At 45.4% G+C, this 60,948-nt stretch overlaps 1 protein-coding gene and 2 long non-coding RNA genes across 3 annotated transcripts; 2 read left to right on the top strand and 1 right to left on the bottom strand.

The window, feature by feature from the left end:
• Nucleotides 1–1,227: 1,227 nt before the first annotated feature.
• tet3 (tet methylcytosine dioxygenase 3) lies at nucleotides 1,228–32,927 on the bottom strand. Its single transcript, XM_068760696.1, has 11 exons — nucleotides 32,553–32,927; nucleotides 26,731–26,790; nucleotides 12,890–15,749; nucleotides 11,247–11,337; nucleotides 8,382–8,475; nucleotides 6,811–7,019; nucleotides 4,703–4,853; nucleotides 4,504–4,593; nucleotides 4,190–4,327; nucleotides 3,665–4,023; nucleotides 1,228–3,394 (listed from the first exon to the last, which is right to left on the bottom strand). The coding sequence occupies exons 1-11, from the start codon at nucleotides 32,925–32,927 to the stop codon at nucleotides 1,600–1,602; spliced, it is 6,222 nt and encodes a 2,073-aa protein (XP_068616797.1). The 3' UTR covers nucleotides 1,228–1,599.
• Nucleotides 32,928–44,225: 11,298 nt separating this feature from the next.
• LOC137893386 (uncharacterized) lies at nucleotides 44,226–45,089 on the top strand. The gene is made up of 3 exons (XR_011105447.1): nucleotides 44,226–44,496; nucleotides 44,557–44,634; nucleotides 44,720–45,089. It is a non-coding gene; the product is annotated as an uncharacterized lncRNA (long non-coding RNA).
• Nucleotides 45,090–50,366: 5,277 nt separating this feature from the next.
• On the top strand, nucleotides 50,367–51,409 carry LOC137893384 (uncharacterized). Its single transcript, XR_011105446.1, has 3 exons — nucleotides 50,367–50,823; nucleotides 50,884–50,961; nucleotides 51,047–51,409. It is a non-coding gene; the product is annotated as an uncharacterized lncRNA (long non-coding RNA).
• The last annotated feature ends 9,539 nt before the right edge of the window (nucleotides 51,410–60,948 follow it).

Below are 60,948 nucleotides of genomic sequence, written 5' to 3'. Positions count from 1 at the left end.
GTTGAGCACCAATTGAAAACTAGAGGGGTGCAAAAGAAGAGGAGGAGCACATCATTCTACAAGCCCAGCAGTGTCCAATGTGATTTAAAGTACAATAATTGTTTTTTTTTAATCATTTTCATCATTCTTCTTCCTGTTAATTGGTTTTCTTAATAGAGACAATTATAGTTTTTGAGAGTTCCTGCTGTGCCACACACTTTAACAGCAAGAACAACAATATGAAACCAAGCACTGTTAATCCCTCATATTGTTAAACAACCTTAATCCTAATATAGTAATATTGGGATGCCATGTTGCACATAAATACAAACTGAATATTCATCTATCCTTATGAATGACTGAGCCCCTTCCGTACCTAAGCTCCTTTTGTAAGAAGGGTTATGTTTGAAGGAGTCTGTGTCACATTAAAATGGATACAGTTTAATTGAATCAGTGCAAATACAACTGCTAATTCTAACACGCACTATACTGATCTCTCAACCAACTGTTCTCCATTCTTCTGTTCGTCTGTTTAGAAAATAAAATAAGTATGTTTTTTGTTCTTTGTGCTGGGGAGTCCAGATGCATATTTTACCATCTAAAGCAGGGGTCCCCAAACTACGGCCCGCCTCCACATCTGACCCGGCCCCCTGAACAATACCAGAAACCAAAAATTATATTTCCTTTCCATACAACACGAGTAGCCGGTGGGGGATCAATAATGGTATTCGGTGCATTTAAGAGGGGTCATTAATTTGATCTTTAGTTTCCTAAAATTAATATTGATAGTGGATAATATAATTATTATAATATAATATTATGAGGAATAGCATTCTTCCTTTCGTTATGATGAAAGTTGAGACCCAGATTGATAATTGTAATTATCCGTTATGTCTAAAATAACTGAACAAAAATGTAATCTAATAATATGCACAACTGCATATTGTCAATAAGGAACTAGGTCTGGGTAAGCATACTGGAAATGCTAATGCATCCATATGATGACTAATTAGTAATATTGATTTGCTGTCTTGCAAGGTTGAGAATGGCTCCTCCTCTAAGTGCAGGTTGAAGATTGAAAAGAAAGATGAAACAGAAAATAGGGTACACATTTCCCAAACATGAAAAAAAAAAGTTTTTGTCTGAGTCTGATTGATTCAGACTGATTGATTAAACAAATATATAACCAAAAGCAATCACGTCATTAATAACATTAATGAAAACAGCAATCATAAAAAATAAACACGTCTTCATTATAATAATACCTGTAATAACAACATTGACAGTAACAATAGCAATCATAATAATATCAATAATTAGCAATAATTAGCAATAATTAAAATTCTATAAACAAGAAGAAGCAATGGAGTTCCTCTCTGGGGTAGAGAGAGGAAGAGCACCACAGGTAGTGTGTCTGAAGATCAAACCACTGCCTGACATGAGGTAAAAAAACAATTAAAAACAATAAACACGTCCCCCTCCTTCCAGATGGACAGCAGAGGGTGCAAGATGGAGAGCTGCCAGGCTGCAGGATGGCCCAGAGACAGTCTCCTGCACACTCCTCTCAAGTCCTCCAATGCACCACTCTGTAGCTAACAATCTGTTTATGTCTGTCTGACCTCAAACAAAGTGGCTGTAGGGCCCGGTGAGGCGGGTGAAGGCATAGGGAGACACAGTAACCACAGAGGTGGTGTGGAACGTGGTGGACAACCGCGTCACTGGCCCCTCCCTCTTGTCTTTAGATTGTCCAGGTCCCGGACTGGCACCAGCCGCTGCCGCTCCCCACTTGCGTTTCTTTCCAAGGGCCTTGATTTCGTCTTGGGAGAGGCCCAGAAGAGCTGCTTCCTGTTGCCTCTGCAGTGATCGCTCTGCCAGCAGCTTCATTTTAGCCTCCCACAGAGCCAGGCCATGCATGGGCTGGTTGAGGTTCTTGTGCTGGTAGAAGACCAGAGAGATACGGGTGGGGTGGGTGCGATCAGGCTTTTTGATTGGAGTGGTAGCATGTAGTTCCCGACGAGCACATTCAATCAGGATGGAGCCATGGGTTGGTGCTACTGCTACACCACCAATGTTGTGGTCGAGGAAGTTGTGCTCACTGTCAGACCACACCTCATCCTCCTCCCAGTCCTTAGTGCTCTCAACATCACTTTCAGCTTGGCTGTGATTCCAAAAGGTCTGATCTGACTGCTGCAGGGAATCAGGGAAGAGACGGCCCTCAGGGGCAGGAGATGGGGTTCTGCCTGCCATTGAACCTCCACAAGACTTCCAGGCCTTCTCTTGGAGCCCAAGGGGAGTGGAACACCGACTTTCCCCAGTCTTGATCCAGATCTTGTCAGGATAGGCTCCTGCAGGATTGCTGTGCTTCAAACCCGGGCTATATGTGGCCCAAGCATTTGGCTGAGGACTAGGAGCAGGGCTGGCCCATTGTCTGGGGGTGCCTGGGCCTGGAGTGCCTGGCTGTGGAGTAACTGAGCCTGAGTGAGAGTTACCAGGTTGCGGGGTACCTGAAAGAGGGGTGTTTGGACGCGGGGTGCCAGGGCAAGTAGAGCCTTGATGCATGTTAGCTATAAGTGCTGTGCCTAGCTGAGGGGATGGAGATGGAGAGAGAGGTACCCGGGGAGATGGCGATTGGGCGGGGGAAGTCATTAGGGCATTTGAGTTAGGGTAGGGTGTCCACCGTTGGTGGTATGGAGTGGGCTGCTGCTGCTGCTGCTGGGGAAGAGAATTAAACAGCTGCTTGTCCGTGTTCAACAATGAGGCGTCAAGATTTTGTTTCGTGGTCAGGTTGTTGTCCCAGTTAGTGGGAACTATACCTCCGTTTTGTTGGTGCCCTTGCCATCCAGCAGGCTGCGGTGTCGTGCTAGGTGTGATGGCACCAGCCTGGCTTGGCATTGTGCCTTCATATACTGGTACATCCATGGGCTCCTGTTTTATGACTGGAGTGCCTCTGCTGGAGTGCTCCGAAGAGTGAGAAGAAGGACGGAATTGGTTGTGGTCTGCAGGCTGGCTATAACCGCTGTGGTTCGGCTGGTTGGATTGCTCTGTAGAGTTGGGGTAGAATGTGGCCAGTCTGGCCTGAAGGCTTTGAATGTCAGGTTTCTTGTCTCCCTGGTCAACCTTGTTGCCTGCTTTGGTCAAAGAACTATTTCGACCCTCGTAGGTCCTCAGTTTACGGGGGAAAAGTGCACTGGGGGGGAAGTTGTAGAAGCCATTGTGCATTGTGGATAGATTTTGGTGGTAACCATTCACTGGGTCTGGTGCAGAGGTTTGGCCAGTTGGGGGGAGGCCACGCTTTGCATAGTAGGCAGGGTGTGGACATAGGTTTTCAAACGTGTCTGCTGCCTGTACAGGGTATTCATCAATTAATCCGTTGAAGTGCTCCTTCTTGATGTTGGGCTTCACTTCTTGTTTTATACTTGCTGAAGATTCAAAAGCAAAGAAAAGATTAATCAAACACTAAACCCGAAAGGTGTTTAATTATAAATGTAATGTTTAATGTAGGGATTAATTGGGGTCCTCGTACTGACGTTCCGTTACACTCTGGTTACAGGTTAGGGTGAATTCCACAGATAAGAATCCATCCAAGTTAAGAAATTTAAAGTTACATACATTGTCTAGACATTTTGTTAGGCACAACGAAATCAGAAAATGGGCAACAGTATGAAAATTAACACTGGACAGTAACTTGCCTTTATTGCCTTGGGATTGAGGGGAACCTGTGATGCAGAGCTCAGCCTGAACCAATGTTTTCTCTGGAATCTCCCCTGCCTGCTGCATGAGTTTATTTTTCTTCTTCTCTGATGAGGCTTTCTTAGATTCCAGTCTACGTTGTCGACATGATTTTGCAGGCTCAGGCAACGTGCGCACCTCACGGCGGAAAGCCTGAAGCACCTGGATGGCACCTGTCTTCATCTTCAGGCGCTGGCCCTCCTCGCTACCAAACTCATCAGTCAGGGACATCTTGTAAAGAGGCAGAACATGGAGCTGCTCGTCCTCCGGGATCTTCTTTACCTCACGGTTGTCCTCCTTAGTTAAAGTACACACCTGACATTGAGAGAGAAAGACAAAAAGTAAGAGGATGTTTTGGGCTACAAAACAGGAAAACAAATTTAGATAAAAATAGTATATTAAAATGTATCAAATGTAGATTGTTTGTTCACCCTAAAACAGACACGAAACACAAATTAAGTAGTATAGTAAATGATCTTACCACTGTGCAACCATTGTAGAGGTTGTGCTGGTCTTTATGTGCATGGGCACAGAAGTCCATGCAAGCAGTGACTCCTGAGAAAGGCCGGCCTTCTTTCAAGCCCAGCCTGCATTCTGGTGCTTTTGACTCTGTCTGACACTGAGGAACAGAGATGATGCATGATGTATGTTTCCAGAATGTAGATCTATTCTGTTTCTCAATCTTCTTGCTAAGAATTTATAGACAAATCAAGTTTTTGTCTGTACGCTGAATGTAACACTCGCATGAAGTTGTTGGTGCATTTACACTGATGGCTATTTATCTGAAGAACAAACCTGGTTACTATAGGCCTGTGGAGCTAACGTCTTGTACAGAGGAGCCACTTCAGTTGCCAGATCCTGGAGTCTATCCCCGATTTTTCCCTCCTGACAAATAAAAAAAACATAAATCAGTACACTAGAAACTTAAATCGTTTGTCATTATATTTGATATATGCCTGTATAATTCTTTTAAAATAGTGACTTTTATGAGTACCTCTTCAGGGTGATCTCCTTGCAGCCTGAACTTGCGTGGTACTTTGCTCCGGGCGTACTTACAGCCATTAAAGTACATACTCCAGGAGCACCCAAAGGAGAAGGAAGCGCCACACGTTTCGAGGTCCTTGCCTTGACATGCACATGTACGACTGCAGGGAGAGACAGTAGACGCTTTGGCACTAATGCATGTGTAACTGATGCACGCTTTACATTATAAGTACTAGGATATAATGATTTCATGCATTGATTCATTCATTAAAACAAAACTTTCTATATGCACAAAACCAAGTATTGGAGATGTCTTTTGGAACATTTGCTTCTTTTGTAGGGCAACACGGTGGTGTAGTATTTAGCGATAGCGCCTCACAACAAGAAGATACCAGGTTCGAGTTTGTATGATCTCCCCATGTCTGCATGGGTTTTCTTCGTGTTCTTCGGTTTCCTCTCGCCTCAAAAAACATGTAATTTAGGCGTAGACCTTTCCCATATTCTGTAGAGATCCCTTTGGGAATTTTAAGTATTTTATCTTTTGACTTGTTTTTTGTTTTCTAATTGACTGATATTCTCAAATCTGCAATGAACTACAGTACTACTACTACTGTACTTCTGGCTTTTCCCATGAGGGGTTGCCACAGCAAATCAACATTCTCCACTTCACTCGCAAGGAGAACCTCAGCATCTTCATCTCTGCCACTTCTAGCTCTGCCTCCTGTCTTTTCCTGAGATCCACTGTCTGTAAGCCGTCCATCGTGGCTGTCCTCAACACTGTCTTGTAGACATTTCCCTTCATCCTCGCTGACACTCTCCTATCACAGAGCACACCTGATACTTTCCTCCACCCGTTCCAGCCTGCCTGCACACGATTCTTCACCTCCTTTCCACATTCTCTCCATCACTGCACTGTTGACCCGAGGTACCTGAAGTCCTCCACCTTCTTTACGTCTATTCCTTGTAACCTCACTGTTCCCCCTGTGATCTTCTCATCCACACATACTCTGTTTTACTCCTGCTCACCTTCATTCCTCTCGGTTCTAGAGCAGACCTCCACTTCTCTAAATTCTCCTACCTGCTACCTGCTCTCAATGCAGATCACAATGTCATCTGCAAACATCATATTCCAAGGAGCTTCTTGTCTCACCTCATCTGTTAGTCTATCCATCACCATGGAAAACAAAAAGGGGCTCAGAGCTGATCCCTGGTGCACTCCCACCTCTATACTAAACTCCATTCTTACTCCTACTGCACACGTCACTGCTGTCGTGCGACTGTCATACATGTCATGAACTACTCTGACATACTTCTCTGCCATTCCAGACTTCCTCATGCAGTACCACAGTTCCCAGTTCCTCTCTAGGCACCCTGTCGTAGGCTTTCTCTAGATCTACAAAGACACAATGCAGCTCCTGCTGACCTTCCCTGTACTTCTCCATTGCCAGCCTCAATGCAAACATTGCATCTGTGGTACTCTTCTTTGGTATAAAGCCATACTGCTGCTCACAAATACTTACTTCTGTCCTTAGTCTAGCCCCAACTACTTTTTCGCATAACTTCATCGTATGACTCAATAGCGTTATCCCCCTAAAGTTTCCACAACTCATATGTCTGCCTTCTTCTCGAAAATAAGCACCAACACACTTCTTCTCCATTCTTCTGGCTTCTTCTTTCACTCTAGATGCTGAGTTTCTCCTTGGGAGTGAACAGGCTGGATATGATTATAAATTAGACAATAAGAGGGACAGTGAAGGTTAGACGTTTCGGAGATAAAGCCAGAGAAATCAGACTTCAATGGTTTGGACATGTGCAGAGGAGATATAGGGACTATATCGTTAGAAGGATTCTGAGGATGGAACTTCCAGGGCCCAGGAGGGGTAGGAGGTAAAGGTAGGCTTATTGGAACATCCAGTGGCTTGATCCCCAACCCTTGTGGACTATGTGTCCTAAAGATCTAACCCAAATGTCTGTGTCTAAATGGTTATCACTCCTGAGGAATGATAACATGCATGGTAGACCTTCAATGCAAAGTAATTCAAACTACTCAAAAGCTTTGTCACAAACATATGAACATATGAAACATTTAGCATAAAATTGTGCCCAACAGCTACTCACTCATCATTGAGGCCACAGCGTCGGCTGGTGGGGTTGCCATTTTTGGTGAGGCTGTCAGAGAGTTCACTGTACAGCACATCAGCCATGGCCCTTGGGACTCCTTCCCAGGCCAAAATGAGGATGATGATGACAGCATTGGCACAGTGGTGTCCAGCTCGGTGACGAACCAGACACAGCAGCTTCTCTGTCTCGCTGCCACGACGGATCACCTGACAGGAAACAGAGCTTATCATTATTTTAGTTTTAACTTATCCAGAGCTTAGGTGAATATTGACCCTCTTTACCAGCCACAACTTACTTTATGCTCAATAAGTTCAACTACTCTCATGTGACTACCGATTAATATGTAGTACAGGTGGTCCTCACTTTACCACAGAGTTACGTTTCAAAGACCCGTCGCTGATTTCGTCGTTAAACGAAACCCCTGTTGACAAAAACTTGGCCAACATTTTGTGTGGTCAAAACATTTTTAGCCCGCGATGCGCTGGCGACGCCTCTCCCACCTCTCAGCCATAGAAAAGCTGCGATAGGCTCAAACAACACCCGTGACCCGGAAGGCAGATCAAGCAGACATGGAAATTAATCAATGAATTAATCCTTTTTATATTTGCATTCGTATAGTCCAGGGGTCGGAAAGCTTTTTCATGGTGCGTGCTACTTGGCCCCAAGTGCCAGTGGCAATACACTCACACCTTATGCATTAAGGTGTGAACCCCAAAATGCAGCGAGGGTTCATAAAGGTACAAATACATGTAAAAATAACACAATTAATATGGGGTCTCTTCTTTGCAGGGGGGGGCTGGAACATAACACCTGCAATAAACGAGGGACGACTGTAGTTGAAACCATTTTATCTGTACGATCAATTCACAATCCAAATGACGTTGTGTGTCTTTTCTAGCAACATTTTGACCACTCACACTACAAACAGAAACTAGTGCAACAAAGTGTTAAATATCAACCGTTTCACTTCTCACGGCTTTAACATCTGATCCTTCACGCTGCTTTCATCGACCAGAAAAGACAGATCTCTTTTATTTAAAGTGCAAGCTTTCTCTCTTTTGCTTCCATTATTCAGTACTACCCCCCCCCCCCCCACCTCCCTCTACCTGCGTCCACCCACACCTTCACAGTATGTTGGCTGTTTTGTGGCCATTAGCAGGACGTGTGAGGATCGACACTTTGGAAAGGCTGGTCAGGTGTCATAGAGAGAAACCTCACACTGATTTGCTGACTGTGGTGACAAACCTGGCACCCTGGACTCCTCATTACACACACACACACACACACACAGCATAAATCTGCTGTAGATTGGCTGCTATTGTTATCAAGTGCAGGAAAAGTGCACAAACACCTGTACCACCTTTCTCTCATTTGTTGAGAGATAATTATTTATGATTTTGTTTCTTTTTGTTTGAAAGTTGTGGATCATTCTATTAAAACAGGAGGAGAGCGACCTTGATAATACAAATCGGCCGAGGCTTGTTATGCTACTGCAGCCCCCTTTGTTCAAAGCCATGCATTGAGCTCTATCCCCACATGGCTGATGTAAATGATGGATTGCTACTTACCCACTTAGCAATGGGACATCCTCGTGAGCTCTTGCCCTCTCTGCCTGTGTATACCACCTTTTCAATCCGTACGGCATTGCCTTTCTCTCCGTACCTACACAGGATGGAGTTAAATCGTTTAGTTGTTTCACGGTTCACCCACTTCAACAGACCAGATGGCCCTGACACTTTGGGCTGAGACACACCAAGCTGACTTCTTGCATGTCAGTGAGACCTGCAGCTGATTCCAGCAAAGGAGCACCAGAAAAAGATTTGACCGCTTTGCATACTTTGTTATGACCTTAAATGTGCTGTTAAAATTTGAACATAAAACAATTTTTAGAGTGGCCACTTGACATGTCAATGGATACATTCATAATCCAAATAAGGGTAAAGGGGAGCCAAACCTTAGCTTTGTTTCAGTGCAGTGAATTTGTTTCTATTATTGATCTGAACCATTCGGACAGCTCAGATTACACATTCTAAAGGTCAACTCCTGCTCTTTCTGCTGCCTTGCAAAAGCTTTTAACTACACATGGCCAATAACAGCCCAACACGCCTCGGTAGCTGCAAGTTTGGTGTGTTAGAACCTTGACAGGAGACACAATCGTATTTATGGTTCCTTTTTGTCATGGTGACCTGATTAGGAGTGGTTTTTCTCTCTCTCTTTCTCTGAATCTGTTATTTTCTCTGTGGAGTCTGTCAGAGTAGCAGCATATACTTGCCCACATATATGCACCCCCCCACCCCACCCCAATGGAACATTATCTGTACGTGAGGATACAAATCAGATGAACAGCACATTAACACCACTTTTGTCTGGCAGTTCCAGAGCGTACAATCGTTGTAATGTCCGAATGCACCATGTGTGAGTCATTGAATGCACCGTGAGTGAGTGCTGACGCAGTACTTATACTAGTACTCATACATATCCATTGCTTTTCACTCTTCTATAGATATTGCAGATTCATCCAAACGCAGTGCGTGTTAGTACTGTCTTATCCCAAGCTTCTTTTGCAGTATTACCAGAACTGTTTCTTATGTGGTTGCAAATTAACTCCATAATTCAAAATCAGCAAATATGAGATGTTATAAAGCGATTGATTGCTATAAGAAATGTATTAATACTTTTTTTAAATCCCAGAAGTACGAGTAAATGTTAGTATTTTCAACTTGCCATTGATTATGATTAATCATCACAATATACTGAATGTAATTGTGATATAATTTTCTAATTGATCCTCCTCCTTCTCTCCACCAAACCACAAGTCTTTTCATTGGTTGAGAATGTGAACCAAATGCACAATGTCCTGTTGTGTATTTCACATACGTGAAAGGCAAATCATGGAAAATATTTGGATCCCTAGACACTGACCTCATGGAGAAACTGAACTGCCCCGGCCGAGGCGTGTGCTCTCTGACTGATGTCTTTGTGTTCTGTGTGTTATACAATGAAAATAATGGAAACTGGTGCAATAGTCCTCCTGATGTTTGTATTTCTACTGGGGAGGTGCATAAAAGGAGGAAGGGGTCAGAGGTTGCTTTGGGGTGGATATAGGTCAGCAGAAGCTGTCAGATGTCTGCTCGCGGCTCGCATCAAGCCTCCAGCCTGTGTGACGTCAGGCTATTGTGAAAACATCAGGCCTGCACAGAATTGGATTGACAGTGAACACAGGGGCTTCTGCTGAAAGGGAATCACTCTGGGGTGGCTGAAAGAGTGGGAGGGATGTAGGCTGTGTCGCCATAGGAGTGGCCTACTGGGGTAAAGAATGGGTCAAAGGTCAGCCAATGGCTGTTGGCTATTAAGTCCCATGTCATCTCTCAAACAACAAAAGGTGATCTCTGGATTAATATCCCCTCTCATTCAACCTGAGCACTCCAGGGACTAATGACTCACTGGTCCAATTGAAATCCAGCCAACAGCAGCCAGTATAAAGTCCAGTTGCTAACATGAGGCACAACAGATGAGTTTTATTCCATAAGAGCTCATAAAATATTGACGCAGATTTGAGTGCAGATGTCAATACTGCATGGCTTCATACTTCTGTTCAACATTTTCGAGATACAAGCATTGTCTTAAAATATAGGAATAATTTGGAGTAAACATGCTTTCATTATGGACGAGCGGTTCGTGCAGTCTGATCCCACTGTATTTGAGAAAAGATATATTGAGAGCCAATCTCCCCAATGCTTGATTTCTAAAATCAAAACAATCTAATTTAAATTAGGTTGAACAAGACTTACAGGTAAGATAAAAATATGTTTCAGCTTTAGGAGTGAACTGTCCCTTTAAAAGCAGTTGCTCACCTTTCACCTGGAAGCAGGGCAGACAAAGTAGTAGCTCATTGTTGAGACTGTTATATTTTGCTGTGTTTGTGACATGGATTGGGTTAAAGTCATGATGGCTAATGTCCAGTGTAATCTAATTAAAGTATTTACCTTCGGATGGGATTGTGATAGAATGTTAATTTTATTGAATTCAGTCTTGATGAATTCTACATAAATGTTCAGTTATATAATAACAAATGTGACAAGGTAGTGTTATATCATTCTTTCAACTGAAGCTTTACATTCCTCTTTTCTTTCCCCCAGTCCATCTGTCTTTATCTCTCTCTCTCTCTCTTTATAGTTTGATTCATAACCATCCTTGCTCATTCCTCTCATTCTTGTCTATCATCTGCTGCTACTCCCGTGCTTCTTGCTTTTCCCTCTGATATGCTGACATGGTAATTCCTGTACCTCCTACTGGATTCTGGGTCACAAATTCCCTGAGGGCAAAAATGTGAAGACAAGGAGCGGTGTAGAGAGTGGAGGAGGAGGGAGAGGCAGAGAAAACACAACCATGTAGGAGTACGAGAAACTGAGAGAGAAGTTGGATTGGCTCACCTCGTCTCCATCAGGTCTCGTATGGAATCTACAGTAGGTCCGGATCCCAGGTGATTGTAATAGGGCCCTTCATCCTTTTCCACAATGTGTTCTATACACAGAGACAGCAGAGGTGAGGAAACGACAAACGAGTGCACCGTGAAAAACACAATGGCAATTTCCAACTCAATTATTGACAAAACATTTGCACCACAGATCACATTAGTAACTAGAAAACACTCAGAGAGCGCAGACCTCTGCCGAGCAGCTGATAACGTTTTTCATGGGAAGCATTAGTATGTCTTTGAGCACGACGTCTCAATCCTCTCTCGCTAGATTCACGTGTTGCATACACTACACGCATGTTACAGAGTGCCACAGGCAGCTGAGGAGGAATGGGGAGTTTCTCGCTTCATTTGTTTTCTAAAAAAAAACAGTGATGAACAAATATATGTGGTTTGATGGCCATCATTTGATGGTACAATTGGATGCATTGCAACTTGATTCTTCATTAAATATTTAATTCAACATACTTTATATTGTTGTGCCGGTATTATCATAATGTGCCTGCATGATGTTGACATTAAATGTTAGACCCAAATGTGGACATATACTCAGTGCCGTGTGTCCATCTGGTTAGAGTAATACAAGTTCACATTCCCTATTGGTGCAGGGAGGCACCAGTGTGTGATTCAGTACAGGAAGTGGAGGAGTAATACTATATTCTTGTGTGTAAATTGTTTGTGTGTGTAGGTGTGTGTGGGTGTGTTATTGTAACAGTACACATCAAGAAAGAAAGTGTTTCCCTGCAGCTGCTTGTTCCCCTGCTGTGCACTCCTCGAGAAGGTACAGCTGTGTAAAATTTTGATTTAGTGATTCAATAATTTTACAGACAGACAGGCTGAGTCTTCATTTCCAAAAGCCTTTTAAAAGATTTTTATTATGCTGGTACATCAAGAAGAATAAAAATCCAAGTAGACTAACTGTTATCTACCTGCTAACTGATACAATACAATAAGATAAAATACCATACACTGCAGACCGCCTACTCTGTTATAAACAAGCAAACAACCGAAGCAGGGCAGTAGCCAAACGATGGGACTGAATCCCTCTATGCATGACAGACTGTTCTGCTCGCCTGCGTGACCTAAACACTCACAAAGGGCTCCTTCTGCCACCACTGTTATTGTTCCTGCCTGCTGCATTCACATTGTCGCAGTCTGGAGGGTTAGACACACACGTCTTGGCAACACTAACACTGTCTTCACACACCCCCAAACATGAAGACAGAAAAGCAAGAGGCAACGCAGGAATGTAAACCACAATAGTGTACCTGTGTGGAGAAGTAATGATTAACAGTGACAATAATATGGGGCCATTAACATTTTTCTCAGTAGCCAGGGCAACACATGAACATCCATATATTAACACAACTGCTCCCTTGTTGCTTTGAGGCAAACAAGCTCAAATATCATCACTGTCCAGATTTTGCTCCTGTAGACTGACTCAATGTACAATCATGTAACATTCGGAATTGTGGATCGATAGAATATTATTGTTTACGGTACTTGTTTAAAGTGTATTCATGTTTTGTATGTTTGTGCCGCACTCTCATCTCCTGCATATATACATATACACAAACACACACTGACACACTAACTTACCCACGCAGTTGCAAGTGGGGAACTCTGCCTGCAGGTCCTTGGAAGGAGTATCCAACAAGGACTTGGTGGGGCTGTCAAGATAGCGCATAGGAGACTCTAGGAAGCCTTTGAGCGATGGAGAGAACGGCAGACTGTCTTTAGTGGGTGTGTCCTCCTCGGAATAGCAAGTGGTGGAAAGTACCGCTATATCACCAGAAGCTTCGATCTTCATGCGTTTGGGTAAGGGAGAACCCGGCTTGCTGAATGGATTATATAGCATGCTGGGCTGTTCCTGCTTGTCAACATTGGACTCTTGAAGTGGAGCGACATGGAGGGGTCCCTCATGTTGCCCATCCACTGGCCTTTCTGTGGATGCCTGGTTCAGGGTTTGCCTTCCCATCTCTGGCTTATCTTTGTTGACGTCCATTTCTTGATTGTTTGGATGAGGTTTGGCGTTGGCTTGAGTAGCAAGAATTAAGGGAGTTGACAGAGATTTCAATAAAGATGTTGTCTCAGACAAAGTCCCTGGCCGAGGGGATTTTTCAGTTTCCTCCATAGGCTGACTAGCGAGTGTGTTTGAGTCTCCAAATTCAGCCTCAAACTGGCGAATCAGTTCTTCATATTTTGGGTCAATGTTGATGAGGCCCGGTAACTGAGATGTACTCAATGAAGACGTAGAAGTCAGAGTTGTGGGGATGCTGGTGTTACTGGTGGTCATGCTGCCCATTGTGTCTGACTTGGTATGCTCTACAGTGCACACAGGTGAAGACAGAGGACCAATCAGGGGAGGACAGTTTTCTGACAAAGCAGAAACAATGGGAATGGGAGTCACTGGGGAGTTGGGAATGGATACCTGAGATTGGGCTGGAGCAGTGAGGCCTGCAGCACTAGTCTGAATGGAGTCACTGACCACTGGCAGGGAGGGGAGAGTACCTGGTTGCAGGTTGGTCAGGGCTGGGGCTCTGTCCATCATGAGGACTGATGATTTTTGTACTGTGATCTGAGTCTGAGGCAGGAAGGTCGGCATGGAGGCTTTCGGCTTTGTCTTTTTGATGATTATCTGTTTGGGTTTGGGAGGAACTGTTAGCATCCCACTCACAGCTTTTATAACAGGAGATGTTTGGCTGTTTCTTTTTTTCTTGGGCTCCTTGGGTTCCTGTTTAATGGACAGATGTGGAAAACTCTCTGTATCCATCTGTGGCCACCATTTTTTCAAACTTTGGCAAGCCAGAGGTGTTCGAGGGCCTGGTTCGCCAAAGCCAGTGGAGTGGCTAGAGAAGAGATTCCTCTTGTGGTGAAGGTGATGTTGCAGAGCTGCCTGAGTTGAATGACTGATAGCTGCTTGGCCAGGAGACAAGGGAGCACCAGAATAGTGCTGACCCTGCTGCTGACGATTAGCGATGCCATAATGCCGCACAGAGGCTGTGCAATGGTAGTGCTCACCAGAGTCTTGCTCTTGCTTTATTCTGACAAATTCTGTGTTCTCCTGACCCTGGATACTTCCATTCTGGCTTGATCTGAGCTGCTGTGTGACTGGAAGCTTGAAAGCAGCATTGCTGAACTTGCCACTGGTGTCACCAAGAAGCTGTTTGAGCTCTGACATGGGGTTTGAGCTACTGTGAGGTGCAGTGGCATAGTGAGGCTGAGGCTCAGATTTCATACACATCCATGGGTTTTTCTGTTCAGAGCTTTTGCCTGAGCACAGCTGCCACTGCTTAGGATTAGGACCAAAGACTTGGTGTTTTCCCTGACCTGGGAAGGGAGAGCTGGAGGTAGAGGATAGAAGAGGGGTAGCATTGGCCGGTTGGCCCTGGGACTCGGGTCTGTGGTGCTCACAGGCTACTGGGGCCTGTTGACTGGTGTGCAGTCCTGGAGGGATGGATTGAGATAGTGAGGTTGATGAGTGGGTTCTAGCAGAGGGCTGAGATGGGATGTTCTGGGTATGTTGATGGTGATGGAGGTCACTGTTGTAGAGGGCTTGACTTGGAGAGCCGGTGCCTTGGGGACCAGTGCCGGATAACTGGGTTAGGGCTTCTATGGCAATGGCTGTCTGAAGACTGACGTTCTTTTCCTTGGCAATGGACAGCACCTGGGGAGAGCAGGGAATTGGGGGTTTGGAGCAGGGCAGTTGTTCTGTGGGAGTTCCATGTTGCTGCTGGGGGTATGAAGTAGACAAACAGTGGCCATTGACCTGTGGGTAGGGTTGTGAGTGTTGCCGCAGTTGAGGCTGTACGCGTTGGGGAGAATCAGTGCTCTTGAAAGCACCTTTATCCTTACTTGTTGCCAACTTTATCTTCTTTTCCAGCCACTCCAGATAGTCTGGACAGTCAAGACCATCACAATTGCAGTTAGGGGGCTTATGTCCATGCTTAGCTTGGCTCAGTGCTGTCTGTAGGGTGTTCAGGTCTTCTGGAAGTTGGCAGCTACCCACAGGAGCCCCTGCAGAGAGTTTGACCTGAGCTTCCTCAGAGCTCATCTCCTGGGTAAATTTTTCATATAGCTGGGTTGTGTTAGCCTGCACAACACAGGAAGGGGAGGAAGAAGAGGGCAAGGAGCCAGCTATATTAGAAAAAGCTACCAGATTGTGGGCATCCTCCATGTTTGTGTGGTGGACAGGTTTTGTACCACACATGCTTTTCCAACATGGTTGTTGCTGTTGGGTGTCACTGGCCTTGCAATGTTCTGACAGCCACTGCCTAGCAGGCATGGCCCCTGCCCTCTGTTGCTCTGTTTCCATAGATGTCTCATCATCATTAAGGTAGGGATTCACCCCATTGGCCAGTTCCAGGCTCAAAGCGCCTTCCTGGAGGCGGTCGTGTGACCCAATTTCCATCTGACCTCCACTTTTGGGGCCATCCACCGAAGTGACTTTGCAAACAGTCTGAAAAAGAGAAATGAAAATGATAAGAATCCAGAAATAATGACCAAAACTACTGTATATTAGGCACAATTCAAATAACCACCCTGTGTTGCCAATAGGTGATTTATAATCAGTAGTACTGAATAAAAAAAAACATTTCTTTGATTAATATTCCAAAAATAACTTGACAAAATGATAAGTAACAGCCACCAATATAATATCCAGTCCATTCCCTTCTGCCACATTCTTAACCAGGGTTTGTCTTCCACATTTCACACATACACATTACACAGAGTTGCAGGTTATAGACAGCAAGGCTAAGGAAAACTCATTTGAATATTGCTCCAGTGGAGCAATTTTACAACAGGTGAAATGTAATGCTTGGCAAATCGTAAGTCAACATAGACCAAATTTAATTTAATAATGGAAAATCTGCTCAAAATCTGTCACCCGTGTTGATGGGATACCGTGTGGGACAATGTGAAGTGGGTACACTACAGGTTGCTGTAATATGTAATGTAATATCACTGTAAAATGAGTTCTTTCTTATAGTTGCTTATTTTCATACATTCAATAAACTTACAACACTTGATCTTAAATAGAACAGATACATCAAAATATTAAAACTATATACTTTACTCAGTTGAAATAATGCTTCAAGAATAAAACGGACTAATGAAATATATACTACAAGATATTTTAGATACGTTGCAGAGAAATAGATTATAGTGCATCAGATTACAACATAGTGAACTGGTTTCATCAGCATAACCAGATAGCGATGAAGTTATTATGGTCTTTGACTGGACATTTTGGCCATTGCTTCTGACTTAACTGTGAAAACGTCCATTGAAATGCTTTGGCTTAATCGTGATCGAAGCCTGTCTCTTAAGTGTCTTGTGAGTGCAGAAAAGGAGGGTTTTAATTGTAGCTAAAGCATTTATTCTCTATGGACTATTACAAACCCAAGGGATCTTCATCCAAACTGAGAACTGAAGTGATAGTAGTGAAAGTAACAAAAACTGCCTCAGCATTCAGCATGAACAGTAACATGCTATTTTTTTTTTTACGGTAGTAATATTTGTAATGATTGCGTGTAATTATAAAACTCAGTGCAAAAGCTGTCCAGTAGTTTTATAATAATAATAAAAGACAACTGGTAACAATAATAAGGGGCTGATCTCTGAAGCAGCATATCTCACTTCCTCTCTAAGCAGAAATTGGGACAGTTACCACATTAGGGGTTGCACTGAAAACAAAACAAAAAAAAATCTCCTAGGCTTCCTGTTCATTTTAATCATCTTGAAGCACCGCGGGAGTGAGTTTGACCACAATACTGCCAAATTGAAGTGTGAATAAATAAGTCACTGGGCTAACATTTGACAGAATGGCTAACAAACATATCCCTTAAATTACAATCAAATGAATGTAGAGGTGTTCCAAAGACAGACTCGCAAATAACTTACAGCATTCATGTGGTTGAGCAGTGCAACATCTCGAAACAAAGGCAATACTGTATACAATGCACGTGCATTTTGACTTTTGCAACACAATGTATAGATCACTTTCTTTGTGTCTTATTCTTCAGAGTTCAATGCACCTACTTGACCACAACTCTTGTCAAAAGTGCAACCCTTCCCTTGCAGAAGACTTAGAGTAAGACGCAAACAAACTATCCCTCAAGATGACTGATGGCCTCACATCCCCAACGCAAATGTGAGCTACTCCAATGGTGGTAAGAAGGAGAGGAACTGACTCGTGCACGTAGATCCTTCAGTGTTTGGCCGTAGGAGTGAGCCTGATGCCCAGCTTCCCCATCATTTGAATATTATTGAAATGAGTCTTTGAAGTAGGCTAATTACAGGACAGGCAGTATGCTCGGGTATTGTGAATTCCACCTTCTGCACGGGGTGTCTGTTGGAGGTCCCGGGGGTTTGGCAGGGCTATTGGGGAAAGGTGGTGTGAAGCTTGAGTCGGGGGGTTGGTCTGGGGGTCGCAGTGAACAGCCGGCATGCAATACGTGAGAGGCCCCATGTCTGCACTATCAGTAGCATCAGACGCAAAAGAGGAAGGGGGGGGGGGTTAGCGGTGCGCAACTGTTATGAGAACTGCAGTATGTTGAAACACAGTGACTGCAACGGTACACAATATCTCGCAATCGGGAACGACACTCTCTTTTCTGCTTCTTCCTCACAGTTGCATGTACATAACGCAAATGGGTTAACGCTCCTTGTGCTGGACACAATCAGCTCTGGTGGTGCAGATGGCAAACCCTGCACTGCGTGCTATTATAAACTGCAGCCCTGAGAAAGGTGAACTGACTTTTTACGAGTCTAAATTGAAGATGACCTCACACCCACAGAACTTTGCACATATTCAGACCACATGGTTTGACAAGAATTTATGCCCTGACTGAGCCTCCTCTTCGGTCTGGAATCTGCGTGTGTCCCGTAGGTGACGGTTTCAAGCTATTTGACACATAGCTGCACAAGCATGACTCACAAAATCAGTCAACACACCTAACCGGATCGGATGTTGCAGAACCAGGTGGACTAGTCACTTGAGTCTTGAAGCCATTTACCAAAAGAGCGAGGGAGATGACGACTCAGCCATGACATAGGTAAAAACCAGACGGAGGATGTAGAGCATGTAACAGCACTAGTGGTGATGAATGGCGAATGGTTTAAATTCAGCTCGACCTAAATCCCAAATACACGACACCCTCCTCATCCTCTCTCTCTTGTCCTACTCCTTCTCCCACCCCTTCCTTCGCTGCCATGCAGAGCAGGAACATGAACCAGAGACCCTGACAGCGGGACGCCGGCTGAGCGCCCGAGGACCAGCCACACTTACTTACATGGTCCTAGACGTCCAGATGGAGCTGCCGGTCAGAGAACAGAAAGCAGGAGACCAGACAGAGAGGAGCATAAGACTCGCCTGCCGTTACAGCAACCCAACAGCAACCCGGCCTCCTTGGACTGGACTCCTTTTTCCTACTCCTTCCAGTCCGTGCTGCGCACAGACACAGCCAACGCCGAAATACAGATGCATGTGTTCACTCACGTACATACAACCAGCGACACACACACACACGACACACCTCCCCCCCCAGCACACACGCTTTTCATTCTCTTGGCTCTTCTTATGGCTGACGCTGTCTGTTCTCTCCTTTTTCCTTTCTCATTATCTCTGTCTGCTCCTCCCTTCCCTTTTTCAATATCCTCTTTCTTTCTCTTGGCTACACATGCAGTCGGCTTCTCCTTGCAGCCCCCACCTTCTCCCTCCTCTCTCTCGCTCTCTCTCTACCTCCCTCCCTCTCGCACAGGCTCTCCCTCCATCTCCTCTCGGCTCTCTCGTCAGTGTGTGCAGAACGAGAGGCCATTATCTGAGCCACAGTGTGCACGTACGATGGAGGAGTGAGCAGAAGCAGAGCAGTGTGGGTGGGGGGGGGGGGGGGGCAGTCTCTAGCAGCGGCAGCCTAGGAAACAGCACAGTGCATTCAAGCTCCCACCAATGGAAAAGCCTCCCCTTGCCACCGTCTACTCCCGTCAGCAGTGCTTATTCTACTGTGTTAGACGAGGTTATATATAAGACTATGTTGTGAGCTTTGTTCATCCACAGAGCCTCAGAGCAGTGACGAACCAGCGGCTGACAGGCGAATACACAATTTGAACCTACAACGGCATCGCGGTCGAAAGAACAAGGAGCAGGGAAAAGCAACGTTGCGTCGCTCGATCGACTCTTCGGCAAATGGCATAGCATTTTCCTTGCACGGATTATGTTCCATATTTGAGCGTCTAAATTTCAGCCGAGTCAAAGGGGTAGTCGCTGGTAATGACTCTGCGATTTCCATTTTCTTCCTGACCGACAGTCGCATCGGTGGCCCTCTCTCAAAAAGCGTCGATCCCGTAGCCGATCGTCGAGCAGAGCCGCGTGCCAAAGAAAGAGAATCGTAAGTTGGCTTGCTTAGTGGCCCTTCCTCCAAGACTCAAAGCACACAGAACAAGGGTGAACGGTGTCTCAGTCACTATCAGAAACCGTAGGTCGCTCGGTGCGTAATCATTACGGCAACTCACAAGTGGGTAGAAAAAGAAGGAACAGAGGCAATGCCATTTCAGCCGATGTCCGACGGCGAGATAACTATGCTGGACAGAGGACAGGGACCAGCGGAATAGAAACGGGACGAAGACATAGAGAGAAGAGCGCGGAAGAAAAACACGGAAAGTTATTCAGGTGATTGGTTCTGCATCGGAAGGGAAGATGAGGCGTAAGAGAACACAAACAGAAAGAAGGCGGCAGGCTATCAGATGAAGACGGCGACTTTAATGAATCAAGCCCTTTGCTGGGGACTCTTGATGCCTGTCCTCTCCAGTCCAACAAACGATAATGGCCGCTTATTATCCTCTCCTCACCATTGCTCTGCCTTGGTGTTATTGCCATTATCATCATCATCATCATCATCAACATCTTCCTGATCGCCGGGAGTTTCCTCTTGCCCACTTGCTTGTTGGCTGGCCTTGTGGTCTCTCCTCTTTTTCCCCCCACCAATGATGGAGTGTTGGAGCAGATTGAACCAGGAGGACGAGGAGGAAACATGGCCGTCTCGCCGCTGCAGCTCCTGCGCAGTATTTTTCTCGTATAATACTGAGTATATGCTGGCTACCCTGCGCTATGGGTGGATCAACTTCAATAGGCTTTCCCTGCTACTCTTGATCGCTCTTTTTCTCGGGGTTCCTCAAGCCGCCTCTACCTCCCGCTCCCGATCTCTCTCTGTTTTGTTTCCCAAGCATTTTCTCCGTCTAGCGTATATAGCTTATTGCCCTACCGTTCCAGCACTTTCTGTCACACCCGCTCTCTGGCCCTGCAAATTGTACACTGTCTGTCTCTCGGTTACCACACACACACACAAACACACACACGCAGATAAGCTTCCATCCCAAAGAAAAAAAAACAGCGCAGCCTACGCTGTCTCGGAATGAGAGGAAAAGTAGAGCATCGGGTCACATGACTAGGAGGTGCCAATGAGCGAGAGGGAGCGCAGTGAGTAAGAGAAGCAGCTACGATGAGGTAGCTGCTTCGTCATCACCGTCATCGATGTCGCCCACCAGGGTGCTTGCCGATGACAAATGTGCCAACCCCGACACACACTTATAAATATGCCCCCCCCCCCCCCCCCCGGGTGCTATGACACAGCAAATCCAGCTCATGACTGGCTTCAACACCACGCTCCACGTTCCACGCTCTACGTTCCACGCTCTACGTTCCACGCTCTACGTTCCACGCTCTACGCTCTACGCTCTGCTCCTCGTTTAAAGTCAAACAGAGACAAGGAATGCTTTTTCTTGTAACTCTTGAAGTAAAACCAGCCGTGAAACACAAATAGCACGTGGCGACACCTCATCATTTCTATTTTTTTTGTAAACATACATCGAGAAACACACACTGGTCACGTTACGTAAAGGACTACGATACTTTAACACAATCACTCACTGGAAAGAGATGAGATAAAGCTCGGTGAATGAGAAGCATTGTTCACATACAGCTGACTGAAACACACAAGATCAGCATTTGATTAAAAGAATCAACAGAAGCAACTTTCATGAACATTCAGCCTTTTCAGATTCAGACGTTCATAAACAACAGCACAACTGTGGTGTTTTTGAAAAGTCCTGTACATAAAAAATACACTACTGTCACTTCTGATCTCATTGGTGACTCAGAAACCAGCAAGCACGATGCAAGAGTAACATTTAAATCAGTCTATTTCTGCTATCTTTAAAGAAAAGATGAAATGTTCTCTGTTTCTAAAATGATTCTGAGTGATTAAAGTCACGGAAAGAAACAAACCCACAACGCTGCCGTTCAGGTCCGCCTGGTAGTCGTGTCCTAAAATCACTTCCTCGACGCAATGAGCTGCATTTCAACACAACGTGACAACGCTTCCATTACAACAAGAACAGTCTGGCTGGGTTCCATCCAGGTAACCTCTAATCCAACCACGCTCACTTCTCCAGTGAAGCAAAGAAACATGAAAGCATGCAAAGTTTACAGTGGAAATCAAATATAGCAAGAACGGTGTCCACTCACGGTAAACAGGCTGTAACCCGGCATGGAGAAAATGAGAGGCGCGCTCAACCAAGACTCTAATTTATCACTTTGTGTCACAATGTAGTCAAAGTACAGTTTGAATGAGCTACTTCCTTCCCTCGCCCTGCTCTCTCTCTCTCTCTCTCTCTCTCTATCTCCCACTCTCTCTCCGCTTCTCGGCAGTGCGAAGGAAAGGTTGTAGGAGGGATGACTGACAACAACAGTGCATCACCAGCAGCGAATACGTGTCGGGTTGACTCGCATGACCAAGTCTGAGTCATTTGTCTTGTATTGTCAAAAAAGTTGTGACATAAACCCCCCCCCCCCCAAACAGCTTTTTGTCAATATATATGACCTGCCTCCACGGTGGGAGGTGTGAGCGCATGAAACGCACCGGCAATGATAAAGGGCGACTTGTGTCAGCGGTGAAATGCTTTCGTGCCTTCATTACTTTCCCGTCATTTGTAACGTGGAGGTTAGAGAACACACGAAATGCCTGACGTCAGCATCATAGCTATGACATCTTACCCTCCCCTGTCTGTTCCTGTCAGCTGATTGAACCTCCCTCTACTGCCAACCGCTCCCCCCCCCCCCCCCCCCCCCCCAATTTATATTGCCCTGAAGACTAATGGCATCAAGGTCATCGGATCCGACGCACTGTGTGGCTTCTTTCTCTTTCTCTTTCCCCTCTCCCTCTCTTTCTGCTCTTTGTATTCTTTATCTTTGGCTTTCCTTTTCTCTCTCCCCCCCCCCCTCCCAAATACATGGCTGTTTCAAATCAACATCAAGGCGACCATTAAAGGCCCACTGGAAACAAATGCAGAGGCAAGAAATGATTTTCCCCTGCACACATACAGGGGAAAGTATGATAACAGTATTGGATTGTTCTTTGAGGGTTACTGGGTTTACTGGGAGGCGGGACAGCAGGCTGCACAGCTCATATTCAACGCAAGTGCTCCAGTGTTTGAGGCTAATATCTTACTGGGAACTCTCATTAACATGATTGATGATGTGTATCCTTTATTATGCATGTATACGTTAGTGTGTGTCAGCCTAAGAGTGTGTCAGGCAGTGAGCAGCATATTGTTCATATTTAAAGAATGACCTTGTCATTTAATCCTTTATCCTTTGGCTGGTTTATTCCCTTTGTCTTTGCTTTCAATGCTATCTGCCCCCCACCTTTGACAAGCTCCCGGGCAGTGTGGGTTTGGGTGTAGATCATAATACTGAGTGTAGAGTATCCAGGATTGAGTCATACCTCGTGACTTTTGGCACGTGCAAGTCAGCACGAATAGACCAGCTGGGGAAGGGCTACCCCCCCCCCCCCCACCACCACCACCGCTACCATCCCTCACAAAGAGAAGGGAGAAGGGAAGTTGTTCGGGAGGGTGGGGGTGGAGGGCTTTTGGGCAGGGTGGAGCTGCTAAACAATAATGAGGAGGAGGAGGAGGACGAGTGTGTTGCTGTTTAAAGAGGCAGCTCTTTGTGCTTTGGGTTTGGGACATGAAAAGGAGAGGATGGAGGGAATATGTTTGAAAAATGTCGATCTTAGGAAAAGGTGAACGGAAGAAGGAAAATTAATGATTAAACATGTGAGTTTAAATGTTTTAAAAAATAATAAAATGACCTTATATGCTACCGCCTGCTAGCTCAGTGCCTGCTAAGACGCAACAGAGAGCTGAGCAGTCAGAAGTCACTTTGTTGTCATCGTTAACAAACGCCAGAGCGTTCCAGGTGATCAGCCTGATACCTGATGAGTATTTGGAGGCAATATTTTGAGGTAATCACAAACTGCTCAGGCTTGAGCGAGAACGCCAATGGAAGCTCCTGAGCTCTGCTCAGTGGCCGAGTGCCAGACGTGTCTCTCTCAGGACTTAGGCTAAGATTAGCTTCCCATATGTTCAAGTCAGGCGTAGCTGAGCTTAAAGGGCCAGTACTCCAATATCTGCTACAAAACCATGCAGCCACTACGGCATTACCTCCGTCGATGAGGTTGTGTTTTAGCCGGCGTTGTTTGGTTTGCTTCTAATATTCTAATTTTAACATTGGAAAACTCCATTTACAGATTCAATAATCAGTAAAAAAAAAAAAAGAAAATACACATAAACTCTGATTCACTTTTACTTTTCATGGTTGGTGTATAAAGATACCAGGAACAGTTTATAACCTTTTGATGATGATCCAGATCACCATGTGGACAGTGTGAATCCAATCACGAAGTGAATGAGCTACTTGGCGGAGGTCTGCGCTCTCTGAGTGCTTTCCTAGTTCACATATATAATCAAGGCCAGGGTGCCATTTGTAAGACTTCAAATTAAAGGAAGGTTTCCTTAAAGACGATAGCTCGAAGTTTTTGATTGTGACATTTCAAAGATATTTCTGCGCTACAGCCAGTATTGTGCGTTCGCTCATCGCTGCAGTTCTTCATCTTTTATGGAGAGATCAGCCTCCGCAGAATTCAAACGAATATACTGGCACTTCAAAAATCAATGTTTCAAAAGAGTGAGATGAAAACTTCAGCAGCTGCAGCACCGTGTTTCATAAAACCTGGCATAATCGGGCAGCAGGGGGATTCAGGGTGTGCAAAGTGCAAAGATAACCCAGTGGGAGCAGAAGAGCAGCCGCCAGAGAGGTGAGAGTTAAAGAGCTAGAGCAACAGCTGATGGCTCCTCCTCCTCCTCCTCCTCCTCCTCCTCCCTCTATTCATTTTTTATTAGCTGCGGCACCAGGAGGATGAAAACCTCCTTCCAACACAGATATGACAGGCAACAATGCCAATGAAGCCACTCCTCACGCTATGCAGGGTATCGATCAAACACGGGACCAAGTCCATCCATTTACTGGAGCATGCAGGACTAAACGCTTGATCGTCATCAATTACTGATAAAAGTAGAGCTCGTATGTTAACGGCCGCATGCACGTAAGGGAATTGTTTGCATTTCACATCTGTCATATTGGATTTTACGTTTTCAGCTTCGAGAGAACTCGCGGATACAAATGGAACTTGTGTGCATGACGGGTCTCGGTTGAGGTTGAATGGTTGAATGTAGTCAGTTGCTATTTAAATATTTGATCAGTTCATGCAAACCTATCAGAGCGAAAGAAAATTGAGTAAGGACACGGAACAAAAGGAGGCTTTTGGACAGAAACAAACAAACACAGAAACCATCCAAGAAGACTTAAAGAGCAAATAAAGACACTCAAGCACATTCACCGTGTTATCGTGTGGATTTCATGTGTTGTATCGTCCATAGATCTAAAATAAGATGGAGGCAGCATAACATGTTTTAAATCAACCCTTGGTTACCAGTTGAGCTTCATGGAACAGGGGTAACAGGAAGTGATGTCACACCCTCTGCTTCCTGAGCCTCTACTACACACCGAATGACTTGTTCCACAAATACACAGACGTGTGGCGCCGGCTAGTTGTACTTGAGCTAAAATTAAAAACAATGATGTCATTAGACATTCAGTGTTGCCACGGAAACTAGGTCAGTGTTAACCCTTTGTGGACGAGGCTGGCTATTCCATGCAAGGCTGAACATGTGGATTGTCGGGCACATGTCGCCCGCAGCCAGTTGCGTGTTTCTGTTCCCAGCATCGCATTGTGTGATATATATCTCATATTTAAGAGGAAATCCTGCGTATGGGGCGTGGAAATAAAATCACACGAGCGGAGTCAGTCTATCTTGTGGCCTATTGTGTTTTAGTTCTGCTTCCTGATCTGCAAATAAAATACCAAACAGCCACCCAGCTGTAAAACAGAAATAAACACCTAAAGTGTTCTCAACCACATCGACCGTAATGTGAAAATATTATGTTCAGCTCTAAGGGAAGCTGTGTGGGTCCTGAAAATACTTAAAGATCATCTCCTACTTATTATTGCTGAGAAACTGTGCTGTCAGCATGTTGGGTGTGGACCATGCTTGTCTTTGTTTAACCAAGGAGACTTCTGGCCAATCAGCAGATCGTCACAAGATAAACAGGCCACCAGCGACCATGACATTCTGGTCATGCTGCTTCTCGCGAGCAGACAGTTCAACTCGTTTCCCCAGTAATCCATACGGTTATAGATAACGTCATGGATTAGAGCAGGATGAGAAATAAGCTTGAGCATTGAGTTAAAGCCATTCGAGACACTAACCTACATTTCACACGGCTGCAGCGACGCTGCTCTGCTAACAGACGTTCCCTGGAGTCACGTCCAGGTTCACAACACAAGACGTGCCCGGCTGCACGTGAAAGCGAGTCAAAGCAACACTTTCCGGAGAGACGGCACAATCGGCTTGTTATCGAGACAATCCAACATGGACGCACGCGAGCTTTTTACTCCCTTCACCTCATTTTACTCCAGAACCAAGGGACGACTATCTTGGCTCCTGCGCCAGCGCGTTGGGTTCCTCCTTTTCCCTCCTCCTCTTCTGGCCTCTTGTATCTACACATGCCTCGCTCTAGCCACCAATCAGCGGGCAGCGTGGGACGCTTTAAACGGAGAACGGTGGCGCTTCCTCGCTGAGGCGCTGAGTTTCGCCGCTGCTTCAAGTTAAAGTATCTTGTTTAATATTGTCTCTTTGCAGCGCAAACCTGATGGTGTCTAATACATCTTTATTTCACCCTGTAATCATATCAGGGCTGGCATGGCGAGCGCAGTACAGAGCACGTCAAATATTATCCCGGCGGCACGGCGGGGACAGTCACAGCCTTTTCAGCATCACCGCGTCCACATTTAAACGATTCACACAAAACATCCACGTATCTTCCGATCGGTCTAATAAGGCAGAAACACAGAAAATCGTAGAAAGTGTTCGCACGCTTGACTAACCACGCGTTCACACCTCACGGCACCGAAGAGCCAATCGCTGAGGATCAAGCATGAGAGGCGATCGGCGCAGAACCACCCACAGCGCTCCCTTACCTTAGCTGCCAGTTCAGGGTCTGCCCTGCAGCCTCGTCCGTCGTCTTCGAAATATTCCCCCTTTACAGCCATTCAAAACAACAAGAGTGGTGGTGGGGTGGGGGGGGGGGGAATGAGAGGGAGACAGAGAGGTGGTGGCGGAGGGGGGGGAGAGAGAATAACAATCAATAGAGTAATGCGACAAAGGGCCTGCTCAGAAAGACATGTCATTAAACGCACACGGCTGCTAACACACAATCTCCTTATCGTTCCAGCCATCCTCATCCATCAACAACAACAACAACAACAAAACAAGCAGTCGGATTCGTCCTCAAATAATGAGCCGGCACTTCCCTCTGCTGCTGGGACAGCAAAGCCAGACTCAGTTTCAGTTACAGAATGATGTAGCGCCTGCATCCCGGCCGGCTGCAGCGGCTCCGGTGGGTGAATCAGGAACTCTTGTAAGAGTCAGGCAGGTGAGCTCCGAGTGAGGCGGAGCAGGTGGAGACGTTTCAGCCAACCAGGGCTGACCGTTCCACACAATGACCGGGTCTTATTTATATCACATCTATACAATCCTGGCCGGCTCAAAATGTTATGTTTTGTCTCTGTTCTCCAGTCTAGCCAACCCCCCCCCCCCCAACCCTAAGCCCCCCGACTCTACCCCCCCCTGCCCATCAATCCTAAAAAGGTCTGGCGAATATTTACCCTCCAAGCCTCTGAGCCGCCTCGGTTTGTATTCCTCAGTCCGCTGGCCAAATCCCCATCAGAAGGATCAGTCTCCCTCTCGCCTTCACCTCTATCCCTCTATCCCTTTCTTCACTCTTCTCGCTTGCTCTCGTTGTCTTTCTCTCTCTCTCTCTCTCTCTCTCTCTGCCTCTCCACTATTCTTTCTTTCTCTCTCTCGTCTGTACAGCCCATTCAGGAAGCCATCTTGTGTTTTTAATCTGGTTTTACATGAGCCCTCGTATGCACACGCTCTCTCTCTCTCTTACTTGTTCTCTTGTTCTACCCCCCTCCCTCTCTCCCTCTCTTTCTCTAGGTCTACCGCACACACACTAAGCCCCCCCCCCACACACACACACACTCACACACTATGATCTCTATCACTCCTTCCTCGCCCTCATTCATTTTTTTCTTCTCCTTCTGTGTACATAATTTGTATACTGCCTTAACCAGTCCTTCCGCTCTCTCTCTCTCCCTCTCTCTCTCTTCTCATGCTTCAAACATATATGAACAAATGTATACACACACACACACACACACAGAGCTTGCCGGAGGGACGTCACGCTGGAGATAGCGCACAAAAGCAGCTCGTCCACCAATCAGAGGCCGGGCTGGGCTCTGCTGCTAGGGTGGAAAGGAAGGAGAACGAGAGAGAGAGAACAGAGCTGGTAACATGAGGAGGTTAAAGTGAAAAGGAGAGGGTCGTGGTGTGTGTGCAGCGCCATAAAGACACGGTGGATGTGTGTTCGAGGGGGATGGGTCATCTCTACGCCTGTCAATTATCTCCCCGAACTCGCCTTCCCTAAACAATGCCTCTGGTATGTGCTGTTACTGGGCGCCATCTGTGTCAGGGCTGCTCGCAATAACTGGACTGGACTACGCACACACACCCCTACACACAACCCTCCCTCTTCCGCCCCACCCCTGACAGGCAAAATGCACGATTACACAGCAAAGTCCAACATGCTGACTCAAAGCCAGAGAAAGACACACAAAGAAAAAGACACACTTCAGCAACGTTGAAGCAACACAAGAGACTGGAAATGACCAAGAACGATCTCCATCGCCTTCCCAAAATAGCGATCGTCAAAGCAGGCACATGAACACACCGACTATGCTGCCGAGGTTTGTGACTTCTGTCAGGCATATTGTGGATGCCTGCATTCGCAGTGTTTACATCCTGAGACGTAAGATCACCACGGGCGTGCACCTTCTTACGCCACACATCAGCGTGTGTTCTTTGGGTGCTGCACACAACCACCGAAGGAACGGGGAAACGGTTTATCCAGACCAGGAACTGGGTGATGGATGCGTCGATGCGTTTCTACTTTACCAAAGCAAAACACCTCTCTGGCGGGCTTTTGTAAAGAAGCTCGTTCAACAGAAGCGAGACGGGCTGCTGAATGAGAAAACGCCGGCGATGAAACAGCGAGTCGAGATAAAAAAAAACGACCGACAGCGAGGAACGCACGGAAACAGAGGATGAATCGAACGGAGAGAGCGCCAGCCGCTCGGTGACGCAGCGTATGTCGTCTGTCTGAGGCGCTCATATGGGAATGGGAAATCCCCTCTCTGACGTCACACGGGCCACGTGTGTGTGAAGGCGTGTGTGTGTGTGTGTGAGGCCAGGCGTGTTTGGGGGAAGCCGGGTAGCCCGGCATCGACGTGATCCGCTGCAGGTAGCCGGAAGCGGTGGTTAAAACAGTCGGAGGACGACCACGTTGTTAGATTTTAAATGCAGAGCACGCTTAAACACGGCGGCCGGCACGGAATTGCGTCGATTCGACACAAATGGACATGCGGCGGATCTTATTCACACAGATCCAGTCCTGACATGAGCCTCCATTCGACTTCAGGTCCCTCACAAACATCCCCTCTGCTGCCGGTCTCTACTCCAAAAGAAAACACGTCCTCCTTGACTCCAAATGCAGTTTCCAGCTGAAGCAGTCGAGGCGGCGAGGCCATCTCAACATGCATTCAGTTGCAGGATTAAGACCCAATCAGGATGGGAGTTATGGGGTAGTGTGCCTGTAATTTATACCAATGTGTCTCATCGAAGGCATTGATCAAGGCACTGTGCTCTGACCTCTGCTAATTCCTACAGGTGGACGTTTACGGTCCCCAACCACACTGGGCAGACTGGAACCCAGCAGCAAAGGACCGACAGGTAAACAACAAACGTCTTGTCCCAGTGGACATTTATTGGACTGTTTAGAAATGCAGGGATGTGTGTGTTCCAGACAGCCTCATGCTCATCGTTTTGTTGCAGAGAGCTGCAGAGCAGGACAAGATGGATGATGTGGTTGCTAGGCAATAAGGGACTCAGCTGCTGCATCCATACGGAGGTCGGAGGGCAGAAATGCAGGGATTGGGGGGGGGGGGGGGGGGGGGGGGGGGCTATTGAATGATGGGTGGTTGGACGTTTGGTAAAGAGCTTCTGATGGAGAGAATCTCCTGCACATCTAATGCTGTAGTTCTGTCAGCAGAGCTGGAGGACCAGTGAGGATCTTTACTGCACAAACGGTTGATCTAAATATCTGATTTAACTTAAAAAGGCGCTTTTCTGAGCTTGCTGCATTTACCGTAAGCAGCGATTTGTCATCTGAGGCACAGATTTACAGCCTCTGCATCACATGGCTGGGCCGATCACAACATTTTAAACCTCTGTCTCCCAGAACAACCAGAAAGCTAAATCAACAAGACTCCTAAAGTTCAGGGAAATATCTTACGGGACAATTGAAAGAAAACACGATTTTATCAGCATGCTAATGATATTGTTAATAGTTGTTTGTGTTGCTATGATGCTCATCCTTACAAGGCATAACGTTCACATTGCAGGTTGCACCCGACACTCAAAATACTTTAGAACAGTGAGATTTAATTACCGTAAAAGCGAGGAATGTAAATGCAACCGCTAAACCATCTATTGTGCACTTGTAATAACTATTAGACGATTATTACACCAATATCTCCTCACGGACATTTGTTGACGTTGTCGCCTCAATAATTGCTTCTGCCTTTCATCGTCACATCTTTTTTCAGTCATTCACACAGGGATATAATCCCTTACATCTATCCAGGCCCCTGCTATAAAGTAAAATGCAATCAGATATAAATATATAGCAACTTAATGTTTCTGGTATGAGTAGAAAAAAAAAGAAAAAAAATAATTTTCTGTGTTTCTCCCAATCATGGTGTTTTTTTTTTTTGGGGGGGGGGGTCACAATTTTGTTGTTGTCTCAAAATAACACGACTTTCATGTACCTTTAGTTTCATGTAACTTTAGTTTCATGTACCATTACTATTATGTTGATGATTGTTTTTAAATGCCTTCGTTTCTGAAGTCTAGATTCGCTGATCTCCCACGTCCAACGTCCTTTAACACGAGCTGCACACAACAGAAAGAAATGAATAAATAAGACATGATGCAACGATGTGTAAGAGCGTTAACGGTGAGGAACCAACCTGCTCTCTCTCTATCTCTCTCTCTCCCTATCCTATCTTTGTATTTTCAAAATAAAATCCAGGGCATCTCAAACAAGAGATGAGGTCGTAAAAAAAAAGTTTAATTCCGGAAACATCGGAACCCTTTTAGTATCATTTATTTTCTGGAGATTACATAGACTCATGAAATGTGTGTGCAGAGGAAGTTGATCACTCTGTGACTCTTAACAGAGACAGCCGTGCTGCACTTCTTCTGGTGTCTGCTAACCGTTGGAGGAGCGCTAAGTGTCCTCCTCCTCCTCCTCCTCCTCCACCTCCAATACTGCTGACCATTAGCTGCATCTTCCTGTCCTCATGTTTGACTTTTCAGCCCATCCCCCAGTTCACGGCACCGATGCACATAGAAACACGCAAGTGCACACTTTAAAAACATCCACTCTTTGTCTTTCTTTGCACACCCACACACACATGCACACACACCCACACGCCACACACACACACACAGCTACAAAATACCTAAGGTTAACCCCCACCCGTATCCAAGGACCAGGAGGTCAAAGGGCAAAGCCCAGGCAACTGCAGGAATTCTCCACCGCTGCTGTTTGGAAGCCCTCACTAATTCACCCATGCAAACACACATGGTGTCCACTAACAGTCTGTTACCACAGCTTTAAGTCAAATGTAAAGCATTTGCACAACAGGAACAACTATGAGTAGAAGGGTCCCCATCTGAAAGCTGATAACATGGTTACAACAAGTAATGCAATGCCCACAAAATGAGCTACACCAAAGGTAGATACAAGTTGGGGTTAACTCTTTAATTATAAGCAGGAAGTTCAAGTCTCTGCTTTAAACTCATCAGCGCGCAGCTAGTCAATAATAGTTACAGCGCTGTGTTGGACGACCTCTGAGCAAGGCCCAAACATATGCTACACAGAGCAGTGGCAGCACTGACAGACAGGATTAGTCTACGGACTACATTTGATGCAACTGCCTGAACGTATGACGGATTCATCAATTTATCACTCGATTAGGGAAATATCAGAAAGATGATCAACGGATTGCCAAAGCAGTTGTTACCTAATGGTTTAATAGACGTTTTTAACCTCTAGGAGAATCAAGAGTCTTTTAAGCGTCCACGAGAAACTCAGCAGGAACCTGTTGCCATGTATTTGCACTGGAGTGTTAAATAACTGGAGTCACGACTCTCCTTGTTGCTGTCATCTGTGCAAACCCTCTGGAAGCCTGCTTGAGACGGCAACACCTGTAGCGGTGAAACTTCATTTGTGTGAGTGGACTCATGTGTTCCAATATTTGATGGTTTGATATGACACGGTCAGCTACCCATCAGATTTTAACTTTTGGTTTGCAGCTTGTTGCCAGGATGTCTCTCTCCTAGGTCCTATTGGGGAGGTGCTGATGCACGCATCGACATTTTACCTTATATAAATATCAAACATGTCAAATCGGCAGGGTGGCCTGATTTCTCTGTGACGCGATCGGAACCAGAAAGAGGGTGGGAAAAGGCCTCGCAATATTTCGGACCGTCTTTGTGCCAAATGTTTCCAGTCTTCCTCTTAAAAATCAAAACTCTTTGTGTGCTAACGCTAAAACCGAACAATAAATACAGTAAAATGTAAATAAATACAAATCAATTCATAAAGCGTCTGAACTTTGCATACCTCCCACTCCTCCTGTCTCTTCTTCAGCTGGTCACATTTGCGCAGCTTGCAGATCTGCTTGCCAGTCTTGCGGTTCAGACAGTTTGGACAGGCACCGCAGTTTTCTTTACGGAGGCAGGGCGTGCAGGCCCCGCACTTCTTCCTCCTTTTCTTCTGGAGTTCAAGAGCGTCCTCCAGCGAGGACTCGAGGGGCGATAAAGAGAAGAGCCCCGCTTGCTGGTGTTCAGTCTCAATGTATTTACTCAGAGGCGATGTCTTCTCCAAAGAGCTCTTATTCAAAAGGAGGGACTGAGCCTCCTCCGAGTCCATGGAGGATTCATGAATGTCTTCTGGCGGCTGACCAGGCCCTGTCCTCTGCCTGGGCATGCTGACTGTATGATATATTGTCCTTTATATAGGAGCCTAAAGGGTAGACCTAAAACTTCAGAATGATCTGGTCTTCTAACTTGAATCCTGCAGGGACACGTTGGTAGTTACACTGTGTTCTTGGTCACCCGGGTGGTCATGCAGAATCTGGACGATAACTTTCATAATGGAGTCCATCTTTGCGGCGGTCCACCACATTCTGGATGTTGTAGCTGAAGCCTGGGGGGTCATGGTGCTGTCCGGCCAGTCTGGGCACATAGTCTGGAGGAATGTAGCGACAGCACAAAGACAGAACGAGTAAAACAGGAAAGGAAAGGAATTGTTATTTTAGTATTTCCTGCACAGCACAGATGAATTGAAGGGGACATATTGTGAAAAACTCGCTTTCCCCATGTATCTACACTATTATGGTTTTGGGTTACTATTATTTTGGGTACTAAATAAACCATCAAGTCAATCCTTCGTATTTTGCGTAGGTCTGTAATCACCTCCTGAAACACATCTGGGAGAAATCGCTCCCCTTCTGACATCAGGAGGGGGAAAAGTGGACAAAATGTCTGATGAATAAATAATAAATGATGAACCAGTATTGTCTTGTTAGATGTCTGCCCCCCCCCCCCATCGGTGTAAAGTCTGGGTCATGTGATATTGCTAGATGGTTTTCTCCAGTTGGCTCACAGCCACACAGCGCTACGTGAACAGTGTGAGAAGATGCTGAGGTTTAATGGCAGAGCCCACGTTGACTGGGAGCTGAAGCCTCCCCATGAAAGCAAGGGGCTTGATAAGCCGATGCCAGAAACAGTCCTCTTTGTCTTGTGGTCACACGCTCCAGTTGGCCGTCAATAAGGTGCATTGTATTGGGAAGATCCAGTGTTGCTTGACTGCAAACTGGCTTCTCAGCTGCACTGAACATGATTTTTAAAATATTGACTGCAATTTAGTGGCGCGCAAAAGCAACTTAAATAAATAATTAATTTAGAAAAAAAACAGGCTGGTTGTGTAAAACCTGCTCGGGCCTCACGGTGACGCATCACAAAGGGTAGTAACACAGTTATATACATGTACTTAACTTTCCATTAATATACATGTACTTAACGTTCCATTAAGTTTAAATGGAAATTACAACGACGTATCTTCACAAGTGGATTTATTACCAAATGGGGAGCTTGGTGTTTGAAGCATTTGGTAATAAGTTATCAAGTTATCAGTTCTTAAACCTGCCCAAAATGTTAGTTTAGTTTAGTTTGACCGATGTCCTCAACAGAAGCAGAAGAATTTAGAACCAATGACACAAAAAGTGTGTCCCTCGTGGACTTTTTTGTCTTTTCCTCCACCTCAGGACACTTTAAATGCAAACACGCAACTCGTGATGAGTTTATCTCGGGTAACTGTAAACGCTGCCTGTTTATGTCTATCTATTGATCAACTCTATTGATAAGCAACGTCACGCGGCTTCATCAGCATAATTGTGGCGGGACGTGAAGGAGCCCCCCCCCCCCCCCCCTGCTGCTTTTGTTACTGTATGTCCACGTGGTTGCCCAGGGGGGGGGGCTTCTTAGTGTCCCCAAAGATCAAACACACACAAACTAACAGGCTGCTTAGATCCACGTTAAGATAACAGCCATTATCTGCCGCAGCTTACACGATGACATAACAGTCAGTGGTGGCTAATTACCCCAGGGTGGCAAAAAAAAAAAAAAAAGAAGCGCACTTTCACCCGGCCTGAACGCGCGTTTTGATTTACAACCACGTGACCGTAAAGGTGTCAGAGAAGAACAGTTGGCAACAAGCACAAATCGGACAGTAACTATTTTAAAGTAACGCGTTATTGACCTTTAAACGAAACTAATCCATCATGCAAATATCAGCTGGATAAATAAGCATTAAATAAAGCAGACAGTAAACTTCTGCTCATCGGGCGAACGTCCAGCCTCGAGTTTAACATGAAAGTCTACAAAAAAAAACCTGTCCCAATATTCAGAGTGAAAAGACGCGACTTACCAGCCGCGATGAAACGCAGCGAAAACGCCTCGACGGCAGAATGAAGAGGAGTTAAAGCCGGACTGTAACAGCCACCCGAGGGCTGGATGGGAGGATGCAATCACTACTCAACTTAAAAGAAGAAGAAAAAACACGCACAACAGAGAGAGAGAGAGAGAGAGAGGGAGAGAGAGAGAGACGCTCTGGCTGCGATGACGTCACTGTGATTCAAAGCTGCTGACCCGGGGATGAAGGTGAAGACGAGACAGAGACAGGGCTGGAAGACTTTTGGAAGGGTTAAAGTCCTCAGTAAATTATGGAATGGCGTCCTGCCAGCTGGAGGGAGGTGGGGAGGGTGACGTCACCCAACCGGGATGGAGTTTAAATAGTTCGCTGAGATGATATTAAGCAGAGTCCTCCTGGTGTAAATGAGCTTTTAACTTCAACCTCACAGTGGGTTATAACTTGATTCCTGTGACGTCATAAGTGTGTTGACACACGCTGGGGTGGGCATCGCTGCGATGGAACTGCGTCCCCTGCTGGCCTGATTCGGTGGATGTGCTCAGATCAAGAGGAGCAGCGGCCCCAGCTGACAGAGTTCCGTCATCTCAGCTGCGCTTTCATGACCAGCCATGATGAGCCTGAAGATCAACACCGTCCTCAGGCAGGTCCAAACATGAAGGACAATAATGCTGCATAGTTAGAGTCAGAACAACAGACCGCTGACTGAGACACAAGAAAGAAATACCTCGTTTTTGAGGGTAATAATTAACTACAAGTTGGGTTTGGGCATCTTACCTAAATAAATAAATAAAATATCTGAAGTTTAACTCCTAAGGAGGAATAGGGAAAAGATGTCTGTTATAACCTGTTATAACCTGTTATAACCTCATGTGTATTGCTCCTCTCTCACGTTCTGAACCACTTCATCCAAGTCACTCTGGAACTTCTCCTCCTCCTCTAACTCACCTCCTACCTGTGGAGCGTTCCCACTAACAATACTCAAAATGACTCCCTCAATCTCCAGCTTCAAACTCATCAGTCTATCCTACTCTTGATTCTCCTCTAGAACACTCTGCACAAACTCTTCCTTCAGGATAACCTCTCCTCCATTCCTCTTTCCATCTCCTCTGTTATAAAACAACTTGAATTCTGCTCCTCAGCTTCTAGCCTTGCTTCCTGTCCAGTCTCCTGGGCCCAGTTTTTCAAACGTAATCCAGTGGGATTTCGGATCACGGATTGGCTTAAATATTGGAAATGTTTTTTTTTTCAAAGGCAAAAGAGGAATTCCGGATAAAATCAGATCACGTAATCCGATTTTACATTTGATCTGGATTAAACCTGCCCTTTGGGTTTTTCAAAACTCTGTTTGGGATCTATTTGATCCCAAAAAAACAGGATTATGCTGATCCCATCAGAGGGGTGGATTCAGTTGTGATCCATCGAACCAAATAAAATCAGAGCGGTTCTTATTTCAAGTGAATGATCACAAAATCAATGTTTACTGATGATGAATGCATTTCTTTATGAATACATATCATTCATCCTGTGACCAAGAAAATCAATGAAGCATGTCACATCTAATGAGATATGGTAAACAAAAAATAAAAATAAAAACATCTCACAGCTATCATCTGTCAAATAAATGTCACTGTTGCTCACAACTCTATGATTCCACAGTATATTAATGCCAATGACAACAAAAAATAAATACTCAGGTCCATCAAGAGGGACGTTGGGAGGGATGTAAAACAATACAGGCAAGGATTATGTTGCATGCCACCTTGGGCTGTACGCGCAAGTAGTTTAAACACGCAGGCCGTCTCTTCAGGGCTCCGTTTAGGCGTTCAATGGCACATCTTGTTCTGCAATGTGAGGAGTTGAAGCGTGCCTGCCCAGGTGTGTTTGCAACTGGAAAATGGGTCATTAGCCATGATAGGAGTGGACATGCGCTGTCTCCAGTGATTGAGGAGGAAGACAGATCCCCAGTGGAAGTAAAGGACACAGTCCAAGACCTTCCTTCAAGGAAACGCAAACGTTCCTCAGCTACAAACCAGAATGGTGACAGCTATGAGTTGCTTCTGAAACGGGAAACCGAAAGTACAAATTGAACTGGTTAAAGCACAAATCTTGCTTACCCAACTGCAGCAGGAAAAAGTGCATATGGAGATACAACTCCTAAAGGAAGAGATTAAAAGAGCTGGTATCTGTCCTGTGAATGATGTTTGTGGATTGGATGTAATTTATTGTTTTGTTATTTTACAATAGAAAAAGATAAGGACTGTAAAATCTTTCTGTTTATTACACTGTTTCTGTTTCCTCAAATTAAAATGGCTATTTGTGGCCACCGGTATTTTTCCTACCTGTTGTTCTTTGCTAAGCCAGTAGGCTACACTGTTGGTTCCATTTGAGGCTCTGGTAAACAGGATTTGGTAATTTTGAAATGTGGGATTTGGATCACGGTGATCCAATCCAATGTTCCTTTAAAAACCTGGCATAAAAGTAAGTTTGATCAGGTGATCCTGGATAGCAAAACATGGGATTTCCAAATCTGGATCAATTTGATCCAGATTAAAATGTTTGAAAAACTGGGCCCAGGAAACACGACATATCAACCTTTCTCGTCATCATCATGTCCACCAGCTCTCTTGCTTTTCCCGTCATCGTCCCAACATAAAAACATCCTTACTCTCAATCTTAAACTCTTCCATTCCTTATTCTCTTGCTGTTGATGCACCCGTCTTCCTCCTCTTCTTTGTCTGTCTATGACCATAGGTTAACAACGCAGCTGGTGGTCGTGGTTAACCCTGGCCTCGACCAATCCGGTATGGCTTTCATTTTTAAGTTGATTTGTAATTCAGATCAAACATGTTTTTTTTATACATTTTTATTTTTAATTCTAGGATGTCACAGGAGTTAAAAAAGTCAGATGGATAACATTCTCATGCTTGATTATAGGATCAACCTGGAAAACGTAAACAAAATTCACATTTTGAAAATGTGAAAAGCCACATGAGCGATATGCAAGCAAGGTTAAAAGAATACAGAGCATTTTGTTGACATGTGGCCTGGGGAAAAAAATCCCACTTTCACATGAGAATGAGTTTCCATCTCCATCTCCATCTTCATCCGCTTATCCGGGGCCGGGTCGCGGGGGCAGCAGCCTAAGCAGGGAAGCCCAGATTTCCCTCTCCCCGGCCACTTCCTCTGGCTCTTCCGAGGGGGGACCCCGAGGCGTTCCCAGGCCAGCTGAGAGACATAGTCTCTCCAGCGTGTCCTGAGTCTTCCCCGTGGTCTCCTCCCATTGGGACATGCCCTGAACACCTCACCAGGGAGGCGTCCAGGAGGCATCCTATATAAATAGGTGCCCGAGCCACCTCATCTGGCCCCTCCCAACGCGGAGGAGCAGCGGCTCTACTCCGAGCTCCTCCCGGATAGCTGAGCTCCTCACCCTATCTCTAAGGGAGAGCCCAGCCACCCTACGGGGAAGCTCATTTCAGCCGCTTGTACCCGGGATCTCGTTCTTTCGGTCACTACCTAAAGCTCGGTCGACCATAGGTGAGGGTAGGAGAACGAAGATCGACCGGTGAAGAGAGAGCTTCGCCTTTTGGCTCCAGCTCTCTCTTCACCATGACGGATCTGTGCAGATCCGCATTACTGCAGACGCTGCACCGATCCGTCTGTCGATCTCCCGCTCCATCCTTCCCTCACTCGTGAACAAGACCCCGAGGTACTTGAACTCCTCCACTTGGGGCAGGATCTCCTCCCCGACCTGGAGGGTGCACTCCACCCTTTTCCGGCTGAGAACCATGGCCTTAGAGGTGCTGATTCCCATCCCGGCCGCTTCACATGCGGCTGCGAACCGATCCATACGGCCCCCCTAAAATAGGCCTAACGACTGCCCCATAGCGTCCGTCAGGGGTAAAACTGGCCTTTGCCGCCTCTAACTTTGCCTTGCGTCGGGGACATCTGAAATGACTGCTGATTCAGCAAGCGGGGTCCTGGACAGCCAAGGATGCCACTGAAGATCCTCCAGGGTGGTCTGCCTCCCAGGTTTCACATTTAAACAGGCATTCCTGAAATCCTGGCACTCTAAGGTTGAGAGAGAACAGAAAGCGAAGATGTCGTTGAGACCAAAGCACTCAAGTTTCCCAGCGTGTACATGATACATTTATGGTTTGGACACTGGGGCACAAAGTTAGGTTTGTATATTGACACCAGCATTGTCTTACCCTTGGTCATGTTTTTATATTTGCTGCTGGTGAACGAGTCATCTAAGAATGTCTGCAAGTCCAACATAATTCCATCAAGGACCCAGCCTAACTGACTCATGGTCGTGAACTCGGCCAGGTATGTCGTCATTCTGCGGTTATCTGGAAGGTGCGGAGACAGACAACGTGGACAGGTGAGATTTTCATGACAGATGGGATGACCAGCAAGAGGAGACGATGGATGATTTAACAGTCAGCAAATTTCCAATAAAACGTGTCTTACCCACGAAGGAGCTGCAGCCGAAATCGATGACTCTCACGCGAGGAACACCAGGCTGAAGCTCGACAAGGATGTTGTCCGTTTTGATGTCTCCGTGGACAACACCCTTTGACTGCATTTCAATGGCAGCGGTCACCAACTGCCTCATGATGTCCTGAGGTGAAAATGGACAAAGAGAAGATTAGAGTGAGGGAAGAAGGGGGAGTGCTGCTTTTGCACTTTGATTTTAACATATATGTGACAGTTTTTACATGAAGGTTTAAGGAAAGGTTTAGCCTTACTTTAGCCTGATGTTCTGCGAGAGGTTTCGCTGCGTACGCCATCAAGGTCTGGCAGGGCTCTGGTCGCTCTATGACAAGGATCACCTGCCCATCCAGCCTGAACCAGTCAATCAGCGTCACAAACGGTGACTTCCCCACTGACACTGATCCGCCTGCCAGTCGCTGCATAATCAGCACCTCCAACGGAACACTATTTATGATCTAGGGGGAGAAAATGACTTACAATTAGCATAAACATGTAGATGTAGTTCTGTGTAGTCCCAAACAGCAGCACAGTGAAACGGTACTACTGTGTTACATCATTAGGTTTCGCAAATGCTAAAGAAATAGCATGTTAGCATGCTAAACACCATGTCGCTTAGGAATTTCAGAATGGCACAGTGACTCCGCTGTGTTGAGGCGAACACAAGTAGAAATGTCCATCTTGTCATGAATTATCATCATCATCATCATCAGTGCATCGCAGAGGGATGGTTCTGTTCTCCATGAACAAATGCAGCGCTGCTGAACATGTGCTATTGTTAGCTGTAGCTGCTGCTACAGGAGACTTTCAGGCTACGAAACACTGAACACTCCTCAGGTTTAAGGTACAGAGAAGTTAGGATTTAGCATAAATAGAACCCGTTAGTACTGAAATAATTCAGTCACTTTATCGTTAATAAGTGGACTGCACTTATATAGCGCTTTTCCACCGCTTCGCGGTGCTCAAAGCGCTTTACACGAGGCCTCACATTCACCCATTCACACACATTCACACACCAGTGGGCGACTGCTGCCATGCAAGGTGCTGCCAGCCCACTGTTTGTGCCGGTGCAACACCCACTGGGAGCAACTTGGGGCTCAGTGTCTTGCCCAAGGACGCTTCAACATGCAGACAGTCAGAGCTGGGATTCAAACCACCAACCTTCTGATCACTGGACGACCCACTCTACCAACTGAGCCACAGTCGTACGAAGACATTTAACATTACTTACGGATTTTGTAAACATGCTCTCCCGATGGATGTATTTGATGGCCACCTAAGAGACAGAATGAACAGTTTGTTAAACTGTAAACGGAGGGATTAATATCTCTGTGTGTGTGTGTGTGTGTGTGTGTGTGTGCATGTTCATACTTACTGGCAAGTTATCAGAACGACGATAACCAGCAAAGACCTGTCCAAACGCTCCCTGACCGATTAGCTGCAGCTGCAGGTATTTTGACTCAAAGTCTTCTACACACACAAAGACAGTAATGTTTAAGTGTGGAGAACAAATCATCATCATCTCATTCACTCCACGGCTGAAACCGCTGGTTACTGACTTTACATTTTATTAACTTCTACTGTTTTGCATTCTAGATGTGTGGAAAATTGTAAATGATTTAATTATTTTCCTTCTCGTTGTAAAAAAAAAATATTTGTTTTATTCCGAACAAAGAAACGGGGGGGTTTGACATGTCTTGTCAACACAAGACATGTCTGTGTGTTCACATCCAAATAAAAGTTGTTCTTTAAAACTGTCAGCTTACCTCTGCTGGAAATGCTTGAGGAGGACTCTTTCTCTTTCTCCTGAGTCAGCCTGACCTCGTCCACGGAATCTGTGGCGTCCTCCCCAGTAAGATTGTTGATGGCTCTAAGTCTCTTACTGGGCGGCTGGATCGATTCTCCTGGTGAATGGTGAAGGTTACTGGAGGCCTTTCTCTTCAACCCAGGATTCTGATCCTCACTCAGCCGGACGTCTTCCACAGAGTCCGTGGAGTCCTCCCCAGTAAGATTGTTGATGGCTCTAAGTCTCTTACTGGGCGGCTGGATCGCTTCTCCTGGTGAATGGTGAAGGTTACTGGAGGCCTTTCTCTTCAACCCAGGATTCTGATCGTCACTCAGCCGGACGTCTTCCACAGAGTCCGTGGAGTCCTCCCCAGTAAGATTGATGATGGCTTTCAGTCTCTTACTGGGCGGCTGGATCAACTCTCCTGGTGAATTGTGAAGAGAGTTACTGGAGGCCTTTCTCTTCAACCCACGATTCTGCTCCTCACTCGGCCTGACGTCTTCCACAGAATCCGTGGAGTCCTCCCCAGTAAGATCGATGATGGCTTTCAGTCTCTTACTGGGTGGCTGACTGGCTGGTTTGCCAGATGAAGGGTCGTCATTTCTGGCCTTTCTCTTAGTCCCAGACCCCCTCTGGGGCACGGTGGTGGTGTCTAAAAATAATATAAAAGTGGGAAACATATTATCAGTGCTTTAAATTCTCTTCTTCTTCTTGAGGTGAACGTGTTCACCATCGGAAGGAGCAGAAATCTACTTAATGAACTTCCAATCCTTCATTCGCAGGGCCCTAAACCCTCTGATTACGTGACAGGATACAGTACAAGTCTGTATTCAGACATAAGTCAACAATACTATGATTTTTGATCAGAAATATATTTGTCAATAATATTTACAACAGATAAAAAGGAAAAATCACTTGGTCAAACAGTCCCAGGTGATCAGGACTTACAACTCACCTGAATCACTCTCTGAGCTCATAGAAACGTTTTTGTTTGATCTTGAAACCATTTTTAAATGTTTCTCTCAACTTTCTGTCAACAGTGAATAATTAATGTCTCTCAACAATAATTTCTAAACTGAAGGACGAATCAAAGAGGCCAGTCACAGGATGCATATATAAGCCTGGATTGTAATGTTTGAGAACATCAAAGCAGACTGGGCTTTGAAGAGTAAAACAAAATATTGCTTTGTAAGACTTCAAAGCACTTTCTCGTTACTCTGAAGTGCGCATGCGCCATGGTGCACGCTCCTTGTCGCAGCTTACTTATTTTTCAAAAGTCTGTTTGGGATCTATTTGATCCCAAAAAACAGGATTATCCTGATCCCATCAGAAGGGTGGACTCAGTTGTGATTCTTATTGGGAGGTTCTTATTTGAAGTGAATGATCACAAAATCAATGTTTACTGATGATGAATGCATTTCTTAATATGAACACATATCATTCATCAAGACAGTGACCATGGCTATAAAGAAAATCTAATGAGATATGTTAAACAAAAAATAAAAATAAAAAAACTCACAGCTATCATCTGTCAAATAAATATCACTGTTGCTCGCAACTCTATGATTCCACAGTATATTAATGCCAATGACAACAAAAATAAATATTCAGTCATTCAGTAGACTAATTAAAAGTAATTCCTCACAATTGCATCTCTGATTGAATGTCCAGCATGCCCTTCGGTTGGTAAGAACCCTGGCAGCTGTTGTGGTTCTACATCAGGCCCAGGTCCATCAAGAGACAATACAGGCAAGGATTATGTTGCATGTGTAACCGGATGATTGCAGTTAATTGGGCAGGCAGGTGTGGGAGGGAGCACCTGTGGCCCATTTACGACTGATTGGGGGGGGGGGCGTATATAGGTGCTTCCCCTCCCTCGTCCCAGCGTCCTCATTTGTGTTTTCCCCGTCGAAGGCAGGTTGGCCGTAGACCGTCACTGCCGCGTCTCTCCTTTTCGTTTGCGTGTTTATAGTGTTTTTAACGCAAAGCTTTCGTTTTTAGAGTCTTAAAATAAATATTTTGAATTGGTAACTGCCGTGCTGGTTTTCACTGTCAGCGGACCTGTGGGTGGGGAAACCCGCTAAAACGAGCTGGGAACCCGACGGAACACAACATAGGTCTTTGGGTTGAAAGGCCTGAAGTGGCGTCGTTGGCAACATTTCGTTTAGCCCCATATGCCCGACGCCACACATGCCACCTTGGGCTGTGCGCGCAAGTAGTTTAAACCAGCGTTTCCCAACCGGTGTGCCGCGAGAGATCGTCAGGTGTGCCGTGAGAAATTTTCCAATATCACCAAAAAAAATATTATTATTTCTAGTGTCACGTAATTAACATTGTCGGGTGTCCGTGCTGTAATAAAGTGCGTGTGCCGCCCGTAGATCGCTCTTCAGACTTTGAAGTGAGCGACGGGAGCTGGTTTCCCTTCGTTGTGAGCCAAAAAAAAAGTCAGATGAAGTCTAACGTGATTGGTCGAGATGTGTGTGTGGGCGTGTGCGTGTCCACAACGAGCAGGGGGGTGTTTACGCACATGCAGCAGAGCGAGCGGACGAAACGAAAGGGAGGCGGTGAGAGAGAGAACTTTAGACCAGAGACAAACGACGCGCTAGAAAGGGTGAGGAAAAACGAGTGATAGAAAACGTAGAGATCTGGACACGTGTTAATGCGGTTGACACAAAGGCAAAATAAAATAAAGTAAGATCGTATCTTGAGGAGCCGCTTATCCAGATAAGTGCAGACCCACTGAGCTGGTGGGAGTCCAGGTGTTCAGTCTACCCACGTCTTACACACGGAGACTGTATCGTGGCAACATCTGTCCCCTCAGAGAGAAGCTTCTCCAAACCAGGACAGATCATAACAGAAAGGAGAAACAGAAGCAGCCCCTCCAAGCTGAGCCACTTGGTTTTCTTTGATGCCGTTCTTCAGTAAAACCGTAGAACTGTTACCTGAAGCTGCTTTATCTTTTTGTAGCAGGGGACACCACGGGGTGAATGTGCTGGAGGCCACCACAGGGTGTCGCCCTCTCCTGGGGCGCTTCTCCTTAAAAAGGGAGTGGCTGTTGGCCAAGATGATGCCAATTTCCTGTCGGGTGACCAGATTGTTTGCTGGGCCCACATGCATGGTCGAAGCATCTGATGAGCTAAGCCGGTGAATATTTTAATATGTTGATTTTATATATCATGTTTTAGGTTTTAAGTGTGTTTTACTTGATAGGGTCTGTTGAAGACCGGAGTGATTCGAGCTCGGATTCGTAAGGGTTGAATGACTGGGCGTGGGAGAACGACGCCTCAGGTATGCGGCCTTTTAAAGTTTTAGGCATGTTTTAGGTTTTAAACGTGTTTTACTTGATAGGGTCTGTTGAGGACCGGAGTGATTCGAGCTCTGATTCGTAAGGGTTGAATGACTGGGCGTGGGAGAACGACGCCTCAGGTATGCGGCCTTTTAAAGTTTTAGACATATCTTATTAAATGTGTTTTAACAAATAATAATGTTGTACTTGTTTTGGTTCTTTCAGTGTTCATGTCGCCGCTGCCTGCTGTCTTTTTGTATTAAGTTTAGTTTGAGTTTTGTTTTGAGTTAGTCCGCTCAGTGTCGTACATCTGTGTTTTGTTTATTGTGTAAGCTTGTACGAGCGGACTAACTCTCTTACCTATTTTTATTTTTGTTTATTTATTTTTTTGTTTCATTCTTTTCTTTTGTTTTGTCACTTCCCTCCCTTGTATCCCGTTGACACTCCAATACCCACCATACCCGATCCTATTTTTATGTGTGGTTTTATTAGTGCATGGGTTTGTGGTGTGTTGCTTTTAAGTTTGCAGTGAGTTGGAGTGTTGACGTTGCGGGTTTTTTTCCGCCTTGTAGTGCGGTGCTATTCGGGGTGGACTGGGGACTGGCAGGCAATACGGGATAAGGTGAAGAGTGACTTCCCATCTGTAATTTTGTAATAAATACTTGTAACCCTTCGCCATTGTGCTTGTCCCTCTGTGCCCCCCGTAACATTTGGCGTTGTCGACAAAGCAAAACAGGGGGAAGTGACTTTTTTTTGTTTGGTAAGACAGCAGGAGCGGCAGCAGCGCAGTGATTCCTCGTCGCGCTGTGACGTTGGCATGGATTCAGGAAGTGACAGCGGCGTGGCTCGGGAGGAGCCGGATAGACAGGCCATGTCTCAGCGAATCAAGGATTTGGAGAATGAACTGGCTGCGTTAAGAACTGCACAAGCTGCCACGCATCCAGAAATGCCCTCCACCTCATCTGGAGCAACGGGTGGAGATGCACGAAATGTGAGACACACAGACTCTGTTATTTACGTGCAGCAGGACAGAAGAATGCCTCGGTTCTCGGGTAAAGTGGATGGTTCCGATGCGCTAACACTGGACGAGTGGATCGAGAAAGTGAGAGACTTTGTGCAAACGAGAGGGCGCACTGAGAAAGAACGTGCCCAAATAGTTTTTGACCACCTAGAGGGCGCTGCCCGTACAGAGATAAAGTTTTTGTCGGCTGTTCAAAGAGAGAATGTCGAATTCATTTTTGATGTTCTTAAGGCAGTGTATGGTTGCATGCACTCCCGTATTACATTACAACGTAAATTTTACAACCGTAAACAGCTAGAGGGAGAGTCTTTCCTGGATTATTCACATGCTTTAATGGACTTACTGGATCAGGTTTCCAAGACGGATGTGCATGTTGCAATTAAAGATTTACGTGACCAGTTTTGTGATGGGGTGAGAGACCAGGCACTCAGAATGAGACTGGGAGATTTAGTGAATTCTAACCCCCACTGGACTATACGAGATGTTAGAGGTGAAGCCACAAGATGGATGGCACAACAGGAAAATCAGTCCCCCAAATCCAAATACAATAATGCTTCAGTATTAAATGAAATGTCTGTCTCCTGCGGAAGTGCTGTGTCTCGTCCTTCAGAGTTTGGGGAGCTGGTGTCGTTGTTAAAGGCACAGCAGACGCAGTTGGAATTGGTCATGAAGGCCTTGGTCCCAAGTAGTGCGCCTCCCCCAAGAGTACGTAACTTTCGACCCTCAAAAGCCGCAGATGGAAGACCAATTTGTTTTAGATGCAACGAAGTTGGGCATATTGCACGTAATTGTCCTGCGGTTACAATCCATCCTAAAGATGGAACCCAGTTCCCAAAGTCATCGGGAAACTAGAACCCGCCAGTGTTCAGAGCCAGACATTGGTGGGGGCTTTGCAGGGCTCTAGTGAGTGTATAAGTTCCAAGTCCAAATGTCCAAATGTATCTACTTTGATTGGTGAGTGCTTGGAGGGGGAGGTGGATTTTGATGGGATCAATGTAAATTCTTTGTTGGATAGTGGATCCATGGTAACAACTCTAACTGAAAGTTCTTTCAAGCAAAGATTTTCTCATTTGTCAGATAAAGAACTCAAAGACTGTGGCTGGTTGGGTCTGAGGGCTGCAAATGGGTTAAAAATCCCGTGCCTCGGTTATATCGAGTTCGATATTACTGTGCTGGGTGTGACGCTTCCACGGTTGGGAGTACTGATTGTTGAAGATCCGAGCGACCATTACATGAAAGAGAAAAAGACGCATGTTCCTGGGGTGGTGGGAATGAATGTCTTGAACTCTCTTTATGTTGAGCTGTGTAAGAGATATGGTCCCGACCTGTGGGAGGCGCCAGTGCTCACAGCAGCCCCTCGTGGATGGAGGCTGGCCCTCAGATACTGCGAGATGATGGAGGTCATGGCCAACTCTCCGGACCCTTATTCCATCAGAGTGCAGGGTAAGAAACCATTCTGCGTCCCTGCAGGTAGCCTCTGTTATGTCCCGGTAACATGTCCACAGATGCCTCTACACCAACCTATAGACCTGTTCGTAGAGCCTCTTGGTCCTGGAGAGGGCAGTTTACCTGAGGGGCTATTGGTTTCTCCCTCTTTAGTAAAGGCAGAAAAGGGCAAGGCATTTGTCCCCATTACTAATGTGAGTAAAACAGACGTATGGTTGACACCTCGAAGAGTTGTTGCTACGGTTCAAACAGCCACTGTTGTATCGGCTGACCCGCAGATACAGGTTTCCATTGACTCTCAGAGTTGCATGGCATATGTGTCCAGTCAGGAGAGTGCTGTCGACGACACTGTATTGGATTGGCCGGAGTTTGAAAATCTGCAAGGGAAGGCAAAAAAGCAAGCCAGCGATTTGCTATTAAAATACAACCAAGTGTTTGCAAGGAATGACCTAGATGTGGGCGGTACCAACTTAATAAAACATGAAATCCCACTATTGGATGAAACACCAGTACGGCAGCCCTATAGACGCATTCCTCCTTCCCAATATGATTTGGCACGTTCCCACGTTCAACAACTTTTACAGAGCCACATTATTAGAGAAAGTAGTAGTCCGTATGCATCACCAATTGTGTTGGTACAGAAGAAGGATGGCTCCTTACGGATGTGTGTCGATTACAGGCAATTAAATGCCAGAACTAGGAAGGATGCATTTCCCTTACCTAGAATTGATGAATCCCTTGATGCTTTGGGCGGGGCCCAGTGGTTTACAACCCTGGACTTGGCAAGTGGGTACAGTCAAGTTGAGATGGCGGAGAAAGATAAGGCAAAAACTGCATTCTGTACACCTTTCGGATTGTTTGAGTTTAATCGCATGCCATTTGGATTATGTAATGCGCCAAGTACATTTCAGCGTCTCATGGAGCGCCTGTTTGGAGACTGCCGTCATCAGTCTCTGTTGTTATACCTGGACGATGTTATTGTTTTTTCATCATCTGTAGAGCAACATCTGCAACGATTAGACCAGGTTTTTTCTCGACTCAAAACGCAAGGGTTGAAGGTGAAGCTTTCAAAGTGCCACTTTTTCCAAAAACGTGTAAAGTACCTGGGCCATGTGGTGTCAGCTGAGGGGGTTTCTACTGATCCGGAGAAGGTAGCCGTGGTGCGTGACTGGAAGCGTCCTGTTAACCTGGCCGAGCTTCGCTCATTTTTGGGATTTGCCAGCTACTACAGGAGATTTATGGGAGGATTTTCTAACATGGCTTCCCCCTTAAATCGATTAGTGGCTAGGCTCCTCCCTCCTGGCAGGAAAGGAAAAACGCCAAAAAAACCTTTGAGCGAAGTTTGGGATGCAGAATGTGAGCAGAGTTTTCAGACTCTTAAGAAGGCGTTAATCACTACACCTGTTCTTGCTTATGCAGACTTCCAGAAACCTTTTGTGTTGGAAGTAGATGCCAGTCACGGAGGGTTAGGAGCTGTTCTCTCCCAGGAGCATGAGGGTAAGCGTCGTCCTATAGCTTTTGCGAGCCGTAGCCTAAAGCCCACGGAGCGGAACATGAAAAATTACAGTTCCATGAAGTTGGAGTTGGTGGCGCTGAAGTGGGCTGTAACGGAAAAATTCAGGGATTACCTGCTGGGAAATAAATGTACAGTTTTCACGGATAATAATCCACTAAGTCACTTGGCCACAGCAAAGCTTGGGGCGACGGAGCAGAGATGGGCCTCCGAGTTGGCAGTCTTTGACCTCACACTGAAATACCGTCCCGGCTCACAAAATACTAATGCGGATGCGTTGTCCCGCCAACATGCCATTTTAAGGGAGTCTGAGACTAGCTCTGATGTTGTCGAAGGGGTCCTGGGGCTGCAGGAAGAGATCAGTACGCTGCCTGGGTTATTAAGGTCTGATCTTGTCACACTCCAACATCAGGATCCTAATATTGGCCCTTTTTTGGAGTGTTGGGAGAGAGGTGGGATGCCTGATGCTAGGGAGCGTAATAAGTTTACTAAGGGCACCAGGGAGTTGATAAGGCAGTGGGGTCGTCTCAGAGAGAGAGAGTCGGTGCTCTATCGCCGTGTTTGCACCCCAGATGGACAGGCTGAGCTTGAGCAACTTGTATTGCCTCAGTGTTTGCAAGAAAACATTCTTCGCTCCCTTCACGATGGACAAGGTCATCAAGGCATAGAAAAGACTTTTCAGTTGGTGCGTGCTCGTCACTACTGGCCAAATATGTACTCTGATATAGAGAAGTGGTGTAAAACCTGTGAAAGATGCGTGTTGTCGAAAGCTGTGCAGCCAAAAGTCAAAACGTACATGGGCACAGTCAAGGCGTCACGGCCTCATGAGATTCTGGCAATAGATTTTACGGTTTTAGAGCTCTCCACTGACGGCAGGGAAAACGTCCTTGTAATGACTGACGTTTTCTCTAAGTACACGCAAACTGTCCCTACTAAAGACCAGCGGGCTAGTACAGTTGCAGAGGCATTGGTAAAAAATTGGTTTCAGGTTTTTGGTGTCCCGGGTCGCATTCATTCGGACCAAGGAAGAAATTTTGAGAGTAGTTTGGTTCAGCAGCTCTGCAGGTTATATAAAATCGAGAAAAGCCGCACTACACCATACCACCCCCAGGGGAATGGCCAGTGTGAGCGTTTCAATCGCACCTTGCATGACTTATTGCGTACCCTGCCACCCGAACAGAAACGCAGGTGGCCTCGCCATCTTGCACAAGTGACATTTGCTTACAACACCGCTGTACACCAAACTACTGGCAGGACACCGTATTTTTTAATGTTTGGGCGGGAGCCACAGCTGCCCGTTGACTCTCTTGTTGGAAACAACCAGGGGGAGGACCTTCCTATGGAAGAGTGGGTAGAAGAACACCAAAAATCTCTAGCGGCAGCCTATGAGATGGTACAACGAAGGGTGGATGACAAAGTGGCTCAGAGGGACTCAAGGAATCAGGATGTACCCGTGGCGCCGGATTTTGAGCAGGGAGATCTGGTATACACACGAAATCATGCAGTTAGGGGTCGGAATAAGATTCAGGACTTTTGGGACCCAGCTCCATATCAAATAGTCCGTCCACCTCCGGCTCGAGGAGTAGTGTATTCTATAGCACCTGCAGGTCAGGACGGTCCTCTGCGACAGATACATAGGGCTGAGATGAGGAGTGTGCCTGAAAGTAGAGGGGCGGAGGAGACTGGAGCCGGGGGGATAGAGAATCCTCCCTCTGACGAGAATCCTCCCTTTGATGGTGACCTGACCAATGTTGTCATAGACCAGGATGAACTCGAATCCCTCCCTGGATCAGAGAGTGGAAACTGTAATGCTGGAAATGTGTCTGATCAGGTTCTTTCAGACCAAGAACCCATGGGAGAAACTGATGCATCTTTAGTTTCTGGGCCCAGGAGGTCTGAGAGGAGAACAGCTGGGCAGCATTCCAATCCGCATCGACTGCCTCAGTCGGTGCAGGTCAAGCCTTGAATAACTTGCTGATTTGAGTACATCGTCGGGTCGCCGATGCACGCTGCGGGGGAGGAATGTAGCAGGGGACACCACGGGGTGAATGTGCTGGAGGCCACCACAGGGTGTCGCCCTCTCCTGGGGCGCTTCTCCTTAAAAAGGGAGTGGCTGTTGGCCAAGATGATGCCAATTTCCTGTCGGGTGACCAGATTGTTTGCTGGGCCCACATGCATGGTCGAAGCATCTGATGAGCTAAGCCGGTGAATATTTTAATATGTTGATTTTATATATCATGTTTTAGGTTTTAAGTGTGTTTTACTTGATAGGGTCTGTTGAAGACCGGAGTGATTCGAGCTCGGATTCGTAAGGGTTGAATGACTGGGCGTGGGAGAACGACGCCTCAGGTATGCGGCCTTTTAAAGTTTTAGGCATGTTTTAGGTTTTAAACGTGTTTTACTTGATAGGGTCTGTTGAGGACCGGAGTGATTCGAGCTCTGATTCGTAAGGGTTGAATGACTGGGCGTGGGAGAACGACGCCTCAGGTATGCGGCCTTTTAAAGTTTTAGACATATCTTATTAAATGTGTTTTAACAAATAATAATGTTGTACTTGTTTTGGTTCTTTCAGTGTTCATGTCGCCGCTGCCTGCTGTCTTTTTGTATTAAGTTTAGTTTGAGTTTTGTTTTGAGTTAGTCCGCTCAGTGTCGTACATCTGTGTTTTGTTTATTGTGTAAGCTTGTACGAGCGGACTAACTCTCTTACCTATTTTTATTTTTGTTTATTTATTTTTTTGTTTCATTCTTTTCTTTTGTTTTGTCACTTCCCTCCCTTGTATCCCGTTGACACTCCAATACCCACCATACCCGATCCTATTTTTATGTGTGGTTTTATTAGTGCATGGGTTTGTGGTGTGTTGCTTTTAAGTTTGCAGTGAGTTGGAGTGTTGACGTTGCGGGTTTTTTTCCGCCTTGTAGTGCGGTGCTATTCGGGGTGGACTGGGGACTGGCAGGCAATACGGGATAAGGTGAAGAGTGACTTCCCATCTGTAATTTTGTAATAAATACTTGTAACCCTTCGCCATTGTGCTTGTCCCTCTGTGCCCCCCGTAACATTTTGTACTTTTTAATTTATCCTTTCTTGTTGTGTTGTTTGAGACTTACGTGCAGAGATTTGACCTTGTTCTCTGTGGGATGTGTGTTTGGTTTTGTATTTTATATTATATAATATGTTTATTGTAGCCAGCAGTGCAAAGAGGATTTAAATAAAGACATTTAATCAACATTTGATATACTGTATTGCATTTTTTTACATTAGTAGCTAATTTTACACAATGCACATGATTTGGTATTAAGTTAATTTTGTCAACAACAAAAAATCTGAGGAACCACTTGGGAGCCGAAAGAACCGGTTCTCTTAAAAGTGCCGGAATTCCCATCACTACACTTGAACTGAAACAAGATCCTGGTTTAAAGCTAAACTTTGCTGATCTTCCTTTGGACAGTTTCTGGTTATCTGTTGCCAAGGAGTTCCCCATTCTAGCCAACAAAGCTATTCTGACATTGCTCCCGTTTTCATCCACATATCTGTGTGAGCTGAGCTTCTCAAGCTCGACGGCGATAAAAGCAAAAATCAGAGAGAGACTGAGAGATGTTGAGGAAGAGTTTCGTGTGTGTCTTCATTTTGTGTTCGTCGAAACAGCCCCAGGTTTCCCACTAAGTATAAATACATAAAAACAAACTGTATTATTAATTATATATATTACAATAAAGGTCATCTAATCTAATATGTACTGTTAGAGTGTCATTTTGGTTCGTGGTGTGCCGCAGGATTTTGTAAATGTAAAAAATGTGCCGCGGCTCAAAAAAGGTTGGGAAACACTGGTTTAAACACGCAGGCCGTCTCTTCGGGGCTCCGTTTAGGCGTTCAATGGCACATCTTGTTCTGCAATGTGAGGAGTTGAAGCGTGCCTGCCCAGGTGTGTTTGCAACTGGAAAATGGGTCATTAGCCATGGTAGGAGTGGGCATGCGCTTTCTCCAGTGATTGAGGAGGAAGACAGATCCCCAGTGGAAGTAAAGGACACAGTCCAAGACCTTCCTTCAAGGAAATGCAAACGTTCCTCAGCTACAAACCAGAATGGTGACAGCTATGAGTTGTTTCTGAAACGGGAAACCGAAAGTACAAATTGAACTGGTTAAAGCACAAATCTTGCTTACCCAACTGCAGCAGGAAAAAGTGCATATGGAGATACAACTCCTAGAGGAAGAGATTAAAAGAGCTGGTATCTGTCCTGTGAATGATGTTTGTGGATTGGATGTAATTTATTGTTTTGTTATTTTACAATAAAAAAAGATAAGGACTGTAAAATCATTCTGTTTATTACACTGTTTCTGTTTCCTCAAATTAAAATGGCTATTTGTGGCCACCGGTATTTTGCCTACCTGTTGTTCTTTGCTAAGCCAGTAGGCTACACTGTTGGTTCCATTTGAGGCTCTGGTAAACAGGATTTGGTAATCTTGAAATGTGGGATTTGGATCACAGTGATCCAATCCAATGTTCCTTTAAAAACTGGCATAAAAGTAAGTTTGATCAGGTGATCCTGGATAGCAAAACATGGGATTTCCAAATCTGGATCAATTTGATCCAGATTAAAATGTTTGAAAAACTGGGCCCAGGAAACACGACATATCAACCGTTCTCGTCATCATCATGTCCACCAGCTCTCTTGCTTTTCCCGTCATTGTCCCAACATAAAAACATCCTCACTCTCAATCTTAAACTCTTCCATTCCTTATTCTCTTGCTGTTGATGCACCCGTCTTCCTCCTCTTCTTTGTCTGTCTATGACCATAGGTTAACAACGCAGCTGGTGGTCGTGGTTAACCCTGGCCTCGACCAATCCGGTATGGCTTTCATTTTTAAGTTGATTTGTAATTCAGATCAAACATGTTTTTTTTTATACATTTTTATTTTTAATTCTAGGATGTCACAGGAGTTAAAAAAGTCAGATGGATAACATTCTCATGCTTGATTATAGGATCAACCTGGAAAACGTAAACAAAATTCACATTTTGAAAATGTGAAAAGCCACATGGGCGATATGCAAGCAAGGTTAAAAGAATACAGAGCATTTTGTTGACATGTGGCCTGGGAAAAAAAATCCCACTTTCACATGAGAATGAGTTTCCGTCTCCATCTTCATCCGCTTATCCGGGGCCGGGTCGCGGGGGCAGCAGCCTAAGCAGGGAAGCCCAGACTTTCCTCTCCCCGGCCACTTCCTCTAGCTCTTCCGAGGGGGGACCCCGAGGCGTTCCCAGGCCAGCTGAGAGACATAGTCTCTCCAGCGTGTCCTGAGTCTTCCCCGTGGTCTCCTCCCGTTGGGACATGCCCTGAACACCTCACCAGGGAGGCGTCCAGGAGGCATCCTATATAAATAGGTGCCTGAGCCACCTCATCTGGCCCCTCCCAACGCGGAGGAGCAGCGGCTCTACTCCGAGCTCCTCCCGGATGGCTGAGCTCCTCACCCTATCTCTAAGGGAGAGCCCAGCCACCCTACGGAGGAAGCTCATTTCAGCCGCTTGTACCCGCGATCTCGTTCTTTCGGTCACTACCTAAAGCTCGGTCGACCATAGGTGAGGGTAGGAGAACGAAGATCGACCGGTGAAGAGAGAGCTTCGCCTTTCGGCTCCAGCTCTCTCTTCACCATGACGGATCTGTGCAGATCCGCATTACTGCAGACGCTGCACCGATCCGTCTGTCGATCTCCCGCTCCATCCTTCCCTCACTCGTGAACGAGACCCCGAGGTACTTGAACTCCTCCACTTGGGGCAGGATCTCCTCCCCGACCTGGAGGGTGCACTCCACCCTTTTCCGGCTGAGAACCATGGCCTTAGAGGTGCTGATTCTCATCCCGGCCGCTTCACATGCGGCTGCGAACCGATCCATACAGCCCCCCTAAAATAGGCCTAACGACTGCTCCTGAGCGTCCATCAGGGGTAAAACTGGCCTTTGCCGCCTCTAACTTTGCCTTGCGTCGGGGACATCTGAAATGACTGCTGATTCAGCAAGCGGGGTCCTGGACAGCCAAGGATGCCACTGAAGATCCTCCAGGGTGGTCTGCCTCCCAGGTTTCATATTTAAACAGGCATTCCTGAAATCCTGGCACTCTAAGGTTGAGAGAGAACAGAAAGCGAAGATGTGGTTGAGACCAAAGCACTCAAGTTTCCCAGCGTGTACATGATACATTTATGGTTTGGACACTGGGGCACAAAGTTAGGTTTGTATATTGACACCAGCATTGTCTTACCCTTGGTCATGTTTTTATATTTGCTGCTGATGAACGAGTCATCTAAGAATGTCTGCAAGTCCAACATAATTTCATCAAGGACCCAGCCTAACTGACTCATGGTCGTGAACTCGGCCAGGTATGCCGTCATTCTGCGGTTATCTGGAAGGTGCGGAGACAGACAACGTGGACAGGTGAGATTTTCATGACAGATGGGATGAACAGCAAGAGGAGACGATGGATGATTTAACAGTCAGAAAATTTCCAATAAAACGTGTCTTACCCACGAAGGAGCTGCAGCCGAAATCGATGACTCTCACGCGAGGGACACCAGGCTGAAGCTCGACAAGGATGTTGTCCGTTTTGATGTCTCCGTGGACAACACCCTTTGACTGCATTTCAATGGCAGCGGTCACCAACTGCCTCATGATGTCCTGAGGTGAAAATGGACAAAGAGAAGGTTAGAGTGAGGGAAGAAGGGGGAGTGCTGCTTTTGCACTTTGATTTTAACATATATGTGACAGTTTTTACATGAAGGTTTAAGGAAAGGTTTAGCCTTACCTTAGCCCGATGTTCTGCGAGAGGTTTCGCTACGTACGCCATCAAGGTCTGGCAGGGCTCTGGTCGCTCTATGACAAGGATCACCTGCCCATCCAGCCTGAACCAGTCGATCAGCATCACAAACGGTGACTTCCCCACTGACACTGATCCGCCTGCCAGTCGCTGCATAATCAGCACCTCCAACGGAACACTATTTATGATCTAGGGGGAGAAAATGACTTACAATTAGCATAAACATGTAGATGTAGTTCTGTGTAGTCCCAAACAGCAGCACAGTGAAACGTTACTACTGTGTTACATCATTAGGTTTCGCAAATGCTAAAGAAATAGCATGTTAGCATGCTAAACACCATGTCGCTTAGGAATTTCAGAATGGCACAGTGACTCCGCTGTGTTGAGGCGAACACAAGTAGAAATGTCCATCTTGTCATGAATTATCATCATCATCATCATCAGTGCAGCGCAGAGGGATGGTTCTGTTCTCCATGAACAAATGCAGCGCTGCTGAACATGTGCTATTGTTAGCTGTAGCTGCTGCTACAGGAGACTTTCAGGCTACGAAACACTGAACACTCCTCAGGTTTAAGGTACAGAGAAGTTAGGATTTAGCATAAATAGAACCCGATAGTACTGAAATAATTCAGTCACTTTATCGTTAATAAGTGGACTGCACTTATATAGCGCTTTTCCACCGCTTCGCGGTGCTCAAAGCACTTTACATGAGGCCTCACATTCACCCATTCACACACACATTCACACACCAGTGGGCGACTGCTGCCATGCAAGGTGCTGCCAGCCCACTGGGAGCAACTTGGGGCTCAGTGTCTTGCCCAAGGACGCTTCGACATGCAGACAGTCAGAGCTGGGATTCAAACCACCAACCTTCTGATCACTGGACGACCCACTCTACCAACCGAGCCACAGTCGTATGAAGACATTTAACATTACTTACGGATTTTGTAAACGTGCTCTTCCGATGGATGTGTTTGATGGCCACCTAAGAGACAGAATGAACAGTTTGTTAAACTGTAAACGGAGGGATTAATATCTCTCTCTGTGTGTGTGTGTGTGTGTGTGTGTGTGTGTGCATGTTCATACTTACTGGCAAGTGATCAGAACGACGATAACCAGCAAAGACCTGTCCAAACGCTCCATGACCGATTAGCTGCAGCTGCAGGTATTTTGACTCAAAGTCTTCTACACACACAAAGACAGTAATGTTTAAGTGTGGAGAACAAATCATCATCATCTCATTCACTCCACGGCTGAAACCGCTGGTTACTGACTTTACATTTTATTAACTTCTACTGTTTTGCATTCTAGATGTGTGAAAATTGTAAATTATTTAATTAGTTTCCTTCTCGTTGTAAAACAAAAATATTTTTTTTATTCGGAACAAAGAAACGGGGGGGTTTGACATGTCTTGTCAACACAAGACATGTCTGTGTGTTCACATCCAAAGATCGATGATGGCTCTCAGTCTCTTACTGGGTGGCTGACTGGCTGGTTTGCCAGATGAAGGGTGGTCATTTCTGGCCTTTCTCTTAGTCCCAGACCCCCTCTGGGGCACGGTGGTGGTGTCTAAAAATAATATAAAAGTGGGAAACATATTATCAGTGCTTTAAATTCTCTTCTTCTTCTTGAGGTGAACGTGTTCACCATCGGAAGGAGCAGAAATCTACTTAATGAACTTCCAATCCTTCATTCACAGGGCCCTAAACCCTCTGATTACGTGAGAGGATACAGTACAAGTCTGTATTCAGACATAAGTCAATAATACTATGATTTTTGATCAGAAATATATTTGTCAATAATATTTACAACAGATAAAAAGGAAAAATCACTTGGTCAAACAGTCCCAGGTGACCAGGACTTACAACTCACCTGAATCACTCTCTGAGCAAATAGAAAAGTTTTTGTTTGATCTTGAAACCATTTTTAAATGTTTCTCTCAACTTTCTGTCAACAGTGAATAATTAATGTCTCTCAACAATAATTTCTAAACTGAAGGACGAATCAAAGAGGCCAGTAACAGGACACATATATAAACCTGGATTGTAATGTTTGAGAATATCAAAGCAGACTGGGCTTTGAAGAGTAAAACAAAATATTGCTTTGTAAGACTTCAAAGCACTTTCTCGTTACTCTGAAGTGCGCATGCGCCACTGTGCACGCTCCTTGTCGCAGCTTACTTATTTCTTTCTCTATATAACTGTTAATATATGTTTTGATCCACACATATGCAGGTATGAAGGCTTTTAGTCTTTTTGTTCGCTCTGGATCTACTTTCCTTCTCCGTCAGCAGAGCGCAACGACTCCGCGTCGGGATCAGCTGGTGGAGCTGGACCCGGCCGGCCTCGTTCATAGACCGTCAGACGTCCCGGAAGAGCTACGGAGAAAAGCACACCGAGGCTGCAGGAGAAAGAGGAACCAGAGGAGGAGAGAAACCAGGAGGAGACAACGGACGGTGTGTTCGGGGCCTGCCATTCGGAGACGGGGTGTAAGCTGGCGTCTCATCCGGGGTGTACCCCCCACCTCTCGCCTGCAGCCAACTGAAATAGGCTCACCAGGCCTGCAATGAAGATGAATGAGTGAATAAATAAATGGTACAAGGTTAAAATATGTGGCAGGAAAGAATAAATTAGACAAATGATTGATTTAATAAAAAATACACCACAGAAATTAAACAGTAAAAAAAAGGCCACTGGCAGCAAAGCACTCACACACACACACGCACACACACACACAGCTGGTTCGCATCAGTTTATGCAGTGGAAATGGTTTGTTGATGGTTAACATCACATCAAAACATTTTTAAAAGACCTTATGATTAACAATTAAAAGCATACATCTGATAACATATTAACATTTGATTTTTAATACTGCAAAGCTTTATTTCTCTTTATTATGATCTTGGATTCTTCTGAACCTCAGAGGAGCAACCAGTTCGGGGGTTCGTCTGGGATTACCGATTCATGGCGGTCAAATCTCTGATTTTGATTCTGATTTGAGTTGCAACATGTTGTGCAAACAGATTGATGAAGGACCGACTGAAGGGTTCACGGAGGCTGAGATTACTAGAACGGTGTTAAAAATAGTCAAGCCTGGTACCTTTAAAGACGTGCTTGTCACCAAAAATACACTTAGTGTAGCCGAGTTAAAACGTGTCTTAAACGCACACCTACGCGAGAAGAAAAGTAGAAATAGAATAGAAAGCCTTTATTGTCCTTGCGTAGTGGCTACACCATGAGATTAGGAGCGCTGCTCCGTCTGGTGTCAAATAACAACACAAAAATGTATTATGTATTAGATTTAAAAAGGTGAGGCCCATCCATGCTTTGATTTCCTTAAAACACTGAAGCAACTAGTTGGAGCTCTGAAATATTTTATTATTCAAGTGCAAATAATCTTGGGAGACATCTGCACAAAAGTGGAAAGATATGCCGTTTCTTTAAGATCAACCCTAATGGGAGTTGAAGAAGTGTAAAAAGAGCCCAGAAATAGAGCCTTGTGGGACTCCAACAGGGGGCGGGGCATGGATGAAGCCCAGGCTTCCAGTGAAGCTTCTCTCTGACAGATAAGACCTGAGCCACTCTGTGGCTGCACCTATAATACCCACACCGTGCTCTAGTCTAGGAGACAGATGAGAACAGCAGAACTGTGTCGAAGGCAGTTCTAAGATCTAAAAGCAGAAGAACCGCAGAACTACCAGAGCCTGCGTTGGCGCTGAATGCCCGTTGAAGATGTTTGGCATAGGAGTGGAGCTACGGACAAAGTTGAGTCATTTTTAAGAAAAGTAGATTTTATTTGAAGATGATTTGATTCAGGCTACTCGGTCAGCGTCTCCTCCTTGTCCTCGCCGACTTCCTGCCCTGCACAGATACAATAGTCAGATCAGCAGACACACCGTGTGTGTGTGTGTGTGTCTCTGCTTACATAGTTGTGGCTAGATGCCCACTCCGGGTGCTGTTTTCTGTGCAGCTCTTTCTCTATTTGGGCTTCTTGGTGATATCTTTCCCGCACCTCCTCTGGCAGAGACTTCCACTGTGGACAGACAGCAACACACTGTTAGTCCTAACGCAACCACACACTGACAAGCTGTCTGATGCCGACGTGAGCAGAAACACATGAGCAAACACTAATGATGCTCCCCACACGATAAAGGTTTGTTAATGCTTAGAAATACAGATAAATGCAGGCGGACCCTTCTGTCTGTACTCAACCTTCATTTTAAAGTTTTTGTCCATTGGTTTGAAAGTATATGCAAATGTATTTGGATTCTCCAGACAAAAGTAGCAGCTTTTGTGTAGCTCATGAAATAAAATGCAGAAAAATCACCATCATTTAGAAATGAGATGGCATCAAACATCCAGAACTAAAACTCTTGTTACCTTCTTTCCCAGAAACGCATTCACAGCACCACTCCCTAAGGGCAGGAGGTTGGGGTCAACATACGGCCTTTGCTCCTTCAAGAACAACATAAACGCATTTCCGGTTTCTTTATGTATATGTTGTCCTTATTCCTGTTATAACACATGAAACACATTAGAGAGCTCAGGTTAACACGGAAACACAGAGAGAGGCAGAAAGAAACTCAACATGTGTCCAATCTCAGCTGGTCTGTTCTGTACTGGACATTATCATCCATAATAATTGTATTATGCACATACTGTGCCCTTCCTGTTAAATAGCTTTTTAACCAGTCCCCAGCCACCCCTCTTATTATATATTTATCCAGCTTATTAAGTAACAATGGATGATTAATTGTATCAAAAGCTTTTTTTAGATCTATAAAGATACCAGCTCCATTGCAGTCGTGATTTCTTCAATTGCCTCAACTATCGCCATAGAAGTAGATCTCATTTATTATTTGATGTTTGATGTAGGAAATTGGTCTATAATTATTAAAACAATGTTTGTTATCATTTTTGAATAGAGGGATTACTTTTGCAGTCTTCATTTCTTTCAGAAAACAACCGGACTGGAATGATAAATTACAGATGTAAGTGAAAGGCTTTACAATATTCAGAATGATTTTTTTGACCAACGTCATGTTGATATCATGACAGTCAGTGGACAGCTTACTCCTACACTTGTGTTCAATGTTGATCACTTCCTGCTCAGTTACAGCTGAGAGGAAAAGAGATGATGGATTTTGTTTAATTTTCAAATCACATTTATGTTGTGCTTGGTCTGGGATTTGAGCAGCTAATTCAGGGCCGATGTTTACAAAACAATTGTTGAATGTGTTTACAAAGCTGCTTATATTTTGATACTTTTCACCATTTTCATCAGCAAAGAAATCAGGATATGTCGGTCTTGTTTAATTAAACTATTCAATGTTTCCCACGTTCCTTTTATGTTGTCTTTATTTCCATGTAATTTTCTTTTATAATACAGCTGTTTACTGGTTCTTATAATGTCTGTTAATTTATTCCTGTACTTCTTATATCTTTGTTCCATTTCTATTGTCTTTACTTTAATAAATAATTTAGAAAGATTTTTTTTCTTTTTGCAGGCATTTAATATTACTTTTGTGAGCCAATGGCTCTTGATATGTTTCTTCTTTATACATTATTCCTTAGCTGGACAGTATTTATCATGCAACCCGGTGAATATATCTAAGAATGTACTCCAGGCACCGTCCACATCAGATTTATTATAACCTGCACCCAAATCCTGGTGG

This window comes from Brachionichthys hirsutus, chromosome 4 (genome assembly GCF_040956055.1).
Source record: "Brachionichthys hirsutus isolate HB-005 chromosome 4, CSIRO-AGI_Bhir_v1, whole genome shotgun sequence".
NCBI lineage: Eukaryota > Metazoa > Chordata > Actinopteri > Lophiiformes > Brachionichthyidae > Brachionichthys > Brachionichthys hirsutus.
Note: the sequence above shows the minus strand (reverse complement) of the source record. Positions and strands in the feature narration are given on the sequence as shown.

Coding starts and splice junctions, on each gene's coding strand:
- tet3 (XM_068760696.1), bottom strand. CDS start 32,927: ATGCCCAGGCAGAGGACAGGGCCTGGTCAGCCGCCAGAAGACATTCAT. Junction 11,338..12,889: donor CCCCACTTGCAACTGCGTGG/GTAAGTTAGTGT, acceptor CTCTGTGTATAG/AACACATTGTGGAAAAGGAT. Junction 4,594..4,702: donor AAGGAGATCACCCTGAAGAG/GTACTCATAAAA, acceptor TTTATTTGTCAG/GAGGGAAAAATCGGGGATAG.